General features: G+C 52.6%; 1 protein-coding gene across 3 annotated transcripts, besides 8 other annotated features; it reads right to left on the bottom strand.

Annotated features, from left to right (window-relative positions):
• Positions 11,972-12,645: an enhancer, noted in NCBI's record as "H3K27ac-H3K4me1 hESC enhancer chr7:73313687-73314360 (GRCh37/hg19 assembly coordinates)". NCBI's record gives its function as "activates a minimal SCP1, AML or CMV promoter by ChIP-STARR-seq in primed H9 embryonic stem cells {active_cell/tissue: H9 hESC(primed)}" and the evidence as "EXISTENCE:reporter gene assay evidence [ECO:0000049][PMID:30033119]".
• Positions 40,074-40,629: an enhancer, noted in NCBI's record as "H3K4me1 hESC enhancer chr7:73285703-73286258 (GRCh37/hg19 assembly coordinates)". NCBI's record gives its function as "activates a minimal SCP1, AML or CMV promoter by ChIP-STARR-seq in primed H9 embryonic stem cells {active_cell/tissue: H9 hESC(primed)}" and the evidence as "EXISTENCE:reporter gene assay evidence [ECO:0000049][PMID:30033119]".
• Positions 41,102-42,031: an enhancer, noted in NCBI's record as "H3K4me1 hESC enhancer chr7:73284301-73285230 (GRCh37/hg19 assembly coordinates)". NCBI's record gives its function as "activates a minimal SCP1, AML or CMV promoter by ChIP-STARR-seq in naive H9 embryonic stem cells {active_cell/tissue: H9 hESC(naive)}" and the evidence as "EXISTENCE:reporter gene assay evidence [ECO:0000049][PMID:30033119]".
• On the bottom strand, positions 46,112-51,154 carry TMEM270 (transmembrane protein 270). 3 transcript variants are annotated; one of them, XM_017011741.2, is made up of 3 exons: positions 50,925-51,154; positions 46,581-47,009; positions 46,112-46,425 (listed from the first exon to the last, which is right to left on the bottom strand). In XM_017011741.2, exons 2-3 carry the CDS (start codon positions 46,788-46,790, stop codon positions 46,129-46,131), a joined length of 507 nt encoding a protein of 168 aa, XP_016867230.1. In that variant the 5' UTR covers positions 46,791-47,009; positions 50,925-51,154; the 3' UTR covers positions 46,112-46,128. The 3 variants fall into 3 exon arrangements, with proteins under 3 accessions (XP_016867230.1, NP_872310.2, XP_011514087.1); NM_182504.4 differs by lacking the exon at positions 50,925-51,154 and adding an exon at positions 50,736-50,843; XM_011515785.3 differs by lacking the exon at positions 50,925-51,154 and adding an exon at positions 50,411-50,452.
• Positions 55,794-56,293: an enhancer, noted in NCBI's record as "H3K4me1 hESC enhancer chr7:73270039-73270538 (GRCh37/hg19 assembly coordinates)". NCBI's record gives its function as "activates a minimal SCP1, AML or CMV promoter by ChIP-STARR-seq in primed H9 embryonic stem cells {active_cell/tissue: H9 hESC(primed)}" and the evidence as "EXISTENCE:reporter gene assay evidence [ECO:0000049][PMID:30033119]".
• Positions 55,813-55,872: an enhancer, noted in NCBI's record as "active region_26133". NCBI's record gives its function as "activates an Ori minimal core promoter by ATAC-STARR-seq in GM12878 lymphoblastoid cells {active_cell/tissue: GM12878}" and the evidence as "EXISTENCE:reporter gene assay evidence [ECO:0000049][PMID:35858748]".
• Positions 55,993-56,202: an enhancer, noted in NCBI's record as "active region_26132". NCBI's record gives its function as "activates an Ori minimal core promoter by ATAC-STARR-seq in GM12878 lymphoblastoid cells {active_cell/tissue: GM12878}" and the evidence as "EXISTENCE:reporter gene assay evidence [ECO:0000049][PMID:35858748]".
• Positions 60,415-60,474: a silencer, noted in NCBI's record as "silent region_18269". NCBI's record gives its function as "represses an Ori minimal core promoter by ATAC-STARR-seq in GM12878 lymphoblastoid cells {active_cell/tissue: GM12878}" and the evidence as "EXISTENCE:reporter gene assay evidence [ECO:0000049][PMID:35858748]".
• Positions 65,865-66,154: an enhancer, noted in NCBI's record as "active region_26131". NCBI's record gives its function as "activates an Ori minimal core promoter by ATAC-STARR-seq in GM12878 lymphoblastoid cells {active_cell/tissue: GM12878}" and the evidence as "EXISTENCE:reporter gene assay evidence [ECO:0000049][PMID:35858748]".

Below are 68,766 nucleotides of genomic sequence, written 5' to 3'. Positions count from 1 at the left end.
CCCAGGAGGTGGAGGTTGCAATGAGTGAAGATCGTGCCACTGCACTCCAGCCTAGGTGACAGAGAGAGACTCCATCTCAAAAACACAAAAAGAAAATGACAACACCAAATGTTGCAGAGGTTATGGATGAATGAAAACTCTCATATATCGTTGGTGGAACTGTAAACTGGTAGCAACCACCCCGGCAGACAGTTTGACAGTTTTTTAGTCGTGGCCGGGCGTGGTGGCTCACGCCTGTAATCACAGCACTGTGGGAGGCGGAGGCGGGCGGACCACGAGGTCTGGAGTTCGAGACCAGCCTGACCAATATGGTGAAACCCTGTTTCTACTAAAAATACAAAAATTAGCCAGGCGTGGTGGTGTGTGCCTGTAATCCCAGCTACTGAGAAGGCTGAGGCAGGAGAATCGCTTGAATCCGGAAGGCAGAGGTTGCAGTGAGCCGAGATCGCACCACTGCACTCCAGCCTGGGCGACAGAGTGAGACTCCATCTCAAAAAAAAAAAAAAAAAAAAGCGTTAGTCGTACACCTGCCATACAGTGCATAATTCTACATATTCCTAGGCATTTACCCAACAGAAATTAAAAATATACATCTACACAAACACTTGAACACAAATATTCAAGGCAGCTTTATTCCTAACAGTACAAAACTGTACACAGCCCAGATGTCCGTACCCAGAAGAGTGGAAAATAAATGATGATATATCCATATAGTGCGATAGTACTCAGAACAAAATATATGCAGAATCATACATGAATGTCGAAAAATATTATACTGAGTGAAAAAAGCTGGACCCAAAAAATGTATACACATGGTCCCTGACTTACCATGGTTTGACTTATGATTTTTTCAACTTTATGATGGGACAAAAGCAATATGCATTCAGTAGAAACTGTCCTTTAAGTACCCATAAAACCCTCCCATTTTTCAATTTCAGTAGAGTATCCAATAAATTACATGAGAAATTCAACATTTTATTACAAACTAGGCTTTGCGCTCAATGATTTTGACAAACTGAAGGCTAATGTAAGTGTTCTGAGCACATTTAAGACAGGCTAAGCTAAGGCTCAGCACCATGGCTCACGCCTGTAATCCCAACACTTTGGGAGACTGAAGCAGGAGGATCACTTGAGCCCAGGAGTCCGAGACCAGCCTGAGCAATGTAGCAAGATCCCATTTCTACAAAATAAAAAAAAAATTAATCAAGTGTGCTGGCGTGCATCTGTAGTCCCAGCTAGTGGGGAGGCTGAGATGGGAGGATCGCTTGAGGCCAGGAGGTTGAGGCTGCAGTCAGCCGTGATGGCAACACTGCACTCCAGCCTGGGCAACAAAGCAAGACCCTGTTTTCTTAAAAACAAACAAATAAATAAAAGTCTATAAATTTGTTTCATTTCTGCAGTTGCACTAGTTACATTTCTAGTACGTTTCTAGTACTCGGTAGCTCCACCGGCTACCATACTGGACAATCTGCATTGGCAGACTAAGAAGTTCCATCATCACACAAAGTTCAACTGGGCAGTGCTGCTTTGGAAGGTCCCTGGGGCACTGGGTCTCCACTGCTCATTAGCAAACCCTTTGTTGGCTTTTATTCCTTTCCCTGCCTCCCTCTCTTACCCATGCTTCCTGGCATCTCCTCCCATGTAAAAGATCTGCACCCACAGCATTGTCTTAAGGTCAGAAGAACCTCGGCGAGTGCATTGAGTGAGTGACATTGGTGTGAGGTGGCGGCAGCTGAGGTGGCTCCAAGGCACAGAGGCCCTGCCAGCCGTTCCCACCCAAAACCATCACCATGAAGGAGCCGAGGGACTGTGTTCCTGCCGTCACCTCTCCAAAAGTGACAGGTAAAGGGATGGGCAGAGATTGCACAGGAAGGTCAACAGTCCTGAGATCTGGGGCTGAGCAGTCCAGAACCTCCAGCTCTAAGTGGTGGGACTGGGAAGTCAGAGCCCCTGGTCATCCCTTCCCCACCCGCCTCCCACCTAAAGCTCCCACCCACCCCTCTCTGCAGCCAAGCACTGGTGTCCTACATCCCCCTGAGCCCAGGAATGGGAACTCCCTCCTAAGGAACCTCCACATTCCCAAGGAGGACACGGAGACTCCAAGAAGGGAGATGATTCCACGGAGTCCACACAGCTGCTGAGAAGTCAGCTGGCTCCTGGCACCCAGGTCGTGGCTGGACCCCAGCGTCCAGGCTCAGGGGCTGAGGCAAGGATCATGGGAGTTTCAGGTGATACCAGGCTCAAGACCCCCCACGCTGGAAGGGGCTGGTACCTCCCAGCTGGGGATCTTTTCTAGAGCCACAGGCCCTCCTAGGGGGGACAAAAGCAGTGAGCCGGCTGGTCCCACTTCCTTGGTCTGCAGCCTTTGCTCAGCTGAAAGGCACGTGGTTCTAGAAGCCCTGAGCGGACTTCCTTCATGGACAGAGCATTATTTGGCTCAGTGACAGGGTGTAAGGGGGAGATTCAGGGACAGGGTATTTGGAACATCTCACCCTTCACCCTCACATTCCCTCCCTCCCTTGAGTGTCCAGAGCAGGGCTGAACGGGGTGGCAGTTGGAGACTCCACAGTCATGTATGTCCCCACCCCCCAGGGCACCATCAAAAGTAAATTAACATTTTTTCCATTTCCCCTTTTTTGCAAACACATTGAATGCCGTTGCACAAACTCCATCTCTCCCCTGGCTTCCCCACCCCCTGGTTTCCCGGCCTGGGCTTCCAGGGCAGGGCTGGCTCAGGGTGAGAAGGTAGGTCTCATGCCCCTCTCTGGGCTCCAAGACCCTGCTGCCACCAGAGACACGGCCAAGTGTCTGGTCCCCTGACTCCTCCTCCTCCCCTCCCCCTGCTGCCAGCCCTCCTGGCTCCCAGGCCCCCACCCACCCTGACCTCTCCCATGGAGTTAAGAATCCCGGAGGAGCAAAACTTTTCCATACTTACCAGTGCTCAGAAACATTGAGAACTTGGACCTTCCAGGGCCCAGGGCTGGGAGTGCAGCCTGGACTCAGATGGCGCCATCTCAGGAGGGTCCCCAAAGACAGGACTAAGACCCTCAGGGAATCATTCATTCATTATTCTTGCATTCGTTCATTTGTTTGTTCAGTAAACTCTTTTTTTTTCTTTTCTTTTTTTTTTTTTTTTTGAGACAGGGTCTGGCTTTGTCACCCAGGGTGGAGTGCAGTGGCGAGATCTCGGCTCACTGCAACCTCCACCTCCCGGGCTCAAGCGATTCTCCTGCCTCAGCCACCAGAGTAGCTGGGATTACAAGAACGTGCCACTACATTTGGTTAATTTTTGTATTTTTAGTAGAGACAGGGTTTCACCATGTTGGCCAGGCTGGTCTCGAACTCCTGGCCTCAAGTGACCCACCCACCTGGGCCTCCCAAAGTGCTGGGATTACAGGCGTGAGCCACTGCGCCTGGCCTCGTTCAGTAAATTCTTGCTCTCCCTCTGCTCCAGGCCTTGCGGAGAGGCCAGAAGGATTAGGCACAGCCTTGCTCTCAAAGAGGTCCCAATGTGGTGGGGAACACCGTGGGGCAGTGGTGGCGTCTGGTGTGGTAAGTACAGGGTGCCACGGGAATGGGAAAGATCATGGGGCGCTTCACCAAGGAGGGGGCTTTTCACTTGGCAAGGTGCTTTGTGGAATAGTGAAGGAAGGTTCATTCCAGGCAGCAGGAATGGTCGGGAGAAGCTGGAGCGAGGATCCGTGAGGCATAGTTGGGAGTGATGAACCCGGGGAGGTGGACAGGACATAAGGTGTCGGGGGGGAATTGGCCTGCGTCCGGCTGGAGAGATGGGAAAGGACCAGACCACAGAGGGCCCGGCAGGACCTGGAGGGCAGTGGGGAGCCAGCGAAGGGCACTGAGCTAAGGAGGGGCACAGTCAGGTTTGCATGAGAAGTAGTTCATGCAAGCCTTTGGCTCCCTATGGAGAACCAGCCGGAGGGGCAGGGCGCAGGAGCTGGTGACATGGATGTTACAATACCCCAGCCAAATAGAATGAGCTTAGGATGAAGGCAGTGGCAGTAGGGAGAGAATGAAGTCAGTGGATCATGTGGATTGGCCTTGGTCTACCAGTGCGACAGAGGGTGGAGGAGAGGGGGAGGGTGGAGCCTCCGATGATGCCAGCATCTCTCTCTGGGTGCTTCGATAGGTGTCAGGGCCCTTCTCTCAATGAGGGGAGGAACAGGGCTGGGGGATCAGTTAGCCCTGGACTTAGGGGTATGTGGGCCTATGGGTCCCCGGGTGGAGGCGTCAGCCTGGTTCTGGACACGCTGGCCTGGAGCCCTTTTGAGGACCAGGCTGGTGACCCAGGGAGAGTGTGGTGTCAAGCCACAGGATGGAGGAATGGCTCAGAAAGAGGACCTTGAGGGCGGGCATGGGGGCTCACGCCTGTAATCCCAGTACTTTGGGAGGCCGAGGCAGGTGTATAACTTGAGGTCAGAAGGCCGAGACCAGCCTGGCCAACATGGTGAAACCTTGTCTCTACTAAAAATACAAAAATTAGCCGGGCATGGTGGTGTGTGCCAGTAATCCCAGCTACCCAGGAGGCTGAGGTATGACAATCACTTGAACATGGGAGGTGGGGATTGCAGTGAACTGAGATCGTGCCACAGCACTTCAGCCTGAGCAACAGAGTGAGACCCTGTCTCAAAACAAAAACAAAAAAACAAAAAAAAAAAAACCAAAACAAAAACAAAAACAAACAAAATTAAAAAACAGACTTCGAGAAAGGGTCTGAGATGAGATCTGAGGGCCACCTACACGAAAGGGATGGGCAAGAGGAGATCAGAGGAAGGCTCTGGAAGAGAGGCAGGAAGAGACTGTCACGGGCAGAGGCTTTGCAGCAAGAGGCTCCGCAGTGGCTTGGACCACATGTCAGGGAGGAGGAGCGACCGCTCATTAACAAGAGTTGCTGCAGCTTCCGTCTGTCCATCTGTCCGGGGAGGACTGGGGACAAAAGCCAGGCTGGAGAGAGTTCTGGAGAGAGTGGGCCGTAAGGAAGTGAGGAATAAGAAGTGTAGATGACTCTGACTGGGCTCGGTGGCTCACGCCTGTAATCCCAGCACTTTGTAGATGACTGGCTGGGTACGGTGGCTCACGTCTGTAATCCTAGCACTTTGGGAGGCCGAGGTGGGAGGATCACCTGAGGTCAGGAGTTCGAGACCAGCCTAGGCAACATGGTGAAACCCTGTCTTTACTAAAAATACAAAAATTAGCAGGACGTGGTGGTGAACGCCTGTAATCTCAGCTACTCAGGAGGCCGAGGCAGGAGTATCACTTAAGTCTGGGAGTTGGAGGTTGCAGTGAGCTGAGATCACACCACTGCACTTCAGCATGGGTGGCAGAACGAGACTCTGTCTAAAAAAAAAAAAAAAAAAGAAAGAAAGACAAAGTGTAGACAACTCTTTGAAGCAGCTTGGCTGGGAAGAGATACAGAGAGCTGGGTGGAACTGAACGTGGCCTCACAAGGGTCTTTAAAATATATATATATTTTTTTCCTGAGACAGGGTCTCACTCTCGCCCAGGGTGGAGTGCAGTGGTGCAATCATAGATCATTGCAGCCTCAAACTCCTGGGTTCAAGCCATCGTCCAGCTTCAGGCCCCCAAGTAGCTGGGATAACAGGTGCCCACCACCATACCCGGCTAATTTTTATATTTTTGTAGAGATGAGGTTTCACCATGTTGCCCAGGCTGGTCTCAAATTCTAAGCTCAAGCAATCTGCCTGCCTTGGCCTCCCAAAGTGCTGGGATTATAGGCGTGAGACATCCAGTGTGGCCAAGGGACTTTTAAACATTTTTAAATGAGAGAAAATGGACCGTGGGGCCAGGTGTGGTGGCTCACGCCTGTAATCCTAGCATTTTGAGAGGCCAAGGAGGGTGGATCTCTCTAGGTCAGGAGTTTGAGACCAGCTTGGCCAACAAGATGAAACCCTGTCTCTATTAAAAATACAAAAATTAGCCAGGCATGGTGGCAGATGCCTGTAATCCCAGCTATTTGGGAGGCTGAGGCAGGAGGATCACTTGAACCCGGGAGGAGGAGGTTGCAATGAGTCCAGATTGCGCCCCTGCACTCCAGCCTGGGTGACAGGGCGAGACTCCATCTCAAAAAAGAAAGAAAATGGAGCGTGGTCATGTGCTGAGGGCTGGGAAACACTGGCAGGCGTGGGAGAGCAAAAGGAGGGCCCTGGGTGAGGTCCCTCTGTCCAGAGCACATCTGGTCCACGGTGGATGGTTTCTGAATAAGCAAGTTATTGGGGACAGACGGCAGGAGCAGGCCCAGACATGGTGCAGGTCGCCTTGGTGATGGGCGATGCAGAAAGGGGAAGAACAGCTGGCCGTGGGGGTTTTGGGGATGGGGAAGCAGGATACGCGGGAGTCTCCATGGGGCAGCTGATGTGCCTGGAGTGAGAGAGGACAGCAGAAGAGGCGCCCCCAACCCCATGCCCCAGGCGACACTACCGCTGGGCACAGGTCCTCCTTCCCTCTGTATCGACCAGGAAGCGCAGTCATGGTGGTGAGGGTGGAGGGGGTGCAGAGCAGGAGCGAGAGGGGTTGGGAAGAGCCTCCGACCACAAGGCAAGAGGAGGCCTGGGCTCCAGCCCGGCCCTACCTTGGACTCAATAAGAGACCCAGAGCCGACCTCTCTGCCCCGAGAGCCTCTACTTCCCCATGTGAAGAATGGGGCCTTGGCCTCCATGTGCTGTAGGGGGCTTGTTACATGGCGTCTCACAAATCTTGCATTTCAGGCCTGCAGAACACAGAAAAGTCCATACTTGGGAATTCCAGGATCCTGACATTCTATAACATAATTTCTGTGTTGCCACCAGGGATGGGTCCAACCGACGTCTCTCCCTTCACAGTGGCTCTGTCTGCCCATCCCAGCCGCCAGCTCCCCTCCCTTTCCTTCTCCCCGTCAACTCCGGGCACAGCCAGCCTCGAACACATCCCAAGTGAGCACTTGGCAGGCAGGGACCATGATTCATGCCCTTCCAGCAGGCTTCGTGGCTCGCCCGCCCGCCAGAGTAGGCAGGATATTCTTGGCCTCACCGTTCACTCAGGATTAGCAGGGCGGGGGTGGCTGGGGCTGGGGGAGGCAGACTGTGTTCTCCGGCCTCAGCGAGGTTGGGGGCGTTCATGTCTGAAGTGGCAGCCAGCCTGGCCAGGGAGGGAACATCACCCCATAAACTGAGGCCACGTCTGGGACCCAGACAGCAGAATTGGGGTGGGGCCATCGGAGGAAGGCTGCCACCTGCTCCGTGTCCAGGGAAAAAAGGAGGGCCAGGAGTCCGGGGGCAAGCGAGGCCACTCACCCCAAACCCCTGATCCTATTTCCCTCCATGAGCCTCTTCCTTGTTGGGGGAGCCCGGCCCTCTCCATCCCCACTGCCTAGAGCCCAGGCTGGGCCAGGAGTTCGAAGCCAGCTCCCAAACAGCCAAGGAACAGAGAAGTCAGCAGCCTCCAGCCACTCCCTCCCACTGCCAACCCCAGCTCCCCCAGTTCCCCACCAAAGCCACGCCCCCACCCACCCTCAGACCAGTACTTCAGGATGAACCTGGAGCTCCCAGGATAAGACTGTGCCTCCCCCGTCAGACCATCATTTCAGAGCAAGACTGTGTCTCCCTAAAACCAAGTGTCCCGAGCCTCACTAGTGCACACACACCAAGGCCAGCGTCCCAGGCTAGGGCCATGCCCCTTAGACCATGGTTCCTGGCCAGAGCTCTACCTCCTCCCTCAGATCAGAACCCCCAGGGCAAGGCCTGTCTCCCCATCAGGGGTGACAAGAGAAGACTGGATCATCAAAGTGGGCGGCCCAGGAAAGAGAGTCGGAGGAGAGTACGAGGTCCCCACCCACCGTGGGCTCACCTGGGCCCAGAGGAATCCGTTCTTCCCAGGTCAGGTGCAAAGAGTTCCTTGGTTCAGAGCAGGAGCCTGGGGCTGGACCATGGGTGAGGGGAGGTTATTTTGGAGCAGGGTCTCTTGGCAGGGAGGGGCCAGGTTTGCACAGGGCGGAGGCAGCAGTTGAGCCTCTGGTAGGGGCAGCTCTCCCCACTCCCTGCAAGGCTGTGGCGGTCCTCTATGAAAATGCATTGTCCCCCTCCTCCAGGGCTCCAAGATGCTCTCCCCACGCAGTCATCACCCCAGACCTGGGTCTCTGAGGCTCAGTGTGGGTGGGTCTGCCTCTGCCACCCGGGGCTCCAGCTTTGTGTCAGACCCAGGAGAATTTCACTCCTGACTCCACCCTGGTACTTCTCCACCTTTCTAACCTCAGTTTTCCTCATCTGGAAAATGGGGACAGGGACACCTACAGCAGGGGGTTCCATGGTGTGCCCTTTCCCCTTGGCTGGCCACAGGTAACTCTGGGTGACCACAGGGCCAAGGCGCAGGAAGCAACGAAGCTGAGTCCAGCCCGTCCTTCCATCCCATGTGCAGCGCCAGGACCTCCAGGAAGTCACTGAGACAGAGCCACATGGAGGAGCAGGGAGATATTTGGCTGGCCTTGGGAGGGTTGGCCTCAGTAGCCTGTGGGGAGGCAAATTCCAGGCCCCTCTGGGCTTCCTCCTGGGTCCATTCTCTCACCCAAGCTCTGGCTTGGGCACCTGGCTATAGCCTGTCTCCACGGAGCGCTAGGGACCCATGACCAGCCCAGGGGAATGGGGGACACAGGGCATACATTCCTCTCTCTTTCTCTGCCTCATTCTCTGTTCCCCCAGACCAGGAGACAAAGGACTGGATTTAAAATCTGGCTTTGCCATTCACCAGCTATAAGGCATTGGGCAAGTTATTGAATCTCTCCAAGCCTCAGTTTTCCCATCTGTAAAGTGGGAGTGGCCAGGTGCAGTGGCTCACACCTGTAATCCCAGCACTTTGGGAGGCCGAGGTGGGAGGATCACTTGAGCCCAGGAGTTCGAGACCAGCCAGGGCAACAAAGTGAGAACCTGTCTCTACAAAAAATTAGCCGGTGTTGCCAGGTGCCATGGGCTCACACCTGTAATCCCAGCACTTTGGGAGGCCGAGGCAGGTGGACCACCTGAGGTCGGGAGTTCAAGACCAGCCTGGCCAACATGGTGAAACCCTGTCTCTACTAAAAATACAAAAATTAGCCGGGTATGGTGGCAGGAGCCTGTAATCCCAGCTACTCGGGAGGATGAGGCAGCAGAATCACTTGAACGTGGGAGGCGGAGGTTGTGGTGAGCCGAGATCGTGCCACTGCACTCCAACCTGGGTGACAGAGCAAAACTTCATCTCAAAAAAAAAAAAAAATTAGCTGGTGTGGTAGTGTCCACTTGTAGTCCCAGCTACTCAGGAGGCTGAGGTGGGAGGATTGCTTGAACCCAGGAGGTTGAGGCTGCAGTGAGCCAAGGTCATGCCACCCCACTTCAACCTGGGTGACAGAAAGAGAACCTGTCTCAAAAATAAAATAAAATAATAAAAAATAAAATAAAATGGGAATGATAGCAAAACCCAGGGCCATTGGAGAATGACATGGGCTAAGGCAGGAAAGAGCCTGGCCCTGTGGGACGGGGACGGCAAACCTGGGCACAGTTATCTTCATCCTCTCCAGGCTCCTCTGAGGAGCACCCAGAGACCCCAGCTCAGGGAGGCAGTGCAAACCAGGGACCCCCAACTTCCTGGTCCGGAGCCCCTGCTGGAGAGGGACATGGGTCCTCAGCCCTGAGCATCAATGAGGTTTGGGTGAAGGGAGAGACAGAGGCCCAGCCAGACCCTGCACATTCCAGCCCTGGTTCATTCCGGATCCAAGCACTGAGACCTCTCCCCACCTGGGCGCCCAGCCAAGCCCCCCTATGATGGTGCCAGATCCGGAGGACAGCCCGACCGGGCCGGAGCTTGCTCTCTGATGAGTCCTTGAAAGTCCACCAGCCCGAGCTCCTCTTCCGCCTTGAAGGGGGCCTGCATATGTAGGGCTGCATTCCCGGCATGCCATGGCTGGGGGAGCAACTGGAGGTCTCCCCAGAAAGTGCATGACTCCAGGTCAGATCCTGGGAAAAGGCCACAGCCCCAGGACCTGGAGCAGAGGGACTGAGGGCCAAGCTGGCACTGGGGGAGAAGGAGGGGAGTTAGGAGGAGGGGAGTTGGGGGAGGGGGAGTTGGGGGCGCCTGAGGGGGAGGGGGAGTTGGGAGACGGGACTTAACAAGAGGGTGGGGCTCAATGAGGCGGGACAGTGAGGAGGAGGAGTAAAGGGGCTTAGGGGTGGGGAAGGCAACTCAATGGAGAAAACGGGGGTTCATGCATGGCAGAGGGCCCAGGCTTTCCCTCCCTGGTCATACTTCTCCTGCCACTCAGCTCTCTTCACGCCACCCACTCTAAGACATGCCCTCTGACCTCCCACCTGCCTGGGGCTGACCACTCTGCCTTGTCTCTTTCCATCCAGGGCCTTGGAGAACTCCAGCACAGAATGGCCCCAGGCCTGGACACTCTCTGAGGACATCTCTGCAAAGGCCCCACTGGCCCAGGCCAGTGGGATGTGGGCTCCTGGCCCTGTCCAGGCTCTCATGCCATGGGGCAGGGTGGCAGGGGCCCCTCCCTGGGTTTGCTCTGGGGTGGCAGAGAGCCACTGTGGTTCAGTTCAGGGTGGTGAGCAGCTCTCTCTGGCAGCCCAAGGAGGCCTTCCTGGAGGAGGAAGCCTGACCCTCTAGCTGGGCTTGAATGGGGAAGAGGCTAGGTAGAGGCCTGGCAGTGGGGCAGGGGTGGGGACTGTCTGTGAGCAGCTGTGTGGCACGTATGGCAGGAAGAAGGACTGGAGGGGTAGACAGGCACTGCCATCCATAGCCTGGAAAGTGTCACCAACAGGGCAGGATTTCATCCGAGAAATAACAGGGAGGCCGGGCACGGTAGCTCTGGCCTGTAATTCCCACGCCTTCAGAGGCTGGGAGGATGGCTTGATCCCAGGATCTTGAGACCAGCCTGGGTAACATAGCGATACCTCCATCTCTGCAAAAAAAAAAATTTTTAATTAGCCAGGTGTGGTGGTGCACACCTGTAGTCCCAGCTACTGGGGAGGCTGAGGCGAGAGGATCACCTGAGCCCAGGAGGTTGAGGCTGCAGGGAGCTATGATCGTACCAGCACACTCCAGCCTGGAGGACAAAGCAAGACTCTGACTCTTCGAAAGAGGCAGTGTATGCGGGGGAGGGACTGCCAGGATGGGGGTCCCGGCTTTGACACTCTCCCTGAGGAGCAGGAGAAGAAAGGGGGTACCCTGGGGGCTGCTGTTCCTCATTGGGCTCAGGAAACTTCTGGGCTCTGTCCCCACCCACTCACACACTTCATCCATGAAGGATGCATTATACAAGGAAGCCGGGTGGTTCATGCATCCATCCTCAGGCCCTCTCCAACATCAAGGGTGAGACCAGCTTCCAGGCCCCAAGTCCCGTCAACCGAGAGGGGCTGCGGGTCACAGGGCCTGTGGCAGCTGGAGCAATTCCTCCCCCAAGCCTCTCACCACCCACCCCCTGGGGAATGCAAGTTGCCCTGGAAATACTGTTTAGGTACAAACACTTCTTCAGGCTATGTCCTGGGGGAGAGTGGGGAGGGGGAAGCAGGCTGGGCAGAGGCCAGGGGCGTGGGAGGTATACAGAGACCCCTTTTGGTCACCAAGTGGCTCTGCTCCCCGGGGAAGGGAGGACCAGGGCTGATGCTGCATTTCCTGAGGCCCAAAGGGAGAGCTGGGGGTGTACAGGGGATTCCCAGCAGAGGACAGCCCTAGATCAGAGCCCCAAGGCCCGGATTCTCCACCCTGGTCTGCTACTGGGTCTGAATCTCAGTTTCCCCGTCTGTAAAATGGATAGGTTTTCTCCTTGGTTCCTTCGACCCGTTTTTCAACTTTCATGTTCTCTGCTGCTGTCATAGTCTCCTCTGAGGGGAAGAGGGGTCCAGAGGCCTTTCCTGCACAGCCTGTCGGAGAAGCCCCTCTCTGCCACTCACTTCCTGACTCCGTGTGCCCACGTGAGAAGGAGCAGCTGGTGGGTAGAGCTGCTGAAGGGCCTGAGCTGGAGAAATATCCTGGAAGGGCAGGGTGGGGAGGAATTTGGAAATTTTTAGAACCTTGACAGCCCTGTGAGTCAGTGGGGCAGATGGAAGCGATTAGGCGCTGGCAGGAGGCACCGTGGGGCGGAGACGGGAACCAAGTATGGCTTGGAGCTCAGACCCCGACGAGGACGGGTGGCTTCCTCCAAGCCTGCGTAGCCAGCTGCCGGGGGCCGGGCCTGGTGTGCATGTTTGAGGCACCAAGCTAGACCGTACAAAGAGGTTCATGTGATGGGGTGCCCAGGATGCTAGGGCCACAAGAAAGGGATGGGACACAGAATGAAGGAACACTCCTGCCACTGGGTCACAACATTGCTGTCCAGAGGAGGGCAGGTTTCCATTGCCTGTCCCCAGCCCCCAATATCTACACCCCTTCCCAGAAGGATCTACCCTACTGATAATACAAACACATTCCCCAACAATCCAAAATCATACACTCGGCCGGGTGCAGTGGCTCATACCTGTAATCCCAGCATTTTGGGAGGCCGAGGCAGGTGGATCACCTGAGGTCAGGAGTTTGAGACCAGCCTGGCCAACATGGCAAAACCCTGCCTCTACTAAAAATACAAAAATTAGCTGGGCATGGTGGCGAGCGCCTATAATCCCAGCTACTCCGGAGGCTGAGGAAGAAGAATCACTTGAACCCAGAAGGTGAAGGTTGCGGTGAGCAGAGATCATGCCACTGCACGCCAGCCTGGGCTACAGAGTGACTCTGTCTCAAAACAAACAAACAAACAAAATCATATACTCCCCTGACAGCAGGCTACCCTTGTGTCTCTTAGGGATGTCTCATCTCTAGGCGAAAAGAAAGCAAAGAGTAAGTCATCTTTCAAAGAATTCAATTTTTTAAATTTTTTTAGAGACAGGGTCTTGCTCTGTCACCCAGGCTGGAGTGCAGTGGGGTGTGATCACAGCTCCCTGCAGCCTTAAACTCCTGGGCTCAAGTGATCCTCCCACCTCAGCCTCCCCAGTAGCTGGGACTATAGGCATGCACCACCATGCCCAACTGATTTTTAAAATTCTTTGTGGAGATGAGGGTCTCACTGTGTTGCCCAGGCTGGTCTCCAACTCCTGGCTCAAGTGATCCTCCTGCTTCGGCCTCCCAAAGCACTAGAATTACAGGTCAGGATTATGCCCAGACTTATGTGCTGGACGTAAGTCACAGTGCCCAGCCAGAATTCAGTTTTAAAACTGAATTTAGATCAAGCACCTCCTTGGGCCAGGCACATGCCAGGTTCTAAGGATCCTAAGAAAAGCCAACTGAGGCCGGGTACCATGTCTCACTCCTGTAATCCCAGCACTTTGGGAGGCCAAGGCAGGAGGATCACTTGAGGTCAGGAGTTTGAGACCAGCCCAGCCAACATGGTGAAACCCCGTCTCTACTAAAAATAGAAAAATTAGTCGGGCATGGTGGTCCACACCTGTGATCCCAGCTACTCGAGAGGCTGAGGCAAGAGAATCGTTTGAACCCAGGAGGCGGAGGTTGCAGCGAGCTGAGTTTGTGCCACTGCAATCCAGCTTGGGTGACAGGGCGAGATTCTGTCTGACAAAAAAAAAAAAAAAGAAAAAAAGAAAAGCTAACTGAATGTCTTTCCTCAAGGAGTTCCCAGTCAAGTAGGGGAGACTGGTCACTAAGAATCACAAGCTTGATGCTTTAGAATGGATCCCTGAGGCCGGGATGGGTAGCTCCCGCCTGTAATCCTAGCACTTTGGGAGGCTGAGGTGGGAAGATCACTTGAGGTCAGGAGTTTGAGAGCAACCTGGCCAATACAGTGAAACCCTGTCTCTAGTAAAAATACAAAAATTAGCCGGGTGTGGTGATAGGCACCTGTAATCCCAGCTACTCAGGAGGCTGAGACAGAAGAATTGCTTGAACCTGGGAGATGGAGGTTGCAGTGAGCCAAGATCTAGCCACTGCACTCCAGCCTGGGAGACAGAGCAAGACTCTGACTCAAAAAAAAAAAAAAAAAGAAGAATGAACCCCCAGAGCCTGTGTGGCAGCAGGCTGGACTGGAAGCCCGTGCGGTGGAGGCTGGAGAGCTGAACCCGGTCCTGGAGAGAAGGTGAGCAGGAAGGGGCAAGTAGGTAGGAGGAGCCCAAAGGAAGCCTAGGAAGAGGCAGTGGGGGGTTCCACCATGCTGCTCCCCGACACAGAAGGACCAGCAAGGAGCATGGGATGCAGGGCACATGGGGGCAGGCAGAGGAGTGAGGACAAAAAAAGGGAGTGGACGGCCAGGTGCAGTGGTTCACACCTGTAATCCCAGCACTTTGGGAGGCCAAGGCAGGAGGATCACCTGAGGTCAGGAGTTTGAGACCAGCCTGGGCAACATGGTAAAACCCCGTCTCTACTAAAAATACAAAAACTAGCCAGGCGTGGTGGCATGCACCTGTAATCCCAGCTACTCAGGAGGCTGAAGCAGGAGAATCACTTGAACCCAGGAGGTAGAAGTTGCAGTGAGCCGAGATCATGCCATTGCGCTGCACCCTGGGCAACAAGAGCAAAACTCCATCTCAAAAAAAAAAAAAAGATCACTCTGGTAGCCTGTGATCAGGCCAAGATAAAATCTAAACTAAGTGGCAGTAGGTAAAGAAGAGGGCACAGGCATAGGAGGGCTTTAGGAGGTAAAGTCAGCTTTGGGTGGAATTGGCATCTTAACAATCATAAGCCTTCCAATCCATGAACATGGGATGTCTTTCCATTTATTTAGATCTTTCATTTCTTTCAATGATGTTTTGTAGCTTTTGGTGCACAAGTCTTGCACTTCTTTTTAAACAATTTAAAAATTTAAACTTGATAATGAGGTATAGGGAGGTGAGGTGGGAAAAGGAGGCATCTAGGAAGAGAGCTGTGTTCCTGTGGGGAAGCAGGAGGATGGAGATGGTGCAGGTGGAGATGAAGACAGTGGAAGAGGAGCTTGAGGTTGGGGCAGTCACCGAGTCTCCTTTGAACCTGACTTTCCAACATCTGGGACATCTCAGTGGAGAAGGCCTACAGAGCTGGCTGAAAGACTGAAGCCTTCAATAAGGATGAAGGGTCCTAAACACAAGGCCAAAGAGCTCAGAATTTTCTTGTGGATAAGATGATGGGGAGCTGTTGGCAGCTTTATGCAGAGAAGTGACACAATCAGGTTTAGAAGAATTATTTGAGCAGGAGGGAGGAGATTGGCTCAAGCAGAGAGACACTGCAGGCAGGGAGACTTAGGATTAAGAATTTAAATGTTCCCTTAGAGGCCAGGATCTGAGCAGCGGCCAGGCCAGGAAATGGGGTCATAGAGCAGACCTCAGTTAGCAACTGACCCAGGCTAAGTGTCACAGGTGGATCTCACTTCATGCAAGTGGAGTCTTGACAAGCTGAGTCATAAATGACACTTATGTTGATACTTTAGGCCAAATTCTGCTTTCAATGACTCAATCCAAAAAAGAAATTAAGAAAAAACAATTCCATCTACAGTAGCAACAAAAAATAAAATACTTAGGAAAAAATGTTTTAAAAGAAGCATAATACTTGTACACCGAAAGCTACAAAATATCATTAAAAAATTAAAGATCTAAATAAATGGAAAGACATCCCATGTTTGTGGATTAGAGGCTTGTTATTGTTAAGATGACAATTCTACCCAAAGCTGATGACAATACTACCAAAAACAGATTCAATGCAATGCCTATCAAAATCCCAGTGGTGTATTTGCAAAAATGGAAAAAATCCATTCTAAAAATCAGATGGAATTTCAAGGAACATCAAATAGCCAAAACAATCTTGAAAAAGAACATTTGGAGGACCTACACTTCCTAATTTCAAAACTTACTACAAAGCTACAGTAATTAAGACAATGTGTTACTGGCATAAACATAGACATATAGATCAATAGAATCGAATTGAGAAATAAACCATTACAATTGTGGTAAATTGATTTTTGACAGCAGTGTCAAGACCATTTAGTGGGGAAAGAATAGTCTGTTTAACAGATGGTGGTGAGACAACTGGATATCCACATGCAAAAGAATGAAGTTTGACCCCTACCTCACACCATATATAAAAATTAACTCAAAATGGAGTGAAGATCTAAATGTAAGAGCTAAAACAAGAAAACTCTTAAAAGGCAACATCGTGGTAAATCTTCGTGACCTTAGACCTGGCAATGGTGTCTTCGATATGATGCCAAAAGTACAAGCAACCAAAGAAAAAATAGACAAATTGGATTTCATCAAAATTGAAAACTTTTGTGCTTCAAAGGACACTATGAAGAAAATGAAAAAGACAACCCACAGAATGAGAGAAAATATTTGCAAATCTTATCTTAAATGACTTGAGACTATGTTAAATGAAAAGCTCTTCTTGGAAACTTCTTCATAGTGGGGGTGGAGGGGGAAAGAGCCTACCCCAATGTACAGCATGCAGGCATCCTGCCCTGCCCTTTGTGGAATGAGTTTACCCAAAGAGGATCTGCTCATATAGGAAATTGGGGAAGTTAAAGTGGGGGAGGGTGGGAGGAAGGAGAGACACTTGCCCCCAGGGCAGCCACAGTTCTCTGGGAACTTGCTCACAAATTCCCTGAATTCCCCCAAATTAATTTTAGAATGAGTCCTCGAAACCCAAGGAGGCCAAGGGACGGCCCGGCGCCAGTTTGGGCAGCTCTCAGAAAGGGGACAGCATGAGGGAGAGGCCGTCTGGCCTGGCCTCGTTTCCCAGCCAGGCCCCATCCATGGGAAGGTCACGAGAGGCACGAGCCGGGGCCAACCCCCGTGCAGGGCGCGGGCGCAGGCAACAGGCCAGGAGGTCCTGGGGCCTGAGGTCTCCATTCCCACTGACATCAGTGCAAGGTGTCAGGGGGCCTGAATCATCGGGGCTGGGGCCAGCCCCCCTCCCTGGGGGTTGTGGGGAGAGCATAGCAGAGGCATGAGGCAGCCCCAGCCAGGCGGGCGGCCCTAGGCTGGGCTGGCCCGGTGACTGCTTTATAGAATTAGTGAGTGGGACTCACCACAGGGGGGAGGTGGAAATGTCATCGTCCTGGATTCCAACAGGCTGTACTCCCCCTCTTTCTGATTCACAAAATTAATTTCAATGGCTAGAGAGGAGTCTGGCAGCAGGGCCAAGGGGTCATAAACACGGGGAATATTAATAGCTTCAGCCAGGCTGCCTGAGGGGCTGGGGGGCCCTCCAGAGGGACTGATTTATTTAGTCTCCTCATTAATGATGTGGAAAGACAAGAGTTTGCCCGAGCCTGAGGCGGATACTGACCTACATCAGGGCAGGAATTGCCCATGCTAAGGACACACCACGGCGGACCATCCTCGGCTCTATCTCCCCCAGGCACTATTCCTCTTGGTTTTATCGTGGTGCCCTGGCTCTATATCCCAGCCAGGTGGGCCCAGGTGAGGCACCATTATTGAGCCATCTCAAAGCAGCAGACGGTGGGAGCTAGGCACACCAGGCGCATACCGTGGCCAGGTAAGGATCGATCTCCTTCCAGAGCTGAGATCTCAAGAATAATGCATATTCATGCATATGAACACACATGCTCAGACCTTTCCATGTTTCTGACGACAAGACCAGCCCTGCTTCCCCTCTCTCCAGCCGGTGGCTGGACATACAGGACCAAGTCAAGGTGTAGAGTACCCAGCCATCCCAGACTGGCACATGATAGAGTGAGCCAGGTGCAGCAGGAATATACATTCCAGGTAAGGATGGGCTCCTTCCTGAACAAGGACCCTAGCCTCCTTAGCCCTCCACCCCAACCTCACCCTGCCATTAATCAACCTTATATGTCACTCCCAAATCTAGGGATATTTAACACTGGGAGTTCAGGGAAATTCTACACACATGTGCATGCAGAATATATACAACACCTGTTCCCCAACACACTTGGCAGAGCCCCATTCTAGGGCATAGCTTGGCCTGCTAAGGGGAACAGAAACCAGGGCAGCTGGCACGCTCTGGCCCTTCCCAAGTCCCCGGGTCCTGAGAACATCATTCCAAACTACCCTTGGGGCCCCAGAGTCTGAGGTCACAGACCAAGGAGTCTGTGAAGAGGGTCAGCTGGCAGTGGCTTGGGGAGATCCAGTTGGGAGGCGTGCCCAGGGCCCACGCAGACGGGCTGGGGGAGCCTCCCCTGGGAAGCCCTCCACTCCCAGCTGCACACTCCTGGCTGCCAGCGCTGGGACAGACACAGACGGACTGGGCCTGGCAGCAGCTGCAGCTGGGAGCCTGCCGAGTCCTGGGCTGGAATGAAGGAGAAACCTGTCCAGCGATGAGATCAAGGCAATGGCACAAGTGTCCCCCCCAGGGAGCCGAGCTCTGTGTCCCAGGACATTCCAAACTCTGTGAACAAAACATGGGATGGGAGGCTAGCCAGGCTGGGCCAGGGCCAGGTGGCCCCCCACCCCTCCCATCAACGGATGGTTTTGCAGGGGGAGCCCAGCCTCCTCCTGCGGGGGCTGTCCCGGCCCAGCAGTGGGACCGGCTGGGAACGCAGCATGCACTGCCAGGAATACTGCCCACACAAGTCGCCTGGGGACGCCGCATCCAGACACCTGCCACGTTCCCTCGGCAGGGTGCCACGTGTGGTCATCTGCCTGAACCCGATGCTGCATGGGGTGCTGTAGGTGACCCATGCTGCACATCCTCCTGCTTGGCTCTGTTTAACTTAGCAAACACCTTCGAAGCCACGATCGTATTTAATAACACCTGATGGAGACCCGGTCTGGCTGGTTTCCCCCATTTTATAGGAAACTGGGGCCCAACGTGCAGTTTGCTGGGGGCCACACGGTTATCAAGTGCTGATGCAGGATTCTCACCCAGGATTGCTGCCTCCCCAGCTCAATTCTTGCAGTTACACTTTGTGCTGGTAGTCGGAGTCCACCAAGACTCTGGGCTCAGCCTCCCTGACCGAAACCCTAATTCCACAGCAGCACCTCTAAAATCAGCAGGTTCAATGCCTTGATTCTATAAATGGGTAAAGTGGGGGAAAAAGGGACAAGGCCTTGCCAAGTTCATAGAGCATCAGAGGTGAAAGTGGAATTCAGCTTCAGATGTTGATGCTCGTAGGAACGTGAGCCAGGCATGATTCCAGGACAGCTGGAAGGCAGCCAATGTGCATGGCTCAGAGAGCCGGGGAGTGGAGAGAAATCGTGGTGGCTTCCTGGAAGAGGTGTACTGCCCCCCAAGCAAGGCCTCTGTGAAGCCCACTCAAGTGACCCTACGTAGAGACAGTCACAGATCAACAGAAGGAAAATTACAGGCTAGGCTCATGCATGTAATCCTAGCACTTTGGGAGGCTGAGGTAGGAGGATCACTTGAGACCTGGAGTTTGAGACCAGCCTGGGCAACATAGCAAGATCCCATCTCTTATAAAAAAAAAAAGAAAGAAAGAGAGAAAGAAAGAAAGAAAGAAAGAAAGAAAAGAAGGAAGAAAGAAAAGAAAGAAAGGGAAAGAAAGAAAGAAAGAAAGAAAGGAAGAAAGAAAGAAAGAAAGAAAGAAAGAAAAGGAAAGAAAAGAAAAAGGGAAAGAAAGAGAAAAAGGAAGAAAAAAGAAAGAAAGAAAAGAAAAGAAAAGAAAAGGAAGGCAGGAAGGCAGGAAGGCAGGAAGGAAGGCAGGCAGGCAGGCAGGAAGGAAGGAAGGAAAGAAAGAAAATTAGCCGGCGTGGTGGCACGACCCTGCAGTCCCAGCTACTCAGGAGATTGAGGTGGGAGGATCATTTGAGCCCAGAAGTTTGAGGCTACAGGGAGCTATGATCACACCACTGCACTCCAGCCTGAGTCAGAGATTGAGATACCATATCTATTTTAAAAAAAAAAATTCTTCTTTGCAATGGCAAAGAAGAATGAGAGGCTACGGGGGTGAGCTGTAACTGCCTGTGTAACCTCAAAACTGTCCCTTCCCCTCCCCGGGCCTCAGTGGCCTCATCAATACAATAGGGACACGGGATGTTGGCTGTGGCCAGATCACACAGTGACTCTTGCCAGCTCAGCCACTCCTGCAGCAGGGTTCTGAGGACTGGCTCAGGGCTGCCCAGATACTGGCCATGGCTTAGGAGCCCCCAAGTCCAAGTGGGGTGCCTGAGGAGGAAAGAGGCAGGCTACTGCCTGCTAAGCTGGGATGTGAGGTCTGAGGAGGAGCCCAGTGAAGGCCAGAGATAGGGTCGGTGCTGCAGGAGGGGCTGGAGGAACAGCTAGCAGACAGAGGGGAGGAGGCCTAGGCGTGGACGGCCGGGGTCAGCAGCAAGGATTATATTGTGTAAACGATAGGAAACTGAGGGGATTAGGCGGGACAAGGTCATGGTCAGAATGACCTAGGGAAGGCGTCATCCATGCGGTCCAGGCAGATGATGGTGGAATCCGACACCAGCAGCAGCCAGGAGGTTTCAGCAGAAGCTGAGTAGGCTCCTGACAGGAGGCAGAAGTGGAGTCCTTCTCTCCCGTCCATCCCAGACTGGGAGTCCCCTGGGGGGCAAAAGAAGGGCTCTGATCCCCAGGTTAGGCATCTGAAGGCAGGATGAGCCCAGTGACTGTGTGCTGACCCCGGCATGTGCCTGGCCATCCCAGCCCTCAGCACGAAGAGTCCACCCTCCGGCTGGACCAGGTCAGGCTGACCAAGGGCATGACTGACAGGCAGCCTCTTCCAAGGAGCTACGTTGTTTGACTCTCCTGGCTCCTCCCAGTGGCCAAGGCTTGTGGCACAGAATGGTTTCCAGAAATCAATGGTTCTGGCCGGGCCTGGTGGCTCATGCTTGTAATCCCAGCACTTTGGGAGGCCGAGGCAGGCAGATCACCTGATGTCAGGAGTTCGAGACCAGCCTGGCCAACATGGTGAAGTCCCGTCTCTATTAAAAATTCAAAAAGTAGCCGGGCATGATGGTGCACGCCTGTAATCCCAGCTACTAGGGAAGCTGAGGCAGGAGGATCGCTTGAACCTCAGGGGTGGAGTTTGCAGTGAGCCAAGATCGTGCCACTGCACTCCAGGCTGGGCAACAGAGCGAGACTCCACCTCAAAAATAAATAAATAAATAAATAAATAAATAAATAAATAAATAAAAGAAATTAATGGATCAAACGTCAACGTTGAAGTAGGGTAGACCATGAGCAAAGACAAATTCAAGAAGGAATTCCTCCATCTGGACCCAGTAAAGGCTCACTGAGCGTTTACTCTGTGTCAGGCTCTGGGCCAAATGTGGGGGCCACAAAGAGGAGAAAGACAGGGCCTTGAGAGTTCACGGAGGGGACAGTGCCCAGAGATCCGTAGGCCCTGCAAACCCAAGGACACCAGGCAGTGAGCGCCAGGACTGGGAAGGACCTGGAAGATCTCGGCCTTTGTCGGTGGAGAGGAGACGGGAGGAAGGAGGATGCTGGGAGCGCCAGGGGGTCAAGACAGCAGGGAGGGCACTGGAGGAGGGGGTCTGCAAGGAAGTGGGAGAAGGAGAGAAGGGAGGGGACTCCCCCATCCAACTCCAGGATCAAGGACCCCAGCCTGCTTTCCTCCAAGCCAGGTTTTGGTGGAGACACAGAAGCAGGGCCACTGGCCATTTTCACCTTTTAAAAACCACAGCCATTCGAAGCCAGGCGCTGGAGCCAAATTTCTGGGAGAGACAGAGTCCCTGTGGGCGCTTCCCCTGACGTCAATCGGGGTTTCTCTTGTGTGTCTGCGGCTTTGACAGGAGGAGGCCAGTTTAGGGGGCTGAGCTAAGAGAACGAGAAGAGGACCGAAAGCCAAGTGCCGCTCCCATTCTTCCAACCTCCCTGCCCATGGATGGAGCCCTTGTCAGGGTGGTTCAGGGACCCTGCTCAACAGCAGGGCAGGTGTCAGTTACAGGACAGGAGCTGGGGTCACCTAGAATCCTGCACACCATCGTGACTCCTGTGCCCTGACATGAAAGCCACACCCCGTGTAGTCTGGGAGGCTCCGTGCCAAGGAAGCCATTTTGATGCAGGGCAAGCAAGTCCTAGAATTGGGGCTTAGCCCGGGAGCACTCTTGGCTTCACCCAGGAAAGAATTCAAGGGTGGGCCGGGCGCGGTGGCTCACACCTGTAATCCCAGCACTTTGGGAGGCTGAGGCGGGCAGATCACTTGAGGTCAGGAGTTTGAGACCAGCCTGGCCAACATGGTGAAACCCCATCTCTACTAAAAATACAAAAATCAGCCAGATGTGGTGGTGGATGGCCTGTAATCCCAGCTACTCGGGAGGGTGAGGCAGGAGAATCACTTGAAACCAGGAGGTGGAGGTTGCAGTGAGCTGAGATGGCACCACTGCACTCCAGCCTGGGTGACAGAGCAAGACTCTATCTAAAAAAAAAAAAAAAAAAAAAAAAAAAAAGGCTGGGCACAGTGGCTCACACCTGTAATCCCAGCACTTTGGGAGGCTGAAGCAGGTGGATTACTTGAGGTCAGGAGTTTGAGACCAACCTGGTCAACATGCCAAAACCCTGTCTCTAGTAAAAATACAAAAATTAGCCAGGCATGGTGGTGCATCCCTGTAATCCCACCTACTCGGGAGGCTGAGGCAGGAGAATCACTTGCACCTAGGAGGCAGAGGTTGCAGTGAGCTGAGATCGCGCCACTGTACTCCAGCCTGGGCGACAGAGTGAGACTCCGTCTCAAAAAAAAAAAAAAAAGAAAGGAATTCAAGGGTGGAGGTGGTGGTGTTAAACAGCACCTTCTATTGAAGCAGCAGTGAACAGCGACAGCACAGCTGCAGCTCCTTGCAGAGCAGGGTTATCCTATAAGCAGTGTGTCCAGAGGCAGGCCTGCACTCATATTTTTTTATACCCACTTTCAATTATATGCAAATTAAGGGGTGGCTCACGAAGACTTTTCTAGGATGTGGGTGGTAACTTCCAGGTTGCTGGGTCATTGCCATGGAAAGGGGTGGTAAATTTCAGATGTTGCCATGGCAATGGTGAACTGACATGGCACATGGGTGGGCGTGTCTTACGGAGAGGTTCTGCCTCCGACATGCTTTAGCTAGTCCTCAATTTGGTCTGGTGTCTAAGCCCCGCCTCTGGAATCAAGTCCCATCTCCTACCTCATTTTGAGGTAGAGGTGGCACTATCTGCCACTAAGGGACAGTAGAGCCAAATATGAGTGACCAAGGCCCATGACACAATCCCAGGAGGTTCTGAGAACATGTACCCAAAGTGGATGGGTTACAGCTTGATTTTATACACTTTACTGGGACATAAGTTATAGGGAAACATCGACTGATGTGTACATTGGTTCTGTCTGGAAAGGTGGGACAACTTGAAGGAAGGTTTTGGGGGAGGTTCCAGGTCATACATGGATTCAGAGATTTTCTTTTTTTCTTTTTTGAGACAGGTTCTCACTCAGTCTCCCAGGCTGGAGTGCAGTGGTGTGATCTCAGCTCACTGCAACCTCCACCTCCCAAGTTCAAGTGATTCTCCTGCCTCAGCCTCCCGAGCAGCTGGGACTACAGGCTTGCGCCACCACGCCTGGCTAATTTTTGTAATTTTATTTATTTATTTATGTATTTATTTATTTGAGACTGAGTCTCTTCGGCGAAGACCTTCATCTTAGGGTTCCCAAGAACTGTCCACCTGCCTGCCCCTCCCTCCCCCTGCCCAGTCCAGCCACCTCGCTCCAGGCCAGAGCTCCTGCAGTGCCCCCCACCCCACCCAGCAGCCCTCCACATTCCAATCCTCTTGACACGGCTGCCAGTCCAGGTTTCGGGAGTTCAGCCCAGCTCCCAGACACTGAGCTTCTCAGATAGGGAAACTGAGGCCCAGAGAGGGCCCAGGTGCTCTCTGGCACACCCTGTGTCCTCAGGCCCTGCACAGGCATGAAGGCACATTTTGCTGGAGAGAGAACGCGACTGAAGCCGTCTGTCCACCCACCAAGCCCAGTCCCAGCCGGTTGTAGGGGCTGGGGGCTGGGGGTGCAAATACAGGAGGGACAAAGATCACCTTCAACACACACCTGCCCCTGTCAGCTCCACACAAGCAGCCTGTCCCAATACACATTGATGTCCTAGTCTGACACCATCTGAGCCTTGAACTCAAACCCAGAGTGATACCAACACCCAAGCCAGCCAAGCTCATCTGCAACCCCAGACAGAGCACCAGCCGTGGCCCCTGTGACCCCAGAATAAACCTGACCCTGACCCCAGACTCAAGGCTAACCTCTACCCTGGACTGAATCCCAACTCCAACTCCTCTCAGAACCCATCACCTGTCCCACACTGAAGTCCAGCCCTGGCTCCAGGCTGAGCCCTGACCTGACTCCAATCTTAGATCAAGTCCTGACCCCTACCCCAGACTGAGCCCTGACCCTGGCTCCAAACTAGCCTTCATCCCAACCCTTGACCAAACCCAATCCCTGCCCCAGACAGAGCCTTGAGCTCCACACCAAACCAAACCCCAACTCTCCACTCAGACTGAGCTCCAACCTGGAAACAGGCTGGTTCCTGAGCCCGCCATAGGCTGAGCTCTGACTCCAGTGCCAAGCCCTGATCCTCACCGTGACCTCAAACTAAACCTGACCCCAAGGCAGAGCCTTGACCCAGTACAGACAGCCCAGGAAAGGCTCTCAGGACAGCAGACACCAGCCCATCCCCTCTGCTGCCAGGCAGGGCAGCAGGACTGGGGCCACCAGGTACCGGAGAGGAAGAGAGGATACCGGCCACTCATGAGCTGTCACACTGGCCAGCCCTGCCCTCCCTGGCTCAGGCTTATCAAATTGTGGGGTGGGGGCTGCACAGCCTGCCTGCCTCTGCGTGGGTGAATGAAAGGCTGGCAGAGGGGGCCTGGATCCTTCCACGCTGCTGCAGATGGGTCTTTCAAGGAAGGGAGATGAAACCAGGGGAAGGTCCTGGCCCAGATGGGACCAAGGAAAGCCTGGCATTGGGCCACTGCCCCCATGAGAAGCAGAAAATGTCCTGAGTCTACTGGACAGGGGCCATGCTCTGCAGAGGATACAGCCAATTCGGTCACCACACCAGGGCACAGGGCTAGGAGGCTTAGCAGTGCAGGACCCCCCAACCTCCTAATATCAAGAGATGAAGGACTGGGGGGGAAATGATCCAAATCCTCAGGGCTAGCTGAGTCCTGGAGGACTCCGAGCCTGAGGGGTTATTCCTCCTTCCCATCCAGGTGCCCTCTGGTCTCCGGATGTGGGGCCAGGGCCCCCAGGAAGGCCACCTGAGCCCCCCTTCCTCATGGCCCCAGTCCCTGCCTCGCTGTGAGAACGTGCACTCACAGCCACCGGGAAGAGATCAGCATGAAGGAATGTGCTGTCTGGGGGCCAGCGGACAGGATGGGCCGCCGGAGAGGGAGCGAGTGAGGAGAGCCGGCGAAGATCGGAGCTGGGAAGGAAAACAGAGATGAACAGGGGCAGCAAGCCAGGCCACGCCGGCCCAGCCATTGTTCCCAGCCCCGCGGGTCAGGTGCACCGGGCCCACCGCCCGATCCCAGCCTCTGTTCAGCACGGGCTGCCCAGACTTCCCCAGGCCTGCCCGCCTCCCTCCTGTCCCAGAGCCTAACCTCTGGGGTCCTGCCCAGCCTAGGAAAAAGACAAAGCCTGTCCTCTGTGCCGCCAGACAGCCCTCTGGGCCTCTGTCTGCCTCTTGGCAATGTTTCCTCTCTCACCCCCAAGGCCCTGGTCCTTCCACAAGCCTTACTCTGTCCAGACCTCCCTTGTGGGAGGAAGTCTTTGGTTTCCATGGTCTGATAAGCTAATCCACACACGGGTGTTAATAGCTGATAATGACTGAGATCAGCTCTCAAGTGTGGCCCCCGACCAGTAGCTCCATATCACCTGGAAACTTGTTAGAAAAGCAAATTATCAGTCCCAGCCCAGACCTACTGGATCAGAAACTCTGGAAATGACACCCGGTGGTCTGTTTTATGTTTTTGTAGTTTTTGTTTTGGAGACTGGGTCTTGCGCTGTCACCCAGGCTGGAGTGCAGTGGTGCAATCATAGCTTACCACAGCCTCAAACTCCTGGGCTCAAGCGATCCTCCTACCTCAGCCTCCTGAGCAGCTGGGACTACAGGCATGCACCATACTTGGCTAATTTTTTTAATAGTTTGTAGAGACAGGGTCTCTCTATGTTGCCCAGACTGGTCTAAAACTCCTGGCCTCAAGCCATCCTCCCATCTCAGCCTCCCAAAGTGCTGGGATTGCAGATGTGAGCCACCATGCCCAGCCTCAGTGGTCTGTTTTAACAAGACTTCTAGGGGATTCTCACACACATTCAGGTTTGAGAACTACTGACTTAGAGCTTAACACATGTCCATAGAAATAATAACAGGCCAGGCATGGGGGCTCACGCCTGTAATCCTAACACTTCAGGAGGCTGAGGCCAGAGGATCACCTGAGGCTGGGAGTTCAAGATCAGCCTGGGCAACATAGTGAGACCCCATCTCCACAAAAAAATTTAAAAATTAGCCGGGCGTGGTGGTACATACCTGTTCTCTCAGCCACTTAGGAAGCTGAGGTGGGAGGATTACTTGAGCCTGGAAGGCAGAGGTTGCAGTGAGCTATCATTGCACCACTGCACTCCAGCCTGGGTGACAGAGTGAGACCCTGTCTCTATTTTTATAAAAAATGAAAAGAAAAAATAAAAAAGAGCCCAGGCATGGTGACTCATGCCTATAATCCCAGAACTTTGGGAGGCCGATGTGGGTGGATCACTTGAGGCCAAGAGTTCAAGACCAGCCTGAGCAACATGGGGAAAACCCGTCTCTACTAAAAATACAAAAATTAGCCAGGCATGGTGGCATTTGCCTGTAGTCCCAGCTACTCAGAAGGCTGAAACAGGAGAATCTTTTGAGCCCAGGAGGCGGAGGTTGCAGTGAGCTAAGATTAAGCCACTGCACTCCAGCCTAGGTGACAGAGTGAGACTGAGAAAAGAAAAAGAAAGGAAAAGAAAAGAAAGAGGAAAGGAGAGAGAGGAAGGAAGGAAGGAAGGAAGGAGAGAGAGAGAGAAAGAAAGAAAGAAAAAGAAAGAAAGAAAGAAAGAAAGGAAAGAAAGAAAGGAGAGAGAGAGAGAAAGAATGAACTGAATGAATGAACAAGTAAGTAAATGAGTTTTAAGAAAGCCCAGTCTTATCCCCAGACTTCAGTAGAATGGTTTCTTCTTGACCATCTGGTGTCCAAGCCCTGTGGATAGTTGAGAGCTGCAGAGTGGAATAGAGAAAGACTGACAGCTGACTCCCTCAGAGACGGAGCAGGTCTCAGCAACTTCACCTGCCAAGAGCCCATCCAGCAGGTAGGGCCTGGGGTACAGCCAGACTCAAAGAGGCCCAGTGAAAGCTGATGGGAGGAGGTGGTCTACCAGGCCAATAGGAGGTAGTGACAAGAGTCTGGGACTGGGGGCTTATGCCTATAATCCTGTAATCCCGTAATCCCAGCACTTCGGGAGGCCGAGGTGAGCCCAGGAATTTGAAACCAACCTGGCCGACATGGTGAAACCCCGTCTCTACTAAAAATACAAAAATTAGCCGGGTGTGGTGGCACATGCCTGTAACCCCAGCTACTCGGGAGGCTGGGCAAAAGAACTGTTTGAACCCAGGAGGTAGAAGTTGCAGTGAGCCCAGATCGCGCCAATGCACTCTCAGCCTGGGCAACAGAGCGAGACTCCATCTCAAAAACAAACAGGCTGTGCGTGGTGGCTCACGCCTGTAATCCCAGCACTTTGGGAGGTGGGTGGATCGTGAGGTCAGGAGATTGAGACCATCCTGGCTAACACGGTGAAACCCTGTCTCAACTAAAAATACAAAAAATTAGCCAGCCGTGGTGACGGGCACCTGTAGTCCCAGCTACTTGGGAGACTGAGGCAGGAGAATGGCGTGAACTCAGGAGGTGGAGCTTGCAGTGAGCCGAGATCACACCACTGCACTCCAGCCTGGGCGACAGAGAGAGACTCCATCTTAAAAAAAAAAAAAAAAAAAGGGACCCAAGCTCGGATGCCAGGCCCCTGAACATTGAATTTGGCTCCTTCGGAAATCTCCTAACTAAGATCAGGCTGAACCTCAGGGGCTGGGACAGAGCTGAGCCCAGCAGTGGCGTCCCGGGACTTCTGCTGCAAGGAGGGGACCAGAAGCTGCAGGGTGAGAACCCAGCATGGTCTGAATCTTGTGAACTCATCCCTGAATCTGGCCTTTTTTTTTTTTTTTTTTTTTTTTTTGAGATAGAGTCTCACTCTGTTGCCCAGGCTGGAGTGCAGTGGTGTGATCTTGGCTCACTGCAACCTCCACCTCCCAGGTTCAAGCGATTCTCCTGCCTCAGCCTCCTGAGTAGCTGGGACTACAGGCGCACGCCACCATGCTTGGCTAATTTTTGTATTTTTAGTAGAGACAGGGTTTCACCATGTTGGCCAGGATGGTCTCGATTTCTTGACATCATGATCCACCAGTCTCAGCCTCCCAAAGTGCTGGGATTACAGGCGTGAGCCACGGCACCTGGCTTGAATCTGGCCTTTGAATCAGATCCCTCCTGAAGCTGGCATTGCCCTTTCCAGAACTTCAGAGCAACGTGATGCCTAAAGTCCTCTTGGCTTTCCCAGCTGCCTGGGTCTTGCCCAGTCTTGGCCACAGGTGACTTAATTGTGGCTTCTGTCTCCGGGACAGATTAGGGAGATGCACATAGTCTGTCTTAACCTCCTTGGTTTTTGTTTGGTTTTGTTTTTGTTTTTCTTTGAGACGGAGTCTTGCTTTGTCGCCCAGGCTGGAGTGCAGTGGTGCGATCTTGGCTCACTGCAATCTCCACCTCCCAGGTTCAAGCGATTCTCCTGCCTCAGCCTCTGGAGTAGCTGGGATTACAGGTGCCCACCACCTGGCTAATTTTTGTATTTTTGGTAGAGACGGGGTTTCTCCATGTTGGCCAGGCTGATCTCGAACTCTTGGCCTCAAGTGATCTGCCAACCTTGGCCTCCCAAAGTGCTGGGATTATGGGCTTGAGCCACCGCATCCAGCCTCAACCCCCTTATTTTGTCCACCTGCCGGCTCATCTCCCTTCAGGGCCAAGGAAGAGAAGACGAAAGAGTGTGGCCGGATCTCCACGCTTGCACGACACCAGGAAACCTCATGTGGCCAGCTCCAGCCCATATTGAAAGGGGTTTCACTCAACATAAAAAGAGAAGCATCTTCACTCACAGCTGTCACCTCTGCAGGGTTATTTGACATTTCAGGTCCAGTAACTCCCGAGATATCCTCTCGACCTGTGTGGCCCAGAAGATGTCCTGAAAAAGAGCCCATGGGGAGAAATGACTTTGGTGTCACATGGGTCCAGGAAACACTGTGCACCAGGGTCCCTTCTTAGAAGGTCAAAGCTCCTATTTTATGTATGTCTGTGTGTATTTATTTATTTATTTAGAGACAGAGTCTCTGTCACCCAAGCTGGAATGCAGTGGCATGATCTCAGCTCACTGCAACCTCCGCCTCCCGGGTTCAAGCAATTTTCTCTTAGCCTGCTGGGTAGCTGGGATTACAGACACCCACCACCATGCCCAGCTTATTTTTGTATTTTAAAGCCCCTATGAACAATTCAAGATAGCCAGGCCTGGTGGCATGCACCTGTAGTCCCAGCTACTCTGAAGGCTGAGACAGGAGGATCGCTTGAGCCCAGGAATTCCAGGCTGCAGTGAGTTATAATTCCACCATTCAGTCCAGCCTGGGTGACAGAGTAAGACCCTGTCTCTAAAAAATAAATAAAAATTAAAAATTAAAAAAATTCAAGGCTCTGATAAGTCCTGCAAGATAATAGCCTGTCTGACTTTGTGTTTCCTAGGCTTCTTGGATCCAGAAGCTTTTCCCCCTCCCAAAGTAATAGTCAATGGAGCATCACTTGGGAAACACATCCAAAATGCAGAGGGCATCCTTCCAGAGTTCCGAGAAGGAAAAACAGGAGTTGGAGAAGCATCTTGCTAAAGAGGCATAGAAGGCAGGGGATACTGGAGATCCACGAAGGCTCAGCCTCTCTCAACCTCCAGGATCCCCCATCTCCAGAGCCACTGTCCCCAGAAAAGGTGTCATTGAGCAGAAACCTCAGAGGAGGGGAAAGATTCCTTAGCTGTCTAAGAGACAGCCTCAGGTAGGCTGGTGCGCCCAGCCAGCAAGGGAATGAGAGGCATCTCCCAGCATGCCCTGGGGAAGGTACAGCCTGGTCCTCTGGTTGGACTTGAATTCTCAGACCAGCTCATGTCTGTCTACACCTGACTCCCCAACTCTGCACAGTAGGACATATGACATCTGTCCCCCACCCCCCTCCCCTGATTCTGTCCTCTCCTAGGTCTTCTGCATCTGCCTAGGGTGTGAGATGACCTCCTAACCCCCCACCTTGGGGCTTGGAGGCTCCTGTCTTCTTTGGAGTGGAGGAGAGAGAAAAAACTCCTGCCTCAGCTCCCTCCCACCTGCGTAGACTCTTGGCTGCCTTCTGAAGCCAGACAATACAGGGAAATGTTTGCGCCCAAACAACTTTGCTGCATCAGGAACTGCTTGACCCTGCCCAGGAAAGTAAACTCCTAGAGCTCCACCCTTTTGCTCCCTCGGTCTGCAAACCAGGGATCAAAGCTGGAGGGGCAGCCCAGCAAGGGGTTATCAGAGCCAAAGGGGTCACAGGTGTCCCAAGGTGGGCAAGAGGGGAGAGCTCAGGGGTCGCCTCTCTCTAGGGACCCGGGCTTGCCTTCCTGGCTAATTCAGAAAAGGAGTTCTCTCCTTGACAGTGAAATATGCAAAAGCCAGATTGCCAGTATTTTTCTGGAGAGCTGTGGCTCTGAATTTAATCTGGTCTAAAGATAATGAAAACAGCACTTTGACTTGATTTGAAAAATGTATTAATTCATTCCACAAGCATTTGCTGCGCTTGGGTTCTGTGCCAAGCCTAGCGTTGGGCACTGGAGATCCAGTGTGGATCAGCTAAACGCTGCCCCGGAGAGACCCACGGTCTAATGGGGGAGAGAGACACACAAATGGAATCGGAGGGCAGGCGGCTCTGCTTGGTCCCCAGCTGAAGTTCCCCCTGGGAAATGCCAACCTTGGCTAAACTAAAGGCTCAGGAGATTGGCACACACATAGCTGGGACAGGTTAGGGGGCCTGTCACTAAATGCACCTGCAGCCATCTGGCCGCCCTACCATGGAAACTATAGGATCAGTGCATAGTTTCAAAACCGGACGTCCTGTCCTCATATTCGATAAAGACTCCAATGCCCTCCAGGGTCCCCTCCCGGCAGCCCTTCCCTTCCTCTCCGATGGGAAGTCCCTTTGCCAACCTCAACACAGCCCTGAGGTGATGAACATCAGCTGTGAGCCAACATTGAGAAAAGCAACACGGGGCAAGAGAAGATCGGCTTCTCCTGGCTCATGGGCACAAACACATTCACAAATATGTGGACACTCCCAGAGGATGACCTCCGGGCATTCCAGTGCATCGACCTTTGGGACATGTCAGCTTCCCATTTCCAGCAGCGGGCTGTGGAGGGGAGGGAGAACCAGTGATCCAGTGACTGCCTCCCCTGTCCAGGCTCCCAACTCAACCCTAGTGGAGCTTGGACAGCAACTCATCCTGTCTTAGCCTTTGGGGACATCAAGCACGGGGTGGAAGGGGCCAGGAAGATGGAGAGCAGGAGGCCAGGGGCGGCTAAGGTCAAGACAGTCAGTCTGTTTGTCATGGCCCCTCACGCCCACCTCGCCCGCATGCCAGAGACTGTGTGTTTTCGTCTTTTTCTTGGAGGGGGAGGGATGCGGCTCAGAGCCTTGAGTGATGAGTTAAGTGACAATGAATTTGAACCACATGGAGCCCGGGCTTAAGGGGAAAGTGTTTTGGTGAAATGCAGCTGGGATTTCATCAGCCCCCACCCCCCAGACGGTACAAAAATAGTCCAGGCCAGGCAGGCTGTGACCCACAGGCCTGGCCCAATTTCGCCAACCCCTGTCCTGGAGAAAAGCTCGGAGTGGCCTCTTTCCCTCGATCTGGGTTTCGTAATCTGCCTCTTTGTTTTGGTCGCTGGTTTGTTGATGGGCTGGGTTTGTCTGGGAGAATTTGCTCCCTCTGGAAGAGAGGGTGAAGCCAGGAGACCCTCTCTTACTGTTTGTCACAAGTCTCCTTGGGGCGTCAGGGAGGGGCCAGAGCTGGGCTTGCTGGCCCCAGGCGGGGTAAGAGTGACATGGTCACGGCTTGGGACCAAGACCAGCTCGGGAAGCCCTGCAGCTTTGGGGATGTGGGTGGGTCATGGGCACTGGGGCAAGAGGTGGGCTTCACTCAAGCAAAAGCTGAAAGGTCTATCACCCTCTCAAAGCCAGCTCCACCCTTCAGAGGGGGAAACTGAGGCAGAGGCAGGGTGTGAGTGATCCCAGGCACTGGAGTCTGTTAACAGCATGGAGGAGGCATCCGGAAGTGTTTGTGGGTTGAGAAAATGACAAAAGCCCTTTGCCCCAGTCCCTCTCAGCTGAGCCCAGGAAGGAAAGGAAGGCAGGGCTGCCTGAAACCCCCACCCCAGGGCACACCCGGAAGGTGGACAGGCCCCACCTCCCTGAGCTTCTGTCATACATCATCTCCTTCCCTCCTTCCCCATATGTGAATGGTGGTAGCCACCTCCCTGGGTTGGGATGAGGGGAGGTGACCCTAATCGTGCCCTTGCAGGCTGGTGGCAGCAGGACCCACAGGGCGGCAGCTCCCAGAGGGAAAGAGATGCACATGCTGTGAGGCCAGGGGCTGCTGGGACGGGGAGCGAGCTTGGGGTAACAGGGCCATTGATTTGACAGTCGAAAGTCACATCATCCAGGCTGGGCACAGTGGCTCACGCCTGTAATCCCAGCATTTTGGGAGGCCAAGGTGGGCAGATCCCCTGAGGCCAGGATTTCGAGGCCAGCTTGGCCAACATGGCAAAACCGTCTCTACCAAAAATATGAAAAATTAGGCGGGCATGGTGGCGGCACCTGCAATCCCAGCTACTCTGGAGGCTGAGGCAGTAGAATTGCTTGAATCAGGGAGGCGGAGGCTGCAGTGAGCCGAGATCACGCCATTGCACTCCAGCCTGGGCAACAAGAGCGAGACTCCATCTTAAAAAAAAAAAAAAAAAAAAGGCCGGGTGGGGTGGCTCACGCCTGTAATCCCAGCACTTTGGGAGGCTGAAGTGGGCAGATCCCAAGTTCAGGAGATAGAGACCATCCTGGCTAACATGGTGAAACCCCATCTCTACTAAAAATACAAAAAATTAGCCGGGCGTGGTGGCAGGCGCCTGTAGTCCCAGCTACTCGGGAGGCTGAGGCAGGAGAATGGCGTGAACCCGGGAGGTGGAGCTGGCAGTGAGCCAAGATCGCGCCACTGCACTCCAGCCTGGGTGACAGAGCGAGACTCCGTCTCAAAAAAAAAGATAGAAAGAAAGAAGAAGAAGAAAAAAAGTCACGTCCAGAAACTCGGCCCATCCGGGGTACCTAGAACAATGCTGGGTCTTGCCATCTTGTCTGTTGGGATCATGTGTGACAATCCCCAAGGGAACGAGGCTGCAGGGACACAGGTGTTCAAGGCCGCTTTGAGAACTAGTCTCCCATCTCGCGGGACTCAGGCAGGACCCGGGTGACCGACCAGAGCACCGAGGTCCAGAGAGACCCGGTCCTGGGGACCAGGGGTGGACACAGGGCAGGTGGCTCTTAAACACTGCTGGACATGTGCTTTAGGACCATAGCAAGGGACATGAAGGGTGACTCAGACTGACCCGGGGTGCCCATCTGTACTCAGGCCCTTGGGGTGGGGCGAGGGACCAGGAAGGGCCACCTTGAGAGACTGTAGGGGTAGCCAGAGTGGCTGGGGGTAAAATCAGAGCCTTCTGTCCAGCCCCAGGCAGGGGCGCTGAACCCATCACAATTCCCTGCCCAGGGGCTGAACCAGCAGCTTCCTCCTAATACCAAGTTCAACAGTGTAAAGTCAAGTTAATCTTAGCCTTACCAGAATCACAGCACTTTGGGAGGCCAAGGTGGGAGGATCGCTTGAGGCCAAGAGTTCAAGACCAGCCTGGGCAACATAGCAAGACTACATCTCTACAAAAAAAAAAAAAAAATTAGCTGGACGTGGCGGTATGTACCTGTAGTACTAGCTACTCAGGAGGCTGAGGCCGGAGGATCACTAGAGCCCGGGAGTTGGAAGCTGCAGTGAACTATGATCATGCCATTGCACTCCAGCCTGGGTGACAGAATAAGACCCTGTTTCAAAAAAAAGAAAAAGAAAGAGGTCGGGCACGGTGGCTCACACCTGTAATCCCAGCAATTTGGGAGGCCGAGGTGGGCAGATCCCCTGAGGTCAGGAGTTCGAGACCAGCCTGGCCAACCTGGTGAAACCCCATCTCTAATAAAAATACAAAAATTAGCTGAGTGTGGTGGTGCATGCCTGTAATCCCAGCTACTCGGGGAGCTGAGGCATGACAATCACTTAAACCTGGGAGGTGGAGGTTGCAGTGAGCCAAGATCGTGCCACTGAACTCCAGCCTGAGCGACAGAGCAAGACTCTGTCTCAAAAAAAAGAGAGAAAAGAAAAAGAAAGAAACTTCCTCCTCTGTCCCCTTCAGGCCACAGCTCCCCAGGGAGAGCCAGGCCCCTAGGACCTCAAGACAGGGCCCATGTTAGTCCTTCCTGCCTCAGTCTCCCCATGCAGGGCCGGGCCAGAGCACCTCAAAAGCACACAGGAAGCATGGCCGGGGCGACCCCTTTCTCCCTGCCTCTGCCCCCTGCCCCAGGGACCCCAGGACCCAGCCTGTCTGGAAACCCCTGCTGGCCTGGCCTCCTTCCCTGCTCTTGCTACCCAGAGAGTTTCTGTTCCCTCCACTCCATTGTTCTCCCAGTACCGCTGGCCCTCTCCACTGCCCTCGGCCCTGGGCCAGCCCCCACAGGCCAGGCTGAGCCCAACTGGGGCACAGGGACATCACGCCAAGGCTCTGGGAAGCCTGGTCCCACACCCGGAGTTTGGGGAATGCGGGAAGTTTCTTCTCGGCCCTCTTGGCCGAGGTGCGAATTAGGGGCTCGATGAGGCAGCTCCACAGAGACACACCAATGGAATCGGAGGGCAGGCGGCTCTGCTTGGTCCCCAGCTGAAACTCCCCCTGGGAAATGCCAACCTTGGCTAAACTAAAGGCTCGGGAGATTGGCACACATATGGCTGGGATGGGCTAGGGGGCCCGTCACCAAATGCACCTGCAGCCGTGTGGCCGCCCCACCATGGAAACTAGAGGATCAGTGCATAGTTTGCAAAACCAGAGATCCTGTCCCCATGTCCGATAAAGACTCCAATGTCTCCTGGGGTCCTCTCCCAGCAGCCCTTCCCATCCCCTCTAATGGGACATCCCTTTGCCAACCTCAACACAGCCCTGAGGTGATGAAGTCACCTGCACTGAAGTCCCAGCTCTGCCGCTTCTCAGCTATGTAGATACATGACTTTGCCTCTCCGAGCCTTAGTTTCCTCATCCGTAAAATGGGGATGACACTGGGACCTTCCAGCCAAAGGTGTTGTGGGGAGTATGTGGGATATCACATCACGGAGAAGTCCTCTCTGTGTGCCTGGCACGAAGGAAGGGCCCGGTGAAGAGCACCTCTCATGCTTCCTAGAGAGGGGTGGGGACTCTGGGTGACAAGAGAAGTTGCTAGAGCATACCTGCGGATGGGATGAGATGGGAAGGTCCATCAGGATGGTCCAAGGATGATGCCAACGGCCCCAGGGTGCTTTCTGCTCATTCTGTCTCTGTAGGTCCTCTAGCAGGTCAGACAGCTGCAGACACAGAGGGAAGCCCCCCTCACACACCCAAGGGGAGACCCCCAGCCCCAGCCTTGGAAGCCCTGGTGATCATAAAAACAATTAGCCAGGCGAAGTGGCACATACCTTCACCCCCAGGTACTCAGGAGACTGAGATGAGAGGATCACTTGAGCCCAGGGGTTTGAGACTAGCCCTGGGCAACATAGCAAGACCCAATCTCTATAAAAATTAAAAAATTAGCTGGTCATGGTGATGTGCACCTGTAGTCCCAGCTACTTGGGAGGCTTAGGTGGGAGAATCGCTTGAGCCTAGGAGTCTGAGGCTGCAGTGAGCTATGATTGTGCCACTGCACTCCAGCCTGGGCAACAGAGCAAGACCGTCTCAGAAAAGAAAAAAAAAAAGGCGTGGGCCGGGCACAGTGGCTTGCGCCTGTAATCCCAACACTTTGGGAAGCTGAGGCAGGTGGATCACCTGAGGTCAGGAGTTCGAGACCAACCTGAGCAACATGGTGAAACCCCGTCTCTACTAAAAATTCAAAAATCAGCCAGGCATGGTGGCACGTGCCTGTAATCCCAGCTACTCCGGAGGCTGAGGCAGAAGAATTGCTGGAACCCAGGAGGCAGAGGCTGCAGTAAGCCGAGATCACACCACTTCACTCCAGCCTGGGCAACAGGAGTGAAATTCCATCTCAAAAAAAAAAAAAAAAAGTGTGGAGGTACACAGGCTTTGAAGTCAGACCCTCTGGTTTGAATCCCAGGCAGCACCCTCACCTCAGGGTCAGGTGCTCCCCCAGGAGACTAGGCCACAGTGGGTGGGTCCTCCAAGGTTGACCTCTTGGCCCTCCGCAGCCCCAAATTCCCACCCTTTAAAAGAGCCAGGGGAGGCCGGGCACGGTGGCTCACGCCTGTAATCCCAGCACTTTGGGAGGCCGAGGCAGGTGGATCACGAGGTCAGGAGATCGAGACCATCCTGGCTAACATGGTGAAACCCCATCTCTACTAAAAATACAAAAAAAAAAAAAATTAGCTGGGCATGGTGGCGGGCGCCTGTAGTCCCAGCTACTCGGGAGGCTGAGGCAGGAGAATGGCGTGAACCCAGGAGGCAGAGCTTGCAGTGAGCTGAGATCGCGCCACTGCAGTCCAGCCTGGGCGACAGAGCGAGATTCCCTCTCAAAAAAAAAAAAAAGAAGAGCCAGGGGAACCCAGCTCCCTGGCCACCGGAATCAGATCATGCAAAGCCCATCTTTGTTTGACTTTGGAAGGCTTGACAAGGTGGGACACTGCCCTTCCACACCTGGACACCTCGTCTGACGACCTGGGGGAGATAGGACAGATGATCCTGGTAACTCAGCCAATTCTGCTTCTCCTCCTGGGCACAGCCCAGGGACATCACCTCTGAGGGCCTTAGCGCCATCCCTCTCACTGTCTGGCTCTGTCTACCTCTCTCTGCTCTTTCTGTCTCCCCAACCCCACCCCAGCTTGCAGAGAGGCCGGATGTAGCAGTGGTCCATCCTGGCCAAGGACACAGATTTGGCCAGGCATGGTGGCTCATACCTGCAATCCCAGCACTTTGGGAAGCCAAGGCAGGAGGATCGCTTAACTCCAGGAATTTGAGACCAGCCTGGGCAACATAGTGATACCCCATCTCTTTTTTTTTTTTTTGAGATGGAGTCTCACTCTGTCACCCAGGCTGGAGTGCAGAGGTGTGATCTTGGCTCACTGCAACCTTTGCCTCCCAGGTTCAAGTGATTCTCCTGCCTAAGCCTCCTCAGTAGCTGTCACTACAGGTGCATGCCACCATGCCCAGCTAACTTTTGTATCTTTAGGAGTTGCACCATGTTGCCCAGGCTGGTCTTGAACTCCTGAGCTCAAGCAATCTGCCCGCCTCAGCCTCCCAAAGTGCTAGGATTACAGGCATAAGCCACCACACCCAGCCATGAGACTCCAACTCTAAAAAATATAAATATGTATTTTATATATATATATATATAATATATATATTAGCCAGGTGTGGTAGCTTACACCTGTAGTCCCAGCTACTCAGGAAGCTGAGGCAGGAGGATTGCTTGAGCCCAGGAGTTTGAGGCTGCAGTGAGCTATGATCATGCCACTGCACTCTAGCCTGGGCAACAGAGACCTTGTCTAAAAAAAGGGGGAGGGAGACACAGACTTTGGAGCCAGTCTTCCCGGTTTGCATCCCAGCTCTGCTACCCAATAACCAAGCAGAACTTAAGCCTCAGGTTCCCCATCTGTAAAATGGGTTAAATGGTAACAACAGTGCCTCCCTCCCAGGGAGACTGGAATGAGTTAATACAAGCAAAGCCCTCAGAACAGTATCTGGCCCATAGCGAATATTTAATAAATGCTAGCCCTCGTTATTTTTTATTTGTGTCTTCATCCTGCATGTTTGCTGACTCAAATTTTCCTTGGGTAAGGAGGTGCGGGAGAAGGCATGGGGCTCTGTGGTTTGAATTGCCTGTTGCTCCAGGCCTCCGGGCTGCAGGCTACAATAAAGCACTTCTTTCAATCTGGGCCAATGATGCTTCGATAAAGCTTGACCACAGGATGCAGGATCGCCAGGCTCTGCAAACACAACCCAGGCCTCGGAGGCTGGGCCAGCACCAGAGCTAAGACTGTTCCGGGCAGGCAGGCAGCAAGGTCCCCAGTTCCAGGCCACGGGCTGTGGCCATCCCCTGCTTCCCTCCTCACCCCCCACTCACCCCAACCCTGCACGCCAAATCTCCGGCCTCCACCCCAAGGCTATTCACATCCCCTATCCTAGAAGACTGAGAATCTGGGAAGGCAGCATCGCAGAATCCTTGAATCTTGGAGTTACAAGGCTTTAGCATAGTGCTAGGAGGTTGCCTCACACAGCCTCAGACTCCTTGCAAGAATAACCTCTGCCGGCTGGGTTCGGTGGCTCATGCCTGTAATCCCAGCACTTTGGGAGGTCGAGGCAGGCAGATCACCTGAGGTCAGGAGTTTGAGATCAGCCTGGCCAACATGGTGAAACCCCACCTCTACTAAAAATACAAAAAATTAGCCGGGTGTGGTGGTGCGTGCCTGTAATCCCAGCTACTCTGGAGGCTGAGGCAGTAGAATTGGTTGAACCTGGGAGGCAGAGGCTGCAGTGAGCTGAGATCACGCCATTGCACTCCAGCCTGGGCGACAAGAGTGAGACTCCATCTAAGAAAAGAAAGAAAGAAAGAAAGAAAGAAAGAGAGAAAGAAAGAAAGAAAGAAAGAAAGAAAGAAAGAAAGAAAGAAAGAAAGAAAGAAAGGAGGGAGGGAGGGAGGGAGGGAGGGAGGGAGGGAGGGAGGGAGGGAGGGAAGGAAGGAAGGAAGGAAGGAGAAAGAGAGAGAGAGAGAAAGGAGGGAGGAAGGAAGGAAGGAAAGAAGAAGGAAGGAAGGCAGGCAGGCAGGCAGACAGGTGAAGGAAAGAAAGAAAGAGAAAGAAAGAGAGAGAGAAAGAAAGAAAGAAAGAGAAAGAGAAAAAGAGAGAGAGAAAGAAAGAAAGGAAGGAAGGAAGGAAGGAAAGAAGGAATAACTTCTACCATTGCCATGTTCCTGACAGAGAGCAGTCCCACCAGCTTGGATCCCTCCATGACGGGGAGCTCACTACCACAATTGTGACTTAAGATTCCCACGTGCTTTTAGCTCATTAGGATCACATGTCCCTAGTGAAGTCAGAGGGGCCTACAACCCCACCGAAAAGGAACCTGTCCAGGCCACCACCAGGCAGTTCCCATGGAGTGTCTTTGCCCAGGCAGCCTTTTGTGCCTGAGATGGTCATTTCTTCCAGATGCCCTTGGCTGACCTCGTCCTCAGGCTTTCTTCTCTGAGTCTGGGGCCCCTGGGGAGACATCCAGCCTCTACCGTGCCAAGCACGGGTGTTGGCAGGGAAGGAGGGAGAAGAGAGGATTCCTGGGAAGGGACAGCAGGGCTGGTTGTGTGAAGTGAGTTTCGTGATGGGGACCCCAGTGCAGCGCCCCACCCCCCAACAGTTGGTGGCACCCCCTGCTGTGCCCGAGGCATCCCAGGAGGACGTGGGCAGCCAGGCGATCCAGGGGGCCTCAGAGGCTTTTTCAAGCGCTACCAAGGGGCTGCCGGGTGTGTTGGTGCAGAGTGGCTGCTGTCACCACCCCTGGCAAGGGACTTGTTTCCAGATTATGTCTAAACTAATCTATTCCCCAGGCAGCACCCAGGAGAAGCCCCATGAGCCCTCTGCACACAGGACCCTGCCTCAGGACAGGGAACCCAGGCAGCACCGACTCCAGACCCAGCTAGGCACGGGGAGAGGCGGGGTGACCACAGGGCTCCAGCTGTCCAGATGTGCAGCCAGCATTCTGCCGTGGAGACGGGGCGGAGCTGCCGCGAGGGGCCCAGATGGGCCACGTTAACCTGGGAACAGGCTCTTTGGGGCCCAGATGCTCTGTGTTTAGCCGGCTAGCTGGTTTTGGTCTCCAGATGTGAGCCTGGGGTGAGGGGCGGGACACAGATCCAGATGCGTGCACTATATGCAGGCGAAGCCGTAGGGCCCAGCTGCAGCACCCAGGCCCAGGGCCTTCCAGATCATGCCTTCTCCAGCGCCTCAATCCACGCCTGCGGGGCCCTGGTCCAAGAGGGGGTCAAGGTTCACTCAGGCTCAGAAGTTAGCAGAGCCCACAGGCACCCTCATGGCGGGAACAGGGACAGAGCCCAGGGACCTGCCCAGTGCCACACAAGCCAGGGACAGGCAGGACCCCCAACAGGAGTAGAGAGTCTGGGGTCCCTCCAGCCACAGGCCGCTGCAGGTGAGGGGCTTGGGGAAATGCCTTCCTCTCCCTAACCCACACAGACACTCTCAGACACACACAATTAAGTAATCTGGACAGCCCTGGCCAACCAGTGGGAGGAGGTGCTGCATTCACTGTGGAGGAGAATTATCAGGGGACACAGTCCTGCCCCAGGTGGATCTCAAAGAATCCAGCCTTCCCTGGGGGCCCCACCCCTCAGCCTCCTCCTGCTCAACCCAGGAAGTGCAAGAGCCCTGCTAGGTGGAGGACTTGGGGCTGACCGCTAACCCCCCAATCCCAGGCACTTTTGGGATCTCAAGCCCCCAACCCCAAGCCAAGGTGGGTCAAAGGCGAAGAGGGGTGAAAGAAGAGAAGGCACTACCACTGCTAAGCAAGCGCTGGATGGAGGGGGCTGGAGAAAGCCTCCCGAGGGATCCCAGACACGACGGCTTCCCAGGTGCCCGGCCATCCTCACCCATCTAGCACAGATATGGGGGGCAGCTGGGGAAGCCCAGAGACCCCTGCATTAGCCCCCAGCATGGTCCTGAGACCCTGCAGCCTCCCCCTCCTGCCACCCAGAGGGCCTCCATCCTAGATAATAACCCCAAGTCTCCCAGCAGCCCCCTTCTCAATACCAACAGCTGCCCAAGGTCAGCTGCCTCTCCCCAGCACCCTCCATCAGCCCCTAGAAGTGCAGCCGAGAGTCCGGGCGCGGTGGCTCATGCCTGTAATCCCAGCAGTTTGGGAGGCTGAGATGGGCGGGTCACCTGAGGTCAGGAGTCCGAGACCAGCCTGGCCAACATGGCGAAACCCCGTCTCTACTAAAAATACAAAAATTAGCCGGGCATGGTGGCGGGGCACCTGTAATCCTAGCTACTCAAGAGGCTGAGGCAGGAGAATTGCTTGGACCCAGGAGGTGGAGGTTGCAGTGAGCTGAGATCGTGCCCCTGCACTCCAGCCTGGGGGACAGAGCAAGACTGTCTCCAAAACAAAACAAAAAAAGAAGTGCAGCTGAGAAGGCAAGGACCGAGGCACAGGGCAGGACTTCAGGAAAGCCCCTTGTCCTCTAAGTTTCAGTCCCACGACTGTCCAGCGGCCCCAGCTCTGGACTCTGAGACAGGAAGTCATCGTGGCCACAGCGGCCACTGGTCAAGGTCAATGATCAAGTCCACCTGACCATAGGGCAGCCTAGCAGGGGAGGGGCGAACAGGCACAGCTACTCTTGGGGCCATCGGGCATCTTGCCAGCTCCTTCTCACCCTGTCGGGGCAAAGCAGCTCAGGAGAGAGACAACAGGACCGGCACAGTCTGGCCTGGGTGGGGAGGCTGGCTGGGGGAGCTGGATTGAAGCGAGAAGCGCTAATAGGTTATGTCAGGCGAGCGCTCTGGGGAAGGGGCCGCGCCTCTCAGCTCTGGCAGCCCCACCTGGGGCCTGAGCCCAAGAGCTGGGGCCTGGAGAGAGACGCTGGCTCAGTGCTGAACCCAGTGTGCAGACCGGGGAGCAGGAAGGCAGGACAGAAGTGAGCCCCCATCCCCCACTGGGCCTGGGGCAGCAGGGGGGCTGGTGATAGACACACAGACCCCTCTGGTGGGCTAGGCAGGTCCCAAGTGACAGAGGCCACCCATGCTTACATGATGGGACTGGGCTTGGTGGAGAGCGAAGCCCCAGGGGGTGGGACCACCCCTCTGCTCAGGGGAACCCTCTTATTATGTATCCCCTCATTTCCTTTTCTGTCCAGTCCCCCCATCCTGGGCGCCAGGATCCCATCCCCAAACCCTCCCGACCCTGATCTCTCCCCGAAACTCCCGCTGCTCTGCGTGGACTTCACCAGCCCCTCCCCCATCCTTCAGTGCGCACTTTGACAGCCCCTAACACCGCAGCCTTTCCTGGGGTTGGGATGAGGTCAGGATGAACCGGGGGACAGGGAGAGGCCTGCAAATGAACCCCTCGCCCGGGAATGTGGGTTCCAGGGCTCCGGGAGGTGGAGAGGGTCTCAAAACAAGAGGCGGGGGGGTCAGGGAAGGGCCAGGAACTCGGGCCGGGGCCTGCGGGCAGACTGAGGAGGGGGGCCCTTACAATCACAACGGGGCAGCCAGGGCCCTGTGTGTCTTGGCGAAGTGGGACCCCTGGCCCGCCAGGTATGTAACAATTCCAGCCATTTCCTGCCCTATTAATGAAAAAGGGACTGATATAAATACACGCTCAGCATAAATAAATACAGGCCAGGCCCAGGACTGCATAGCAGACAGATTGCGTGAAGCTGCTGGCTGGCCTTGCAGCCAGCTCCCCCCACCCTGCCCATGCCCCGTCCACCCCCTGACACCGGCCACCAGTTGTTTTCTTCCAGCAGGCCAGGGCCCCTCCATGCTCACAGGCCTGAGACAGACGGACTGACTGCTCCCACCCCGGGCCTCAGAAGCTGCAGCCCCCAGAAAGGCAGCAGGCCTGGGAGATGGGGAGCCAGGGAGTGGGGTCCCAAGAGCCTCCCATGCCTGCTCTGAGCGGGGACCGCACGTGCACAGACCAGGCAACAGCCCTGTGACATCTGGGGTGTTGTGATTATACCCTGATCACAGGAGGGGAAACTGAGGCTCTCAGGGTTTAGTAAATTGCCAAAGGTTACACAGCTGAGAGGTTGTGGATCCAGCATCCAAACCCAAGGCTCTCTGACCCCAAGGCCTCTGCTGTGCCCACCATTGTGAGTGGCAGCCGAGGGGAGATTCTGGCCTTCTCCCTTTCCCCCAGGATGCCAGAGACCTTGGAAGGCCGGAAGAATTCAAGTCCTAGAAGAGATCTTGCAAAAGCAGCAATAACTCCAGGACAGGGGATTCAGGGAGCCAGAAGTCAGCCAGTGTAGGGCCTTATTGGCAGGCTGCGTAGACAGGGGGACTGCTCCTCTCCTGCCCCACCCCACCTCTTACCTGGGCACTGAGGAACAAGGCCTGGCATCAAGGAACCCCAAATGCTGACTCTCGGCCAGCCGCAGTGGCTCACACCTGTAATCCCAGCACTTTGGGAGGCCAAGGTGGGCAGTTCGTCTGAGGTCAGGAGTTTGAGACCAGCCTGGCCAATATGGTGAAACCCCGTCTCTACTAAAAATACAAAAATTAGCCAGACATGGTGGCGCTCGCCTGTAGTCCCAGCTACTCGAGAGATGAGGCACAAGAATTGTTTGAACCTGGGAGGTGGAGGCTGCAGTGAGCGGAGATCATGCCACCGCACTCCAGCCTGAGTGACAGCGAAACCCTGTCTCAAAAAAACAAAAACCAAACCAAATGCTGACTCCCTTATCGGGGATCACCCCACCCATCCCGCATTGCACAGACATGGGAACCGAAGTCCAGAGTGGGCAAAGAGAGCCTCATCCAAGGTCACACCCAGTGACCTAGGCGGGCAGAGGCAGAGGCAGAGGCACAGAATCCAAGCTTCTGTCCCCAAGCCCAGATCTTCTCCACGGGGCTTGGGCCACATTCCTGTCCATCCCCACTTTGGCCCCAAACTGCTCTGGGGCCTCCTCCTTTCCTCCAGTCCCTGCCTCAGCAAAGAGCTGACATCACCTACTCCTGCACTCATGCTTCCCTGAAAGCTGTGTGTATGTTCTAGAATCCCAGTCATGTTACCCCTCTGACCAGGTGCTTATAGGTCCTTCCTGGTACATGTTCTACCTCGTTGGCCAGATGGGACCCCTCAGATGTCCCTCCTAGAGCAGGACAGCCTTGCTGCTTAGACTTGGAGGAAGGGTCTGGAAGTTCACCCACATCCACCCTGAGCTGTAAGGGAGGCCCTCACTGAGCTGGGAACCCGAGTGGAGAAGAGCCACGCTCACACCACCACCCTCTGGCTTGGGAGTAGGTGAGAGGTAACTGCAAACACTCAAGAAACCATCCCTTCCCCTCTCAGCAGAATCACTCACCTGAAGGCTGAGTCTTGGGGATTGGAAGCATCACAGCCTGAGCTGGCACAGCAGCATCAGCCACCCATGCAGCAGGACCCTGTGTCCTTACTCACAGGTTAGGGGAGTGCTGAGATACTGGATAGGTTTCCCCTTTCCCCAGGGAGACAGATGGCTCTTCAACAGATAGCGGGTGAGTGGGTGTGGTTGGTTCTGTGGATGAATGGATGGGTGGGTGGGTGGGTGGATGGATGGATGGATGGATGGATGGATAGATGGATGCATGAATGGGTGGATGAATGGGTAGATGAATGGGTGAGTGGATGGTTAGGCAGATGGGTGGCTGAATGGATGGGTGGTTGGGAGGATGGATGGATGGATGGGTGAATGGATCAGTGGATGGATAGATGGATGGATGGATGAATGGATGAATGGATGGATAGATGGGTGGATGGATGGGTGGATGAGTGGGTGGATAGATGGATGGATGCATGAATGGGTTGATGAATGGGGAGATTAATGGGTAAGTGGATGGGTAGGCAGATGGGTGGGTGAATGGATGGGTGGGTGGGTGGGTGGATGTATGGATAGGCAAATGGACCAGTGGATGGATAGATGAATGGGTGGATGGATAGACGGATGGATGGATGGATGCATGAATGGGTGGATGAATGGGTAGATGAATGGGTGAGTGGATGGGTAGGCAGATGGGTGGGTGAATGGATGGGTGGTTGGGAGGATGGATGGATGGATGGATATATGGGTAAATTGATCAGTGGGTGGGTAGATGGATGGATAGGTGGGTGTGTGGATGGATGGATGGATGGATGGATGGATGGATGGATGGATGGATGCACGAATGGGTGGATGAATGCATAGATGAATGGGTAATTAAATGGGTAGGTAGATGGGTGGGTCAATGGATGGGTGGTTGGGTGGATGGATGGATGGATAAATGGATCAGTGGATGGATGGATGGATGAATGCATAGGTTGTTGGGTGATGATGGATGGATGGATGGATGGATGGATGGATGGATGGATGGATGGGTGGATGGGTGGAGGGATGGATGGGTGGATGTGTGAGTAGATGGGCAGGTGAATGGGTGAGTGGGTGAATGGATTGGTGGGTGGGTGGATGGATGGTTCTGTGGATGGCTTTGTGAGTGGGTGGATAGGTGGATGGATGAATGGCCAAGTGCATGAATGAATGGGCTCCTTGAAGCCTGGCTCACAACTGTTTCTCAAAGCTTTCTAAATCTCTGAAATGTGAGGCCCTGGCACCCCCCAGAGGCCAAAGTCTCTAACTGCCCATCTCCCCTAAAGCCCTGGGCACCAATACTTCTGAGAACCAGGGGCACGCACCTAGAGAAAGTTAAGGATTCTGGGAAACAAAAAATCTAGAGACCCAGTGCTGGTTCTGCCCTTGACAGACTGTGACCTTGGGAAAGTTCAACCTTCTGAGGCTCAATTTTCTCAGCTGTAAATGGTGCTAATCAAACCTGATGCCTGTGTTGCTAGGAGATTTAAACCAAATTATGAGTAAATTGTCTGAGATGTTTGATATCTGGCCCATAGAAGATGCTGACGGAAAGTGATTTCCTTCCCAGAGGCAGTCCTGGGCTCACATGCAGGCACACACATGCACATCACTCACACAACATCTCTCCAGCCCATTAGGGAAGAGGGAGTGAGACCATAGGCTAGGCCAGACCAGGAGAGGCAGATGGGGATACATTTATTCTCTGGGAGTTTCTTGCTCTGGCAAAACTGTTCCAGACTCTGAGTCCGAGGACGCAGACAGTGAGGGCAGCAAGGAAGACCCTGAGACCTCCTGGGGTTCAACCTCCTGGGCCTCGGCCAGCTGGGTCGTGTGCTCAAAGGCAGCCTGCAGCAGGTGGGAGGCCAGGCAGGTGGTCCAGGTGATGAGATAGGCCAGGTGCCAGGAGGTGAGGGCAGTCATAGTCTCCACCCACCAATACAGACGTCTCAGCTGTACCAGGAGCTTCCTTACCACGCAGTTCACTTGCAAGGCCTGGAACAGGGAGACAGATGGGCAGGTGGCCCTTAGGAGCTCATAGGGTTACACTGCTTGGCTGTGGCTCCCCCCTGCAAGCCCAGCCAGCCCTGACCACACCCAGTACCCCAGGTTTGCCCTCCACACCCCAGCCTCACCCCGAGACCACCCACCTTACTGAGCTGCCTGCCCAGTCGGAAGCAGTGGGACTTCTGACACACCCTCCAGGTCACTACCACCAAGAGCAAGGCCACCAACATCAGGCCGTGCAGACATGACAAAAACAGATCTGTCCAGATGGCCACAGACAGGCCCAGCTGCTCCCAGGCACTGAGCAAGGCCAGGCCCAGGCCCTTGGTGCTGCCCCACATGCCAGCCCACATCAGCCTGGGTCCCTGTAGCACCAGCCATACGGGGACCTGTATCAGAGCCAGCCCAGCCCAGAGAGCCTGGCCCAGGGGGCAGGCTGCAGCTCCCAGGGGTAGGTGGGCCTGCCAGTTACAGGACCCCCGGGCCTCCTGGGCCAGCCCTGACACCCAGTGGTTGAAGAGGTTGATCTTGAGGAGCAGGAAATTATAGAGGTGATCTCGGTTCTGAACCAACTGCAGAAGAAGAGAGAGAGACAACCGTCAGCCATCATCACCCTCCTGGGACAGGAACCCCACTTTTTCTTTTTCTTTTTTTTTTTTTTGAGACGGAGTTTCACTCTTGTTGCCCAGGCTGGAATGCAATGGCGCTATCTCGGCTCACTGCAACCTCCACTTCCCGGTTTCGGGCGATTCTCCTGCTTCAGCCTCCTGAGTAGCTGGGATTACAGGCGCCTGCCACCACACCTGGCTAGTTTTTGTATTTTTAATAGAGATGGAGTTTCACCATGTTGGTCAGGCTGGTCTCGAACTCCTGACCTTAGATGATCCACCCGCCTCAGCCTCCCAAAGTGCTGGGATTACAGGCGTGAGCCACTGCGCCTGGCCAGGAACCCCACTTTTACTGTAGAGGTGAAGCTGCTGGACCACCTTGAGTCAGATCCCCATCTCAAGGCCTCAGCTCCCCACAGGTGCAAGGATGAACTCTGTCCACTTTGAAGGACTCCCTTCTGAGAAGGGAACATTAGAAGGTGTTTCATATTGTATTTGGGTTCCTTTCCATTGGATATTTTTTTTTAAGAAACAGGATCTCACTCTGTTGTCCACGCTGGAGTGCAGTGGTGTCATCATAGCTCACTGCAGCCTTGACCTCCCACACTTAAACAACCCTCCCATCTCAGCCTTCCAAAAAGCTGAGACCACACAAGTGCATGCCACCATGCCTGGCTAATTTTTTTTTTTTTTTTTTTAAGAAATGGAGTCTTCTTATTATGCCTGGGCTGGTCTTGAACTCATAGGCTCAAGCAATCCTCCCCCCATTAGCCTCCCAAGTAGCTGGAGCTATAGGTGCATCTCACTAAGTCCAGCTAATTTTTTTTTTTTTTTTTTTTTTTGTAGAGGCGGGGTCTTGCTATGTTATCCAGGCTGGTTTCGAACTCCTGGCCTCAAGCAATCCTCCTGCCTCAGCCTCCCAAAGTGCTGGGATTGCAGGCATGAGCCACTATACCTGGCCTCCATTGGATTTAAATGATTATTTACAATACTCCAGACTGAAGGAGGTTTCATGGCTATTATTACCATGTTACGATCCCCCACCCCAATCCTGTGGGCTTTGAACCCAGGTCACTTGTCTTCTTCCAAGTAGCTGGGCTTTGCCTCTGTACCAGTTGTCCCCTGGCATCAGGAGGGCTGCTGGGGCAAAGGACAATGCCATTAGGGGCAGGGAGGCGTGAGAGACATGGGGCAGGGGTCACATAATTCACGACAGACCTAATGAGAAGGGTGAAGGAGAGAGATCCAGAAAGACTTCCAGATTTCCAGCCGGACATGGTGGCTCACACCTGTAATCCCAGCACTCTGGGAGGCCGAAGCAGACGGATCACCTGAGGTCAAGATTTCGAGACCAGCCTGGTCAACCTGGTGAAACCCCATCTCTACTAAAAATACAAAAATTAGCTGGGCATGATGGTGCATGCCTGTAATCCCAGCTACTCGGGAGGCTGAGGCAGGAGAATTGCTTGAACCCAGGAGGCGGAGGTTGCAGTTTGCCCAGATCGTGCCACTGCACTCCAGCCTGGGTAACAGAGTGAGACTCCATCTCAAAAAAAAAAAAAAAGAATTCCAGATTTCTGATCTGGGTGGTGAGTTGGACAACGGTGTCTCCCATTCACTGAGATGAAGCTGCAGGACTGGGGTGAGGTGGGGGAAAGCTGTTCTTGAGTCCTGGAGACCCTTCATCAGAGCTGGAAAGCCCCCAGCCCTTGAGTGACACCAATCCACCCACCTGGACCCCCCATCCCCGTGTCCACAGGCCCCACCATCTGAGATTGGCTGCAAGACCCCCCACTCACGGGCTGGATTTGCAGAGCTTGGGACGTGGAGGGTGGAGCTATGCTGAGACCAAAGGGTCCAGCAGGGAGAAGAATTAGGGTAGAGCTAGGAAATAGGACCTCCCAGGTTATGGTGCTGAGACCAGGGAGGAGGGAAACCTATGATATCCCACATGATCCCACAAGATCATTTCTATAGGAGAGGAAACGGGCTCAGAGTGGTGAAGTGATTTGCCCAAATTCACACAGCTAGAGGGTAAAACAGCCAAGATGCAAATCTTTTTTTTTTTTTTTTTTTTTTTTTTTCTGAGACAGGGTTTTGCTCTTGTTGCCCAGGGTTGCCCAGGCTGGAGTGCAATGGTGGGATCTCGGCTCACCGCAACCTCCGCCTCCCAGGTTCAAGCGATTCTCCTGCCTCAGCCTCTTGAGTAGCTGGGATTACAGGCATGCACCACCACGCGTGGCTAATTTTGTATTTTTAGTAGAGACAAGGTTTCTTCATGTTAGTCAGGCTGGTCTGGAACTCCTGACCTCAGGTGATCTGCCCGCCTCGGCCTCCCAAAGTGCTGGGATTACAGGTGTGAGCCACAGCTCCCGGTCCCAAGATGCAAATCTAATGGTGTCTGTCTTTCTCAACTGCCCCCTGTTATATGATCTTGGCTGACTGCAGCCTTGGCCTCCCAGGCTCAATCTATACTCCCACCTCGGCCTCCTAAGTGTGACTGAGTTGTGACCCCGACCACAAGCATGTGTATGTTTAAAAGAGATGAATGGGCCAGGTGCGGTGGCTCACACCTGTAATCCCAGAACTTTGGGAGGCCGAGGTGGGTGGATTACGAGGTCAGGAGTTTGAGACCAGCCTGGCCAATGCGGTGAAACCCTGTCTCTACTAAAGATACAAAAAATTAGCTGGGCGTGGTGGCGCACGCCTGTAATCCCAGCTACTTGGAAGGCTGAGGCAGGAGAATTGCTTGAACCTGGAGGTGGAAGTTGCAGTGAGCCGAGATCGCACCATTACACTGCAGCCTGCGCGACAGGGCAAGACTGCATCTGAAAAAAAAAAAAAGAGAGAGAGATGAATGAGCCAGGCGCAGTGGCTTATGTCTGTAATCCCAGCACTTTGGGGAGCTGAGGCGGGCAGATCACAAGGTCAGGAGATCGAGACCATCCTGGCTAACAGGGTCTCTACTAAAAATACAAAAAAAAAAAAAAATTAGCCAGGGATGATGGCACGTGCCTGTAGTCCCAGCTACTTGGGAGGCTGAGGCAGAAGAACTGCTTGAACCCAGGAGGCAGAGGTTGCAGTGAGCCGAGATCGCACCACTGCACTCCAGCCTGGGCAACAGAGCGAGACTCTGTCTCAAAAAAAAGAAAAAATGAATGGGAAAAACAATGATTCACCCATAGGAGTGACCCTCAATAGAGAAAATGCTGCCAGGTGCGGTGGCTCACACCTATAATCCCAGCACCTCAGGAAGCTGAGGTAGGAGGATCATGTGAGGCCAAGAGTTGGAGACCCGCCTGGGCAACGTAGTGAGACACCATCTCTACAAAATACAAAAATTAGTCAGGCGTGGTGGTGCACACCTATAGTCCCGGCTACTTGGAGGCTGAGGGGGGAGGATTGCTTGAGACCGGGAGTTGGAGGCTGCAACGAGCTGAGCCGGCACCACTGCGCTCCAGGCTGGGCGACAGAGCGAGACCCTGTCTCTAAATAAAGAAAAGAAAAGAAAATGTCAGCACTGTAGTTTGGAGTGGGGCTTCTGGGAGATGTCAGATTATTCTGGAAGGCAGGCAGCCACCTCGTTCCACTGGATGGGACAGGCAGGGCTTGGGCCCGGCAGCTCTGAGGTGGCTCTGTGAAGGGCCTGGTGTGTGGTCCCCACCCCACTTACCCCCAGCCCCCACTCACCAGCACTGAGAGCCTCGTAACCTGCAACAGGATCCCCAAAAGGCTGGATCTGACTGGAGGAAGGGCCTCCATGTCTGGCCTCCCCCACCTACTCCAGCTGGGAGAAGCAGGGTGACCTCACAGATGCCACAGGGTGGGGACCAAGTTACCATGGGGACCCGGTTGCCGCCAGTGACCCACTGCCTTTACCTGGCTCCTGCCGCTCCACTGCTTCCTCTGAAACCTCAGTCCACGTCTGAGCCCAACACGGCCAAGGAGGTCTTAGAGCAAAGCTTCCTTCGGGTCGGATTTCCCCAGATCTTGGAACAGGAATCAAGTGCCGCCTAGGAACGGGGTTCATGCCTGGATTCCCAATGCTTTGGGAGGCCAAGGTAGGAGGATCGCTTGAGGCCAGGAGTTTGAGACCAGCATGGGCAACATAGCAAGACCCTGTCTTACAAAAAAACAAAAAAAGAAAAAAATTAACCAGCCTTGGTCATGCACACCTGTAGTCCCAACTACTCAGGAGTCTAAAGTGGGAGAATCGCTTGAGCCCAGGAGATAGAAGTTGCAGTGAGCCAGGATCACTCAAGCCTGGGTGACAGAGCAAGACCCTATCTCTAAACAAAGAAAAAAAATTGAAGGGTGATGAGTTTATTTGGGGAGTGGGCCCTGCAAGCATCCATAGGAAGTCAGAAAGTGAGGCAAGGGGCCAGGCACAGTGGCTCACACCTGTAATCCCAGCACTTTGGAAGGCCGAGGCAGGCAGATCACGAGGTCAGGAGTTTGAGACCTGTTGGGAACAGGCCCCCAAAATCTGGCCATAAACTGGCCCCAAAACTGGCCATAAACAAAATCTCTGCAGCACTGTGACATGTTCGTGATGGCCATGACACCCACGGTGGAAGGTTGTGGGTTTACCGGAATGAGGGCAAGGAACACCTGGCCCACCCAGGGCGGAAAACTGCTTAAAGGCGTTCTTAAACCACAAACAAGAGCATGAGTGATCTGTGCCTTAAGGACATGCTCCTGCTGCAGATAACTAGCCAAACACATCCCTTTATTTGGGCCCAATCCCTTTGTTTCCCATAAGGGATACTTCTATGGGAATCTAATCTAATCTATAGTTAATCTAATATCTATAGAAACAATGCTAATGACTGGCTTGCTGTTAATAAATACGTGGGTAAATCTCCGTTTGAGGCTCTCAGCTCTGAAGGCTGTGAGACCCCCTGATTTCCCACTTCACACCTCTTTATTTCTCTGTGTGTGTGTGTGTGTGTGTGTGTGTGTGTGTGTGTGTTTAATTCCTCTAGTGCTGCTGGGTTAGGGTCTCCCCAGCCAAGCTGGTCTCAGCAGAGACCAGCCTGACCAACATGGTGAAACCCCGTCTCTACTAAAAATACAAAAAAAAAAAAAAATTGGCCTGGCATGGTGGCGTGCACCTATAATCTCAGCTGCTCAGGAGGCTGAGGCAGGAGAATTGCTTGAACCCAGAAGGCAGAGGTTGCAGTGAGCTGAGATCATGCCACTGTACTCCAGCCTGGGCAAGAGAGTGAGACTCTGTGATAAAAAGAGGGAAGGGGAGGGGAGGGGAGGGGAGGGGGAGAGAGAGAGAGAGAGAAAGAAAGAAAGAAGAAAGAAAGAAAAAGAAAGAAAGAGAAAGAAAAAGAAGGAAAGAAAGAAAGAGAAAGAAAAGAAAGAAAAAGAGAGAAAGAAAAAGAAAGAAAGAAAGAAAAAGGAAGGAAGGAAAGAAAAGAAAGAGAAAGAAAAGAAAGAGAGGCAAGGACAGATGAGTTCATGAGCAGGGTTTGAGTTCAGACAACCGGGGCTGATCCCCAAAATCCCCTGGAAAATGGTGCAGAACGCACCTCAGAGTCACCCCACCCAAGGAGCATGAATACTGGGGTATTTATCTTCCATGACCTGTCTGCTTCCTGTTGGACATTAACTCCCGCTGAACCTCCAATCTTACCAGCACAAACACCAGAGAAAGCCCTCCAGCAGATGGTCGGGTGGGGGTCTTGCAGCAGGCGGCTCAAGCAGTGTGCATGGAAACTAAGGCAGAGGACTCTGGGGTAGGGACAGCAAAAAGGAATCCAGAACAAATAAACCCCTAGACATGTGATGATGGGAGCCTTGACCAGGGCTGAGGCCCTGGAAATGGAGACAACAGATGCCAGAAATCTGTAGCAGGTACAACAGATAGAATTGGAGGATGTCAAGACCCACGATGATCTGAGACGTTGCCCAATTTCATGCTAACAAGTTAGCCAACCAGAGCTCCACAGCTGCCACAGGAAGACATGAGACTCCCAGGTCAGAGATCAAAGACAATGTTACTCATGGCAATAGCAGTGAACTAGGTTATAAGCATTTTCCATTCATTCCTTGAGCTCCAAATCCCACAGGGTGATATGACAAGGGCCAGATGATGCCTGGCAGTATCTGAGGTGGGTGTGTTACAGGAGAGGTGGCTTGAGTTTAGGGAACCCAAATCTTTTCTTTTCTTTTTTTTTTTTTTTTTTTTTTTTTGAGATGGAGTCTTGCTCTGTCACCCAGTGCAGTGGTACAATCTCGGCTCACTGCAACCTCCACTTCCCGGGTTCAAGCAATTCTCCTGCCTCAGCCTCCCAAGTAGCTGGGATTATAGGCGCCTACCACCATACCCGGCTACTTTTTTGTATTTTTAGTAGAGACAGGGTTTCTCCAGCTTGGCCAGGCTGGTCTCAGACTCCTAACCTCAGGTGATGCACCCGCCAGCGCCTCCCAAAGTGCTGGGATTACAGGTGGGAGCCACCTCGCCCAGCCTTCTTTTTTTCTTTTTTTGAGATGGAGTCTCACTCTGTCGCCCAGGCTGGAGTGCAGTGGCACCATCTCCACTCGCCGCAACTTCCGCCTCCCAGGTTCAAGCAATTCTCCTGCCTCAGCCTCCCGAGTAGCTGGGATTACAGGCTCGCACCACCAAGCCCAGCTAATTTTTGTATTTTTAGTAGGGATGGGGTTTCACCATATTGGCCAGGCTGGTCTCGAACTCCTGACCTCAGGTGATCCGCCTGCCAGCGCCTCCCAAAGTGCTGGGATTACAGGCATGAGTCACCGCGCCTGGCCAGGAAACCCAAATCTTTTCTAATGTGCAGTAAGCAGGGCTGCCTTTTGCCCCAGAAGGAGACATTATGTCTTCCAAGGTTGTCTGATATACAGATATCCTAGAAAAGAAAGTCCAGGGCAAAAGGCAATCCATTAGTGCCTCACTCACAAGACATACAGAAATGTGAAAGACACATAGACAGAGGCATCCCAACAGAGGAATGAACAGGAAAAGAAGTAAAGCGAGACAGGGGTCAGGGATACCCCCAACCCAGAAGACTTGAGTGAAAGGCAGAAAGTAGCGCTGCCCACCAAGTGGGGGCGGGGAAGAGAAGGAGTAGGTTTGGGGAGAGAGGCAAAGGGATTGCTGGGGGTCAGAAGGTGGTGGCTGAGCCGGGTGCAGTGGCTCACTCCTGTAATCCTAGCACTTTCAGAGGCCAAAGCAGGTGGATCACTTGAGGCCAGGAGTTCAAGACCAGCCTGGGCAGCATGATGAAACCTGGTCTCTACCAAAAATATAAAAATTAGCTGGGTGTAGTGGTGCATCCCTGTAATCCCAGCTACTCAGGAGGCTGAGGCAAGAGAATCTCTTGAACCCGGGAGGCAGAGGTTGCAGTAAGCCGAGATCAGGCAACTGCACTCCAGCCTGGGTGACAGAGCAAGACTCCATCTCAAAAAAAAAAAAGAAGGGAAGGAAGGAAGGAAGGAAGGAAGGAAGGAAGGAAGGAAGGAAGGAGGGAGGGAGGGAGAAAAGAAAAGAAAAGAAAGAGAGGTGGCTGAGACTGGGATTTGCAGTTTGTTTTCCCTCCTCTCTTTGGTTTGCCACCACCATCACCTGGTATCCCTGTCCCCAGAACTCCACTGCCACAGAGGCTGAGCTGATATCTCCAGCCTCATACTGACCACACTCCCCGTGGTCAGTGTGGGAGCTAGAGCAGAAGAGACCTCACTCTGTCCCACAGCCCCTATGGGCAGCCCCATGGGAATGCTAGGCACATGTCTCAGTCCCAGCTCTAGTCACCTGCCCTTCCCTGCCCCCACCAAAGCCCTGGTCTTAGTCCCCAAGCTAGACTCCAGCCAGGGCTCTTTGTGGCTCTGTGGCTGCCCAGACCACAGGAACAGGTGCCCACAGAAGCCTGGATACCTAGTGTCAGAGGTCAGGAGCCTCCACTGGGGTGTGAAACCGACTCAGGATGTCCCCTAAGCTAACTGAGGGAGAGCAGTCCCAACCACGCAGGTCCACAAGCCAGAAACCCCGGGATCACCTTCTCATCTTCCTGCCTTCTCCCCTTCCTGCCAAGCCACTTCTGAAGGCAAGGGCCACGAACCTGCCTCACTGCTGCATCCCATGCCTAGAACGGTGCCAGGGGCACAGAAGGAGCTCTGTGTAAATTTGTTGAATTAAGAAATGAAAGCTGGCTGGGCACAGTGGCTAATGCCTGTAATCCCAGCACTTTGGGAGGCCAAGGCTGGTGGATCACCTCAGATCAGGAATTCTAGACCAGCCTGGCCAACATGGCGAAACCCTGTCTCTACTAAAAATACAAAAAAATTAGCCGGACGTGGTGGCACGTGCCTGTAATCCCAGCTACTCAGGAGGCTGAGACAGGAGAATTGCTTGAACCTGGGAGGCAGAGGTTGCAACCAATGAGCCAAGATCATGCCACTGCACTCCAGCCTGGGTGACAGAGCAAGACTCTGTCTCAAAAAAAAAAAAAAAGAAGAAAGAAAAGAAAAGAAAAATGACGGCTGGGTGCAGTGGCTCAGGCCTGCAATCCCAGTGCTTTAGGAGGCAGAGGTGGAAGGATTGCTTGAGCCCAGGAGTTTGAGACCAGCCTGGGCAATATAGCAAGACCCCATCTCTACAAAAAAATTCAAAAATTAGCCGGGCATGGTGGCATGTGCCTGTGTTCCCAGCTACTCAGTAGGCTGAGGCAGAAGGATCGCTTGAGCCCATGAGGTCGAGTCTGCAGTAAGCCTGATTGCACCACTACACTCCAGCCTGGGTGACAAAGTAAGATCCTGTCCAAAAAAAAGAAAGAAATGAATAACGGCCCTACCTACCAGGTTGCACCTGAAGGTAGCAGGACCTGCTGTGGGAGGAGCCTCCAACGTAGATCAATCAACTGGGAGCCTTGAACCCTCAGTCCAAAGCTTCCCCCCGCTCGCGCCCTTCTCTTTCTTACTCAGCACCAGGTTCAAGGCCATCCATGCACCATTGCTCTGTGTGGCTTTGGAGTTTCACTTTGCAGGGCAGCAGGGAGGACCAGGCGGGAAACCCCAGTTATCAGTAGCCGCTGCCTTGCACAACGCCGCGGGGAGTGGGGCGCCGTTCACCGGCCTCTGCCCTTCTCCGCCCCAGGACCCAGGATGAGAGGAGAAGCAGGAAGCCCACCTCTGAGGTCTGCCAGCCTGGGTACCCATCGGCTCTCAGGTGCGCCCCCTGAGGGTGCAGGACTGCAGCGCGGCCGCACGGGGGCAGCAGACACCGGGGCGCGCCTGGGCGCCCCGCGCTAGTGGGTGGAGAGTTCCCAAAGACTCGCTTGGTCCCCAAGCCCTGCGAGGCCGGTTTCCCGGTAACAGCAACGTCGCGTCATCCCCAGGAGTTTGCCCTGTGCAGGTCTCGTCATGCCTGGGTTGCTGGAGGCAAAACCACGGAGAAATGATCAGGACCAAAATCTTTTTTTATGTCATGTTCCTAAGTTAAAACTTCATTTCGTTTCAAATCTTCACTTTTTTTTTTTGCCAAAAAATACGCAAAAAGGATAAATATGTCTGTATACTTATTGGAGCTTGGTGTTTCTTCTTTCTGTTTTTTGTTTTTGTTTTTAAATATTTTAGAGAGGGGGATCTTGCTATGTTGCCCAGGTTATCTGGAACTCTTGGCCTCAAATGGTCCTCCTGCCTCAGCCTCCTGAGTAGCTAAGCTACAGGCATGCGCCACCATAACCGGCTATTTGTGTTTGTGTGTGTGTGTGTGTGTGTGTGTGTGTGTGTGTGTGTGTGTGTGTGTAGAGATGGGGTTTCACTAAGTTGCCCAGGCTGATCTCAAACTCCTGAACTCAAGGGATCCTCTCACCTCAGCCTCCCAAAGTGCTGGAATTACAGGTGTGAGCCACCACTCCTGGCCTGCATTTTTTCTTTCTGAAGATGGTTTTACCCAAGCCAATTACATGCGAAAATAATGATCAAAAAGCAATGAAAGTATGAAGGACCGGATCCTGGTTAAAGAAATAGATTCAGAGATGACAAACTTGGGTTTGAACTGAGCTGCTACAAGAGCTCCTGCCCCAAATTTCATTATCTGTAAAACTGGAAAATACTTAGAACCAGGCAGGGAAAGTTGCGGGGAGAAACCAATGAAATAGAGCCTGTGAGGGGCAGCGTATGGGAGCTGATAAGTAATGAAGTCGGTATCTGTGAAGGAAAAGGAACTCAAGAATTTTTCAAAACAAAATAAGCTACAAATGGGACAAAATTGCTTTCAAATAAGTGCAAACTTGTAAAAAAGAAACCACTCAGGGTGCAAAAATTTTATTAATTCACAAACCAATGTGTGGAAATCATTATTGCAACCAGTTTTCAGGCAATTCACTTGGACATGATTTTCACCCGACATGGAAATTCACATGGGAATTCACATGGAATTCACCCGACATGATTTTGAAATTTGAATTTTAAAAAGCTCACTGCCAAATGTAAAGAAAAATCTTTGCTTCCTTAAAATTAATTCAAAAATTTTTGAATAAAAATGAATGGAAATACTTTAAAAATGTTTTAAAAGGGATATAAAGTCGTCAAACCATCCCATGGTTCAAAAACATTATTCATCCCAAAATAAAGTGCCGAGAAATGGACAAAAAAGCATAAATGCAGGCCGGACACAGTGGCTCACACCTGTAATCCCAGCATTTTGGGAGGCTGAAGGAGGATCGCTTAAGCCTAGGAGTTCAAAGCCAGCCCTACAGCATAACAAGACCCCTGTCTCTACCAAAAAAAAAAATACAAAAATTAGGCAGGAGTGGTAGTGAACACCTGTAGTCCCAGCTACTCAGGAGGCTGTGGTGGGAGGATTGCGTGAGCCCAGGAGGTGGAGGCTGCAGTGAGCTGTGTTTGCGACACTGTACTCCAACCTGAGTGACAGAGCAAGACTGTGTCTCAAAAATAAATACCTAAATAAATTTGAAAATAATCAACATATAACAAAAAGCAATGGAAATTATTCATAACATTCACCAATTCATTTATCAACCAATTTGTTCAGAACCAAACTTTTTAGACATTTGTTTTCTGCCAGCTCACCTAGACCTTTCTCTGCGACATTCTCCCAGCACCCCTGCCCCATCCTCATCCACTCCCTCTTTCTCTAGTTGCTCTTTTTATTTTTGTTTTTGTTTTGTTTTGTTTTGTTTTGTTTGAGACAGTCTCACTCTATCACCCAGGCTGCAGTGCAGTGGAACATTCTTGGCTCACTGCAACCTTTGCTCCCAGGTTCAAGCGATTCTCCCACCTCAGCCTCCCGAGTAGCTGGGACTACAGGCGCACACCACCAGTCCCGGCTACTTTTTGTATTTTTAGTAGAGATGGGATTTTTACCATGTTGGTCAGGCTGGTCTTGAACTCCTGACCTCAGGTGATCCACCTGCCTTGACCTCCCAAAATGCTGTGATTACAGGCATGAGCCACCCCGCCCAGACTCGCCTCAGCTTCTTGAGTAGACTACAGATGCATGTCACCAAGGCTGGCTAATTTAAAAAAAAATTTTTTTTTTGTAGAGGCAGGATCTTGCTATGTTGCGCAGGCTGGTCTTCAACTTCTGGCCTCAAGCAATCCCCCTTCTTCAGCCTCCCAAAGTGCTGGAATTACAGGTGTGAGCTACCACGCCCGGCATCTACCTGCTCTTTTGTCTCATGTCCTAAAGCAAATGTTTCCAGGACATTTCCTAGGGTTTCACAAAGTTAGAAATAAAATAAGAAAAAATAAAATGTTCCTCAAAGCCCCCTCACCTCTCTGTTTAAACCATACTGTGGGTCGGGCACAGGGGCTCACACCTACAATCCCAGCACTTTGGGAGGCCAAGGCAGGTGGATCACCTGAAGTCAGGAGTTCGAGACCAGCCTGGCCAACATGGCGAAACCCTGTCTCTACTAAAAATGCAAAAATTAGCCGGGTGTGGTGGTGCATGCCTGTAATCCCAGTTACTCAGGAGGCTGTGGCAGGAGAATCGCTTGAACCTGGGAGGCGGAGGTTGCAGTGAGCCAAGGTCACGCCACTGCACTCCAGCCTGGGTGACAGAACAAGACTGTGTCTCAGAAAAATAAATAAATAAATAAATAGTAAACCATATTGTTGAAAGAAGTCCTGCAGCCCCTCACGGCCACCACCAGCCACCGCCACTGCCCTGGCCCAAGTCACCAAGCAAAGCCAAAAGCTGTGAGAGCCTGGGGGAAATGTTTGCAACGCTGCAAACAGTATCCACAATCTGAAGTATCCAAGGAACTCTTACAAATCAGTAAGATAAAATTAAATGACCCACATGGAATTTTGGTTAGCCAGAAGGAGTGAGTTCAAGACATGTGTTGTACATCACACTAACTATAGTTGATAACAATCTCGTGTACACTTGAAAATTGCTGGCTAGGCACTGTTGTTCAAGCCTGTAATCTCGCTCAGCACTTTGGGAGGCCAAGGCAGGTGGATTGCTTGAGCTCAGGAGTTGGAGACCAGCCTGGGAAGCATATTGAGACCTTGTCTCTATTTAAAAAAAAAAACGCAAAAATTAGCCAGGCATGGTGGCACGCACCTGTGGTCCCAACTACTTGGAAGACTGAGGTAGGAGGATTTCTTAAGCCCAGAAGGCAGGGGTTACAGTGAGTGGAGATTGCACCACTGCACTCCAGCCTGAGCAACAGAACAAGATCCAGGCAGGAGGGAGGGAGGGAAGGAAAGAATGAAGGAGGGAAGGCGGGAAGGAGGGAAGCAGGGAAGGGAGGGAGGGAGGGAAGGAAGGAAGGGAAAAGAGAGACAGAAAGAGGGAAAGGAAAGGAAAGGAAGAAAGGAAGAAAGAAAGAGAAAGAAAGAAAGAAGGAAAGGACGGAGGGAGGAAGGAAGGGAGGGATAAAAGAGAGAAAGAAAGAGAGAGAGGAAGGGAAGGAGGAAGGGGGAAGGAAGGGAGGAAGGAAGGGAGGAAGGATGGAAGGAAGGGAGGAAGGTTGCCAAGAGAGTAGATTTTAAATGTTCTCACTGCAAACTAATGATATGAGTATGTGAGGTGATGCATAAGTTAAAGGGCTTGCTTAGTCATTCAACAATACATCCCTATATCAAAATGTCATGTCATACACCATTAATATATACGGTTGTTCCTTGTCAGTTAAAAATAGGGAAAGGGAAAAAAATCAAACGACCCAATGGAATACAACAGCAAAAGCCATTCACAGAAAAGGAAACTCCAGGAGCCAATAAACTGATGGAAAGAGGTTCAACCTCATTAGTCATTAGGGAGGAATGCACATTGAAACCACAGTGAGATATGATCTCACCCTCATTTGCAAAAACAAAAAAGTCTACAGCACACGTGCGTTGATGACTCTGTAGGCTAACCAGAGTCTCAGACACTGCCTGTACCCTGATTCAGTAGTGCCCTTCTGGTTTTTAGTCTCTGGGTGCCACCCATGGTAAGAATTGTATTAAACAGCCTGGACGCAGTGGCTCACATCTGTAATCCCAGCACTTTGGGAGGCCAAAGTGGGAAGATCGCTTGAGGCCAGGAGTTGGAGACCAGCCTGGACCACATAGGGAGACCCAGTCTCTATGAAATATTTTTAAAAATTAGCTGAGCATAATAGTGCATGCCTGTCAACTCAGCCACTCAGGAGGCTGAGGCAGGTGGATCACTTGAGCCCAGAAGGTTGAGACTGTAGTGAGCTAGGATTGTGCCACTGCACTCCAGCCTGGGCGACAGAGTGAGATCTTGTCTCTAAAAAGAAAAAAAAAGAAAAAAAAAGTATTGCACAAAGCTGTTCATTAAACACACATGTGAAACTGAAGCAAGAGCCTAACAAAACAATAATTACTCCTACTACATGCAGTATGCTCTTCTAATATCTGTTCATTCTATTTCACAACCAGCTGAATTGTTTTCACTACCCTCCAGTGGGTTAAAGCATTCCTTCCAGAAACATCCACTTGTGAACAAAGAGACATGTGCATGGCAATGTTATTTCCTATCCCCAGGAAAGGGGAGCTGTATCAGCTGGGTGTGTCAGCTTGAGGCTTGAGGGATGACTAAGCGGTGGTGAAAACGAACCCAGTCCGCAAGCATCAACACAGAAAGAGCTCATAAATGGCTGGGCATGGGGGCTCATGCTGGTCATCCCAGCACTTTGGGAGGCCAAGGCGGGCAGACCACTTGAAGTCAGGAGTTTAAGACCAGCTGGGTAACTTGGTGAAATCCCATCTCCACTAAAAAGACAAAAAATTAGCCGGGCCTGGTGGTGCATGCCTGTAGTCCCAGCTGCTCGGGAGGCTGAGGCAGGAGAATCGCTTGAACCCAGGAGGCGGAGGTTGTAGTGAGCCGAGATCGCGCCTCTTCACTCCAGCCTGGGCGACAGAGCAAGACTCCATCTCAAAAAAAAAAAAAAGCCACTGAAGCAGAGTTGAAGGAAGAGTGGGGCAACATGGCAAAACCCCACCTCTACGAAAAATACAAAAAAAAATTAGCTGGGTGTGGTGGTGCACGTCTGTAGTCCCAGCTGCTCGGGAGGCTGAGGTGAGGGGATTTTCCCGGCTGGAAAATAGTGCAAAGGCCCTGTGATAGCCTTGGCACAGTCCAGGAACAGCAGAGGCCAGAGTGGCGGATCAAGGAAAAGAGACGCTACAGATAAGGAGAGGAAAGAAGCTGGATTTTAGGTTTTAAGCAGGGGCGTAAACTCATCAGATGGATACTGTAAAAACGCCACTCTGGCTGGGCTCAGTTTGTTAACTATTGAAACGCTCATGAAGAAATACATGGGGAGTTATTACACTAGTCTCTTCTTTTGTGTGTGTTTGAGATTTTCTTCTTCTTTTTTTTCTTTTAGTTTTTTCAGACAGAGTCTTGCTGTGTTGCCCAGGCTGAAGTGCAATGGCGTGATCTTGGCTCACTGCAACCTCTGCCTCCCCGGTTCAAGTGATTCTCCTGCCTCAGCCTCCCAAGTAGGTGGGATTACAGGCATGCACCACCATCCCTGGATAATTTTTGTACTTTTAGTAGAGACAGGGTTTTGCCATGTTGGCCAGGCTGGTCTTGAACTCCTGATCTCAAGTGATCCACCCACCTTGGCCTCCCAAAGTACTGGGATTACAGGTGTGAGCCACCGCACCTGGCTGGTGTAGTTTGAGTCCACAGGATTTGCTGATGAACAGGGTGCGAGATGGGAGAAAAACAGCTTGAGCTGAGCCCCTGAGTGCAAGGTGGTTCAGGGGCATTTGCAGAGACGGGCCCTGAAGAGGAGCAGATTTGGGAGTGGAAAGAATCACTCTCGGGTCTGGGCTCGTTGCCAGACCTGTGGCCTCCAAGGAGATGTCAGTTTCATGGCTGGGTGAACAAGTCCAGAGTTCAGGGGAGAGCCAAGACTAGAAGTCATCAATTTGGGAGTCACCCACAAATAAACAGTATTTAAAACCACGGGACTAGATGAGATCACCTAGGAAGTGGGTGTACACAGAGAAGGAAGAAGACCCAGGACAGAGCCGGGGGCCTCTCCTAAGCTTAGAGGTAGGAGAAGAGCAAGGAGGAGGCGGTGAAGAAGATGAGGTAGGAAGAAAACTCCAAGGAAGGGAAGTTGCCATCTGGTCCTCAACAGCCCCCACACCCCATCAGCACCAAGGTCACCCCCTCCTCAGCAGCCCCTGACTCTTGACACTCCAGCTCTTGCCAAGTAACTGCAACAGCCTCGGAACTTGCGGTTCACCCAGCTGGCTCTCCCTGCCGCCTTCTGGAGCCATCTTGGTAAAATGCAAATCTGAAGCCACAACTCCCCATTACACATTCAGGGTTAGAAAGCACGTCCATAGACCAGGCGTGGTGGCTCATGCCTGTAATCCCAGCACTTTGGGAGGCCGAGGCAGGCAGATCACCTGAGGTCAAGAGTTTGAGACCAGCCTGGCCAGCGTGGCAAAACCCCATCCCTACTAAAAATACAAAAAAAATTAGCTGGGCGTGGTGGCACATGCCTGTAGTCCCAGCTACTTGGGAGGCTGAGGCAGGAGAATTGCTTGAACCCAGAAGGCAGAGGTTGCAGTGAGCCAAGATTGCACCACTACACTCCAGCCTGGGCAACAGAGTGAGACTCCATCAAGAAAGGAAGGAAGGAAGAAAGGAAGGAAGAAAGGGAGGGAGGGAGGGAAAGGAAAGGAAAGGAAAGGAAAGGAAAGGAAAGAAAGAAAGAAAGAAAGAAAGAAAGAAAGAAAGAAAGAAAGAAAGAAAGAAAGAAGGAAGGAAGGAAAGAAAAGAAAGAAAGAAAAAGAAAAGAAGGAAGGAAGGAAGGAAGGGAGGGAGTCCATAGCCTGGGGACCAAGCTCTCCATGGCCTGGGTCCTGCACACATCAAAATGGACACCTGTAACATTCCCCGCTCATCACACAGGTGCACATGAAGGAACACACGCCCTCACACCCCAGGAGCAGCACAGGAGCCCGCACTGTGGCAGGCCAGGTCTCCCCAACAACTGTTTCAGTACTGACTGAGTGGTTAATTTAAATATTAAAAGCCAGTGCCCTTATACAAAGGCTGGGATGTAACAAAAGCCCACCAAGAGTTTTGCCCAGGCCTTTCCTGGGCCTTAAATCACGACAAAATAATGAAGGAATTCTTAACAGGACCATTTAGAATTAAGCAAGTTTTATTTTGGGTCTGAAGAAACTCCCCAGGCCTCCACAAACAAATTTATTGGCGGTCTGAAGGAACTCCTCAAACCTCCATGATTTAGCAGGAGATAACAGGAATCACCCCAGCACCTGGACCCATTTAGATAAGTAAATTTACTGAGGTTCCAGAGGAAGAGCTTCGGGACTCAGACCTTAGTCATGGATTAAAAGAAATTAATCACTTATGTCTTCAGATGAATGCACACTTACACATAGACGTATAGCTTAGAAGGTGTATAAGCTCTGGAAAACTTTGTAACTTTGAGTTAGTCGGGTGATAATTTCCACGCCTTCTCCCTGTAAACGGTTACAGAAATAAAAACTCTCTTCCTCCCCAGTTTGTGTGCATCTCGTTATTGGGCCACAAGAAGTAGCAGCCCGACCCTCAGTTTGGTCTGGGAACAGTACCACAAGCCATTCTCCCCTCCCTCCTTCCTGGATGGAAAGCTCACACCCCACACCTGAGCCTCAAAGTGCCAGATCACAGTTTCCCAGCTTCTGTGGCTTCTGGAAATACCCTCCTCCCATAGAAAGAAAGAGAAAGGCCAGGTAGGTTCCTCACACATGTAATCCCAGCATTTTGAATGCCAAGGAGGGAGGATGGCTTGAGCCCAGGAATTGGAGACCAGCCTAGGCAACATAGCAAGACCCCATCTCTACAATTTTTTTTTTTTAATTAACCAGGCTTGGTGGCAAGCACCTGGAGTCCCAGCTACCCAGGAGGCTGAGGCAGAAGGATTGCTTGAGCCCAGGACGTAGAGGCTGCAGTGAGCTAGGATTGTATCACTGCACTCCAGCCTGAAAACAGAGCAAGACCCCTCTCAAAAAAATAAAATTAAAATTAAAAATATAAAGGACAAAAGGGAGAGAGGGAGGGAGGAAGGGAGGGAGGGAGGGAGGGAAGGAGAAACAAGGAAAAGCTCCTGCCATTCCTAGCCTACTTTGGGCTTTGTTTTGTTTGTATTTTTTTCTTTGAGATGGACTCGCTCTGTTGCTAGGCTGGAGTGCAATGGCGCAATCCTGGCTCACTGCAACTTCCGCCTCCCAGGTTCAAGCAATTCTCCTGCCTCAGTCTCCCGAGTAGCTGGGACTACAGGTGCCCGCCAGCATGCCCAGCTAATTTTTGTATTTTTAATAGAGACAGGTTTTCGCCATGTTGGCCAGGCTGGTCTCGAACTCCTGACTTCAAGCGATCCACCCACTTCGGCCTCCCAAAGTGCTAGGATTACAGGCATGAGCCACCACACCTGGCCTGCCTTGGGCTTTGAATGTAAGGATGCAAGGAATGTTCAAGTTGCTGCCACCATTTGTGACCAGAAGGAGCCAACAGTGCAAACACACAATGTGGCAAGTGAGAGGTTGGCACCAGGGCCCTTGTGAGATCAGTGGGCCCCTGGCCTGGCCCCTGTGCTGCTGACCACTGGCCTTCTTGCTGTAAGAAAAATACCAAACCCCTAATATTTAAACCACTTGGGGTTGGTTTTTGTCGTGTTTTTTTTTGTTTTTTTTTTTTTGTTTTTTTGAGACAGTGTCTGCTCTGTTGCTCAGGCTACAGTGCAGTGGCACAGTCCTAGCTCACTGCAGCCTCAACCTCCTGGGTTCAAGCGATCCACCTCAGCCTCCTGAGCAGTTGGGACCACAGGCACGTACCACCACACCCAGGTAATTTTTGAAGTTTTTTGTAGAGACAGGGTCTTCCTATGTTGCCCAGGCTGGTCTCAAACTCCTGGGCTCAAGCGATCCTCCAGCCTCGGCCTCCCAAAGTGCTGGGATTACAGGTGTGAGCCACTGCACCCAGCCAATGGATCATTTTAATACATCTCCCACCCCAAACTGTTTTCTCTTCCCCAAGCCCCCAAGCTCCCTCTGTCACTTTGGCAGCAACTAGACTTGGTGGGAGGGGAAGCTTGATATCCACGGCCCGTAGTATGTAGGGTCCAGCCCTATGGGGCTTAGCGGGTGTTCTCCCCGTGTGCGGAGATGAGAGATAGTAATAAATAAAGACACAAGACAAAGAGATAAAGAGAAAACAGTTGGGCCCGGGGGACCACTACCATCAAGATGCAGAGACCGGTAGTGGCCCTGAACCGGCTGGAAGTGCTGATATTTATTGCATAGGAGACAAGGGGGCAGGGTAAGGAGGGTGAATCTTCTAAGTGATTGACAAGGTGAAGCAAGTCACATGATCGTAGGACAGGGGGCCCTTCCCTCTTAGGTAGCCGAAACAGAGAGAGAGAAGGCAGCATACGTCAGCGTTTTCTTCTATGCATTCATAAGAAAGACCAAATACTTTAAGACTTTCAGTATTTCTTCTATCGCTGTCTACTACGAACTTCAAAGAGGAACCAGGAGTAGAGGAGGAACATGAAAGTGAACAGGGAGCATGACTATTGAAGCACAGCCCCACAGGGAGGGGTTTAGGCCTCCGGATGACTGCGGGCAGGCCTGGGTAATATCCAGCCTTCCACAAGAAGCTGCTGGAGCAGAGTGTTCCCTGACTCCTCCAAGGAAAGGAGACTCCCTTTCGTGGTCTGCTAAGTAACGGGTGCCTTCCCAGACACTGGCGTTACCGCTTGACCAAGGAGCCCTCAAGTAGCCCTTATGTGGGCGTGACAGAAGGCTACCTCTTGCCTTCTAGGTCACTTCTCACAATGTCTCTTGAGCACCTGACCCTATACCTGCCAGTTATTCCTAGGTTATATTAGTAATTAAAAGCTAATGATTAATAATGTTTATAATAATGATTGATAATTGTCCATGATCATCTCTACATCTAATTTGTATTATGACTATTCTTATTCCATTTTCTTTATTATACTGAAACAGTTTGTGCCTTCAGTCTCTTGCCTCGGCACCTAGGTAATCCTCCGCCCACAGGAGTGAGAGGGTCATTTTCAGCAAAAGACACAGAAAAGGCTTTGAGGCTCCAAAAACTTAAGACTTGAGGGGAGTAAAGGATTAGAGGCAAAAAAAATAAAACTTGATGAGTCAGAGAAAGGCCTTCCAGCCCCAAGGCTAGAACAGGCTCCTGGGCCAAGGAGGAGAAAAACCGGAGGAGGCTTGTGCTTTGAGGTATTTCAAGATGTTTCAGGCACATCTCATACTTTTCCTGCCCCAAGCGTTTCAGTCATTTCATCAGCTGTTTCTCTAAGGAGCTCTGGTTCCTTTTAGTTGATAACGCTTTTTTTTTTTTTTAAAGAGATGGGGTCTCGCTGTGTTGCCCAGGTTGGAGTGCAGTGGTGCAATTTCTGCTCACCGCAACCTCCGCCTCCCAGTTTCAAGCGATTCTCCTGCCTCAGCCTCCTGAGTAGCTGGATTACAGGTGCGTGTGCTACCACTCCCAGGTAATTTTTGTATTTTTAGTAGAGACGGGGTTTTACCATGTTGGCCAGGCTGGTCTTGAACTCCTGACCTCAAGTGATCCACCCGCCTCGGCCTCCCAAAGTGCTAGAATTACACACATGAGCCACTGCACCTGGCAAGAATGCATTTTTAGAACCAGATCTGGATGCTCGTTGTGGTGATTACTACTGAAGCGTTAATTGTGTTTAGGTCATTTTGGCAGACAAAGCTAGGAAACTCACAAATACACACACATACATGTATGTCTATTTACATATCTTTCCATTTATTTATGTTAAAACCCATGAGTTTACTCTAATATCTCCCACTCTCCTCCAACGCTACAGGGTTCCTTCTACTCATCACCCTGTAAAACCAGAAAATCTAAGACAGGTCTCAGTTAATTTGGAGAGTTTATTTTGCCAAGATTGAGGACGCACGCCTGTGACACAGCCTCAGGAGGTCCTGACGTCATGTGCCCAAGGTGGTCGGGGCACAGCTTGGTTTTATACATTTTAGGGAGACACGAGACATCAATCAATATATGTAAGAAGTACATTGGTTTTGTCTAGAAAGGTGGCGACAACTCGAAGCAGGGAGGGGGCTCCGGGTCACAGGAAGGTGAAAGACAAATGGTCCTATTCTTTGAGTTTCTGATAAGCCTTTCCCCTGTAATCTCAGCTACTCAGCAGGCTGAGGCAGGAAGTGGAAGTTGCATGAGCTGAGATTGAGCCACTGCACTCCAGTCTGGGTGACAGAGCGAGACCCCATCTCATAAAAAAAGAATGCCTTCACCATCTGGGAATGCAGTCCAGTAGGTCTCAGTCTTATTTTACTCAGCCGCTATTCAAGATGGAGTTGCTCTGGTTCAAACATCTCTGACACTTCGACACTTCTACCCCCTAAACATCTCTGAAGATCACCCACTCCTCTCCGCAGTCATGACCTCTACCCAAGGTCATGCAACCATCACCTCCTGCCTGGACACCTGCAACAGCCTGCCAAATTCTGCCTGCCCAAACCCTTGATTCCAACACAGGTCCTCTAGACCAGCGCTTCTGAACCTTCAGCTGCCTAGAAATCGCCTGCAGAGTTTGTAGAAACACAGAAACTCTGGGCCCCAGTCCCAGAAATCTAATTCTCATTCAGAAGGTCCCAGGTCAACTGAGAATTTTTACTTTTTTTTTTTATTTGAGATGGAGTCTTGCTCTGTCACCCAGGCTGAAGTGCAGTGGCGCAGTCTCTGCTCACTGCAATCTGTGCCTCCCAAGTTCAAGCTATTCTCCCACCTCAGCCTCCTGAGTAGCTGGAATTACAGATGCCCGCCACCACGCCCGGCTAATTTTTGTATTTTTAGTAGAGATGGGGTTTTGTCCTGTTAGCCAGGCTGGTCTCAAACTCCTGTCCTCAAGTGACCCGCCCACCTCAGCCTCCCAAAGTGCTGGGATTACAGGTGTGAGCCACTGCGCCCCGGCCTAATTTTTGCATTTCTCACAAGCTTCCCTAGGGCATCTCCTAGAGGAAACCAAGATGTTACGGAGGCTGACGCTGCGTATCTTCAGGTCACACTTCCAGCCGCAAGACTCTCTCTGCTGTCCAATACAGTAGCCACTAGCCACATGTGGCTATTTAACTTATTAAAATAAAATTTGCCAGTACGGTTTTTTAAAATAAAATTATTAAAATAAAATTTGCCAGGAGGCAGAGGTGG

The sequence above is a fragment of the Homo sapiens genome, chromosome 7, assembly GCF_000001405.40.
Source record: "Homo sapiens chromosome 7, GRCh38.p14 Primary Assembly".
NCBI lineage: Eukaryota > Metazoa > Chordata > Mammalia > Primates > Hominidae > Homo > Homo sapiens.
The sequence above is the reverse complement of the archived record's forward strand: the minus strand, read 5'-3'. Positions and strand labels throughout refer to the sequence as shown.

What these genes read in the sequence shown, in the direction of transcription:
- TMEM270 (NM_182504.4), bottom strand. Translation starts at nt 50,807, where the DNA reads ATGGAGGCCCTTCCTCCAGTCAGATCCAGCCTTTTGGGGATCCTGTTG. An exon ending in TTACGAGGCTCTCAGTGCTG is followed by an intron (nt 47,010 to 50,735) that starts GTGAGTGGGGGC and finishes CTTCTTCTGCAG; the next exon opens with TTGGTTCAGAACCGAGATCA. An exon ending in TGGGCAGGCAGCTCAGTAAG is followed by an intron (nt 46,426 to 46,580) that starts GTGGGTGGTCTC and finishes TCCCTGTTCCAG; the next exon opens with GCCTTGCAAGTGAACTGCGT.